Here is a 70,771-nt window from a genome sequence, read left to right on the forward strand (position 1 = left end):
CACCCCCATGTAAGTTATAGGGCAGGAACAGCACAGTTTTCAAAACGTGTTTTTCAGCCCGAAATAAACGCGTTTTCTCAGCCCTTAGAATCGCAGTGTAACTGCCTGGCTCAGAAGAGCCCCCTGAGTCAGCCCTTAACCCCAGTGTGCTGAAATTGTCAAAACGTGTTTATCAGCAGAAATAAACACGTATTGGCAACTTTGGTCACCCCCATGTAAGTTATAGGGTAGGAACAGCACAGTTTTCAAAACGTGTTTTTCAGCCCGAAATAAACGCGTTTTCTCAGCCCTTAGAATCGCAGTGTAACTGCCTGGCTCAGAAGAGCCCCCTGAGTCAGCCCTTAACCCCAGTGTGCTGAAATTGTCAAAACGTGTTTATCAGCAGAAATAAACACGTTTTGGCAACTTTGGTCACCCCCATGTCAGTTATAGGGCAGGAACAGCACAGTTTTCAAAACGTGTTTTTCAGCCCGAAATAAACGCGTTTTCTCAGCCCTTAGAATCGCAGTGTACCTGCTTGGTTGAAAAGTGCCCACTGAGTCGGCCCTTAACCCCAGTGTGCTGAAATTGTCAAAACGTGTTTATCAGCAGAAATAAACACGTTTAGGCAACTTTGGTCACCCCCATGTAAGTTATAGGGCAGGAACAGCACAGTTTTCAAAACGTGTTTTTCAGCCCGAAATGAACGCGTTTTCTCAGCCCTTAGAATCGCAGTGTACCTGCTTGGTTGAAAAGTGCCCACTGAGTCGGCCCTTAACCCCAGTGTGCTGAAATTGTCAAAACGTGTTTATCAGCAGAAATAAACACGTTTAGGCAACTTTGGTCACCCCCATGTAAGTTATAGGGCAGGAACAGCACAGTTTTCAAAACGTGTTTTTCAGCCCGAAATAAGCGCGTTTTCTCAGCCCTTAGAATCGCAGTGTACCTGCTTGGTTGAAAAGTGCCCACTGAGTCGGCCCTTAACCCCAGTGTGCTGAAATTGTCAAAACGTGTTTATCAGCAGAAATAAACACGTTTTGGCAACTTTGGTCACCCCCATGTAAGTTATAGGGCAGGAACAGCACAGTTTTCAAAACGTGTTTTTCAGCCCGAAATAAACGCGTTTTCTCAGCCCTTAGAATCGCAGTGTAACTGCCTGGCTCAGAAGAGCCCCCTGAGTCAGCCCTTAACCCCAGTGTGCTGAAATTGTCAAAACGTGTTTATCAGCAGAAATAAACACGTTTTGGCAACTTTGGTCACCCCCATGTAAGTTATAGGGTAGGAACAGCACAGTTTTCAAAACGTGTTTTTCAGCCCGAAATAAACGCGTTTTCTCAGCCCTTAGAATCGCAGTGTAACTGCCTGGCTCAGAAGAGCCCCCTGAGTCAGCCCTTAACCCCAGTGTGCTGAAATTGTCAAAACGTGTTTATCAGCAGAAATAAACACGTTTTGGCAACTTTGGTCACCCCCATGTAAGTTATAGGGCAGGAACAGCACAGTTTTCAAAACGTGTTTTTCAGCCCGAAATAAACGCGTTTTCTCAGCCCTTAGAATCGCAGTGCACCTGCTTGGTTGAAAAGTGCCCACTGAGTCGGCCCTTAACCCCAGTGTGCTGAAATTGTCAAAACGTGTTTATCAGCAGAAATAAACACGTTTAGGCAACTTTGGTCACCCCCATGTAAGTTATAGGGCAGGAACAGCACAGTTTTCAAAACGTGTTTTTCAGCCCGAAATAAACGCGTTTTCTCAGCCCTTAGAATCGCAGTGTACTTGCTTGGTTGAAAAGTGCCCACTGAGTCGGCCCTTAACCCCAGTGTGCTGAAATTGTCAAAACGTGTTTATCAGCAGAAATAAACACGTTTTGGCAACTTTGGTCACCCCCATGTACGTTATAGGGCAGGAACAGCACAGTTTTCAAAACGTGTTTTTCAGCCCGAAATATGCGCGTTTTCTCAGCCCTTAGAATCGCAGTGTAACTGCCTGGCTCAGAAGAGCCCCCTGAGTCAGCCCTTAACCCCAGTGTGCTGAAATTGTCAAAACGTGTTTTTCAGCAGAAATAAAGACGTTTAGGCAACTTTGGTCACCCCCATGTAAGTTATAGGGCAGGAACAGCACAGTTTTCAAAACGTGTTTTTCAGCCCGAAATAAACGCGTTTTCTCAGCCCTTAGAATCGCAGTGTACCTGCTTGGTTGAAAAGTGCCCACTGAGTCGGCCCTTAACCCCAGTGTGCTGAAATTGTCAAAACGTGTTTATCAGCAGAAATAAACACGTTTAGGCAACTTTGGTCACCCCCATGTAAGTTATAGGGCAGGAACAGCACAGTTTTCAAAACGTGTTTTTCAGCCCGAAGTAAGCGCGTTTTCTCAGCCCTTAGAATCGCAGTGTAACTGCCTGGCTCAGAAGAGCCCCCTGAGTCAGCCCTTAACCCCAGTGTGCTGAAATTGTCAAAACGTGTTTATCAGCAGAAATAAACACGGTTTGGCAACTTTGGTCACCCCCATGTAAGTTATAGGGCAGGAACAGCACAGTTTTCAAAACGTGTTTTTCAGCCCGAAATAAACGCGTTTTCTCAGCCCTTAGAATCGCAGTGTACCTGCTTGGTTGAAAAGTGCCCACTGAGTCGGCCCTTAACCCCAGTGTGCTGAAATTGTCAAAACGTGTTTATCAGCAGAAATAAACACGTTTAGGCAACTTTGGTCACCCCCATGTAAGTTATAGGGCAGGAACAGCACAGTTTTCAAAACGTGTTTTTCAGCCCGAAATAAACGCGTTTTCTCAGCCCTTAGAATCGCAGTGTACCTGCTTGGTTGAAAAGTGCCCACTGAGTCGGCCCTTAACCCCAGTGTGCTGAAATTGTCAAAACGTGTTTATCAGCAGAAATAAACACGTTTTGGCAACTTTGGTCACCCCCATGTAAGTTATAGGGCAGGAACAAGACAGTTTTCAAAACGTGTTTTTCAGCCCGAAATAAGCGCGTTTTCTCAGCCCTTAGAATCGCAGTGTAACTGCCTGGCTCAGAAGAGCCCCCTGAGTCAGCCCTTAACCCCAGTGTGCTGAAATTGTCAAAACGTGTTTATCAGCAGAAATAAACACGTTTTGGCAACTTTGGTCACCCCCATGTAAGTTATAGGGCAGGAACAGCACAGTTTTCAAAACGTGTTTTTCAGCCCGAAATAAACGCGTTTTCTCAGCCCTTAGAATCGCAGTGTACCTGCTTGGTTGAAAAGTGCCCACTGAGTCGGCCCTTAACCCCAGTGTGCTGAAATTGTCAAAACGTGTTTATCAGCAGAAATAAACACGTTTAGGCAACTTTGGTCACCCCCATGTAAGTTATAGGGCAGGAACAGCACAGTTTTCAAAACGTGTTTTTCAGCCCGAAATAAGCGCGTTTTCTCAGCCCTTAGAATCGCAGTGTAACTGCCTGGCTCAGAAGAGCCCCCTGAGTCAGCCCTTAACCCCAGTGTGCTAAAATTGTCAAAACGTGTTTATCAGCAGAAATAAACACGTTTTGGCAACTTTGGTCACCCCCATGTAAGTTATAGGGCAGGAACAGCACAGTTTTCAAAACGTGTTTTTCAGCCCGAAATAAACGCGTTTTCTCAGCCCTTAGAATCGCAGTGTACCTGCTTGATTGAAAAGTGCCCACTGAGTCGGCCCTTAACCCCAGTGTGCTGAAATTGTCAAAACGTGTTTATCACCAGAAATAAACACGTTTTGGCAACTTTGGTCACCCCCATGTAAGTTATAGGGCAGGAACAGCACAGTTTTCAAAACGTGTTTTTCAGCCCGAAATAAACGCGTTTTCTCAGCCCTTAGAATCGCAGTGTACCTGCTTGGTTGAAAAGTGCCCACTGAGTCGGCCCTTAACCCCAGTGTGCTGAAATTGTCAAAACGTGTTTATCAGCAGAAATAAACACGTTTAGGCAACTTTGGTCACCCCCATGTAAGTTATAGGGCAGGAACAAGACAGTTTTCAAAACGTGTTTTTCAGCCCGAAATAAGCGCGTTTTCTCAGCCCTTAGAATCGCAGTGTAACTGCCTGGCTCAGAAGAGCCCCCTGAGTCAGCCCTTAACCCCAGTGTGCTGAAATTGTCAAAACGTGTTTATCAGCAGAAATAAACACGTTTTGGCAACTTTGGTCACCCCCATGTAAGTTATAGGGCAGGAACAGCACAGTTTTCAAAACGTGTTTTTCAGCCCGAAATAAACGCGTTTTCTCAGCCCTTAGAATCGCAGTGTACCTGCTTGGTTGAAAAGTGCCCACTAAGTCAGCCCTTAACCCCAGTGTGCTGAAATTGTCAAAACGTGTTTATCAGCAGAAATAAACACGTTTTGGCAACTTTGGTCACCCCCATGTAAGTTATAGGGCAGGAACAGCACAGTTTTCAAAACGTGTTTTTCAGCCCGAAATAAACGCGTTTTCTCAGCCCTTAGAATCGCAGTGTACCTGCTTGGTTGAAAAGTGCCCACTGAGTCGGCCCTTAACCCCAGTGTGCTGAAATTGTCAAAACGTGTTTATCAGCAGAAATAAACACGTTTTGGCAACTTTGGTCACCCCCATGTAAGTTATAGGGCAGGAACAGCACAGTTTTCAAAACGTGTTTTTCAGCCCGAAATAAACGCGTTTTCTCAGCCCTTAGAATCGCAGTGTACCTGCTTGGATGAAAAGGGCCCACTGAGTCGGCCCTTAACCCCAGTGTGCTGAAATTGTCAAAACGTGTTTATCAGCAGAAATAAACACGTTTAGGCAACTTTGGTCACCCCCATGTAAGTTATAGGGCAGGAACAAGACAGTTTTCAAAACGTGTTTTTCAGCCCGAAATAAGCGCGTTTTCTCAGCCCTTAGAATCGCAGTGTAACTGCCTGGCTCAGAAGAGCCCCCTGAGTCAGCCCTTAACCCCAGTGTGCTGAAATTGTCAAAACGTGTTTATCAGCAGAAATAAAGACGTTTAGGCAACTTTGGTCACCCCCATGTAAGTTATAGGGCAGGAAAAGCACAGTTTTCAAAACGTGTTTTTCAGCCCGAAATAAACGCGTTTTCTCAGCCCTTAGAATCGCAGTGTACTTGCTTGGTTGAAAAGTGCCCACTGAGTCGGCCCTTAACCCCAGTGTGCTGAAATTGTCAAAACGTGTTTATCAGCAGAAATAAACACGTTTTGGCAACTTTGGTCACCCCCATGTACGTTATAGGGCAGGAACAGCACAGTTTTCAAAACGTGTTTTTCAGCCCGAAATATGCGCGTTTTCTCAGCCCTTAGAATCGCAGTGTAACTGCCTGGCTCAGAAGAGCCCCCTGAGTCAGCCCTTAACCCCAGTGTGCTGAAATTGTCAAAACGTGTTTTTCAGCAGAAATAAAGACGTTTAGGCAACTTTGGTCACCCCCATGTAAGTTATAGGGCAGGAACAGCACAGTTTTCAAAACGTGTTTTTCAGCCCGAAATAAACGCGTTTTCTCAGCCCTTAGAATCGCAGTGTACCTGCTTGGTTGAAAAGTGCCCACTGAGTCGGCCCTTAACCCCAGTGTGCTGAAATTGTCAAAACGTGTTTATCAGCAGAAATAAACACGTTTAGGCAACTTTGGTCACCCCCATGTAAGTTATAGGGCAGGAACAGCACAGTTTTCAAAACGTGTTTTTCAGCCCGAAGTAAGCGCGTTTTCTCAGCCCTTAGAATCGCAGTGTAACTGCCTGGCTCAGAAGAGCCCCCTGAGTCAGCCCTTAACCCCAGTGTGCTGAAATTGTCAAAACGTGTTTATCAGCAGAAATAAACACGGTTTGGCAACTTTGGTCACCCCCATGTAAGTTATAGGGCAGGAACAGCACAGTTTTCAAAACGTGTTTTTCAGCCCGAAATAAACGCGTTTTCTCAGCCCTTAGAATCGCAGTGTACCTGCTTGGTTGAAAAGTGCCCACTGAGTCGGCCCTTAACCCCAGTGTGCTGAAATTGTCAAAACGTGTTTATCAGCAGAAATAAACACGTTTAGGCAACTTTGGTCACCCCCATGTAAGTTATAGGGCAGGAACAGCACAGTTTTCAAAACGTGTTTTTCAGCCCGAAATAAACGCGTTTTCTCAGCCCTTAGAATCGCAGTGTACCTGCTTGGTTGAAAAGTGCCCACTGAGTCGGCCCTTAACCCCAGTGTGCTGAAATTGTCAAAACGTGTTTATCAGCAGAAATAAACACGTTTTGGCAACTTTGGTCACCCCCATGTAAGTTATAGGGCAGGAACAAGACAGTTTTCAAAACGTGTTTTTCAGCCCGAAATAAGCGCGTTTTCTCAGCCCTTAGAATCGCAGTGTAACTGCCTGGCTCAGAAGAGCCCCCTGAGTCAGCCCTTAACCCCAGTGTGCTGAAATTGTCAAAACGTGTTTATCAGCAGAAATAAACACGTTTTGGCAACTTTGGTCACCCCCATGTAAGTTATAGGGCAGGAACAGCACAGTTTTCAAAACGTGTTTTTCAGCCCGAAATAAACGCGTTTTCTCAGCCCTTAGAATCGCAGTGTACCTGCTTGGTTGAAAAGTGCCCACTGAGTCGGCCCTTAACCCCAGTGTGCTGAAATTGTCAAAACGTGTTTATCAGCAGAAATAAACACGTTTAGGCAACTTTGGTCACCCCCATGTAAGTTATAGGGCAGGAACAGCACAGTTTTCAAAACGTGTTTTTCAGCCCGAAATAAGCGCGTTTTCTCAGCCCTTAGAATCGCAGTGTAACTGCCTGGCTCAGAAGAGCCCCCTGAGTCAGCCCTTAACCCCAGTGTGCTAAAATTGTCAAAACGTGTTTATCAGCAGAAATAAACACGTTTTGGCAACTTTGGTCACCCCCATGTAAGTTATAGGGCAGGAACAGCACAGTTTTCAAAACGTGTTTTTCAGCCCGAAATAAACGCGTTTTCTCAGCCCTTAGAATCGCAGTGTACCTGCTTGATTGAAAAGTGCCCACTGAGTCGGCCCTTAACCCCAGTGTGCTGAAATTGTCAAAACGTGTTTATCAGCAGAAATAAACACGTTTTGGCAACTTTGGTCACCCCCATGTAAGTTATAGGGCAGGAACAGCACAGTTTTCAAAACGTGTTTTTCAGCCCGAAATAAACGCGTTTTCTCAGCCCTTAGAATCGCAGTGTACCTGCTTGGTTGAAAAGTGCCCACTGAGTCGGCCCTTAACCCCAGTGTGCTGAAATTGTCAAAACGTGTTTATCAGCAGAAATAAACACGTTTAGGCAACTTTGGTCACCCCCATGTAAGTTATAGGGCAGGAACAAGACAGTTTTCAAAACGTGTTTTTCAGCCCGAAATAAGCGCGTTTTCTCAGCCCTTAGAATCGCAGTGTAACTGCCTGGCTCAGAAGAGCCCCCTGAGTCAGCCCTTAACCCCAGTGTGCTGAAATTGTCAAAACGTGTTTATCAGCAGAAATAAACACGTTTTGGCAACTTTGGTCACCCCCATGTAAGTTATAGGGCAGGAACAGCACAGTTTTCAAAACGTGTTTTTCAGCCCGAAATAAACGCGTTTTCTCAGCCCTTAGAATCGCAGTGTACCTGCTTGGTTGAAAAGTGCCCACTAAGTCAGCCCTTAACCCCAGTGTGCTGAAATTGTCAAAACGTGTTTATCAGCAGAAATAAACACGTTTTGGCAACTTTGGTCACCCCCATGTAAGTTATAGGGCAGGAACAGCACAGTTTTCAAAACGTGTTTTTCAGCCCGAAATAAACGCGTTTTCTCAGCCCTTAGAATCGCAGTGTACCTGCTTGGTTGAAAAGTGCCCACTGAGTCGGCCCTTAACCCCAGTGTGCTGAAATTGTCAAAACGTGTTTATCAGCAGAAATAAACACGTTTTGGCAACTTTGGTCACCCCCATGTAAGTTATAGGGCAGGAACAGCACAGTTTTCAAAACGTGTTTTTCAGCCCGAAATAAACGCGTTTTCTCAGCCCTTAGAATCGCAGTGTACCTGCTTGGTTGAAAAGGGCCCACTGAGTCGGCCCTTAACCCCAGTGTGCTGAAATTGTCAAAACGTGTTTATCAGCAGAAATAAACACGTTTAGGCAACTTTGGTCACCCCCATGTAAGTTATAGGGCAGGAACAAGACAGTTTTCAAAACGTGTTTTTCAGCCCGAAATAAGCGCGTTTTCTCAGCCCTTAGAATCGCAGTGTAACTGCCTGGCTCAGAAGAGCCCCCTGAGTCAGCCCTTAACCCCAGTGTGCTGAAATTGTCAAAACGTGTTTATCAGCAGAAATAAAGACGTTTAGGCAACTTTGGTCACCCCCATGTAAGTTATAGGGCAGGAAAAGCACAGTTTTCAAAACGTGTTTTTCAGCCCGAAATAAACGCGTTTTCTCAGCCCTTAGAATCGCAGTGTACCTGCTTGGTTGAAAAGTGCCCACTGAGTCGGCCCTTAACCCCAGTGTGCTGAAATTGTCAAAACGTGTTTATCAGCAGAAATAAACACGTTTTGGCAACTTTGGTCACCCCCATGTAAGTTATAGGGCAGGAACAAGACAGTTTTCAAAACGTGTTTTTCAGCCCGAAATAAGCGCGTTTTCTCAGCCCTTAGAATCGCAGTGTAACTGCCTGGCTCAGAAGAGCCCCCTGAGTCAGCCCTTAACCCCAGTGTGCTGAAATTGTCAAAACGTGTTTATCAGCAGAAATAAACACGTTTTGGCAACTTTGGTCACCCCCATGTAAGTTATAGGGCAGGAACAGCACAGTTTTCAAAACGTGTTTTTCAGCCCGAAATAAACGCGTTTTCTCAGCCCTTAGAATCGCAGTGTACCTGCTTGGTTGAAAAGTGCCCACTGAGTCGGCCCTTAACCCCAGTGTGCTGAAATTGTCAAAACGTGTTTATCAGCAGAAATAAACACGTTTTGGCAACTTTGGTCACCCCCATGTAAGTTATAGGGCAGGAACAGCACAGTTTTCAAAACGTGTTTTTCAGCCCGAAATAAACGCGTTTTCTCAGCCCTTAGAATCGCAGTGTACCTGCTTGGTTGAAAAGTGCCCACTGAGTCGGCCCTTAACCCCAGTGTGCTGAAATTGTCAAAACGTGTTTATCAGCAGAAATAAACACGTTTAGGCAACTTTGGTCACCCCCATGTAAGTTATAGGGCAGGAACAGCACAGTTTTCAAAACGTGTTTTTCAGCCCGAAATAAACGCGTTTTCTCAGCCCTTAGAATCGCAGTGTACCTGCTTGGTTGAAAAGTGCCCACTGAGTCGGCCCTTAACCCCAGTGTGCTGAAATTGTCAAAACGTGTTTATCAGCAGAAATAAACACGTTTAGGCAACTTTGGTCACCCCCATGTAAGTTATAGGGCAGGAACAGCACAGTTTTCAAAACGTGTTTTTCAGCCCGAAATAAACGCGTTTTCTCAGCCCTTAGAATCGCAGTGTACTTGCTTGGTTGAAAAGTGCCCACTGAGTCGGCCCTTAACCCCAGTGTGCTGAAATTGTCAAAACGTGTTTATCAGCAGAAATAAACACGTTTTGGCAACTTTGGTCACCCCCATGTACGTTATAGGGCAGGAACAGCACAGTTTTCAAAACGTGTTTTTCAGCCCGAAATATGCGCGTTTTCTCAGCCCTTAGAATCGCAGTGTAACTGCCTGGCTCAGAAGAGCCCCCTGAGTCAGCCCTTAACCCCAGTGTGCTGAAATTGTCAAAACGTGTTTTTCAGCAGAAATAAAGACGTTTAGGCAACTTTGGTCACCCCCATGTAAGTTATAGGGCAGGAACAGCACAGTTTTCAAAACGTGTTTTTCAGCCCGAAATAAACGCGTTTTCTCAGCCCTTAGAATCGCAGTGTACCTGCTTGGTTGAAAAGTGCCCACTGAGTCGGCCCTTAACCCCAGTGTGCTGAAATTGTCAAAACGTGTTTATCAGCAGAAATAAACACGTTTAGGCAACTTTGGTCACCCCCATGTAAGTTATAGGGCAGGAACAGCACAGTTTTCAAAACGTGTTTTTCAGCCCGAAATAAGCGCGTTTTCTCAGCCCTTAGAATCGCAGTGTAACTGCCTGGCTCAGAAGAGCCCCCTGAGTCAGCCCTTAACCCCAGTGTGCTGAAATTGTCAAAACGTGTTTATCAGCAGAAATAAACACGGTTTGGCAACTTTGGTCACCCCCATGTAAGTTATAGGGCAGGAACAGCACAGTTTTCAAAACGTGTTTTTCAGCCCGAAATAAACGCGTTTTCTCAGCCCTTAGAATCGCAGTGTACCTGCTTGGTTGAAAAGTGCCCACTGAGTCGGCCCTTAACCCCAGTGTGCTGAAATTGTCAAAACGTGTTTATCAGCAGAAATAAACACGTTTTGGCAACTTTGGTCACCCCCATGTAAGTTATAGGGCAGGAACAAGACAGTTTTCAAAACGTGTTTTTCAGCCCGAAATAAGCGCATTTTCTCAGCCCTTAGAATCGCAGTGTAACTGCCTGGCTCAGAAGAGCCCCCTGAGTCAGCCCTTAACCCCAGTGTGCTGAAATTGTCAAAACGTGTTTATCAGCAGAAATAAACACGTTTTGGCAACTTTGGTCACCCCCATGTAAGTTATAGGGCAGGAACAGCACAGTTTTCAAAACGTGTTTTTCAGCCCGAAATAAACGCGTTTTCTCAGCCCTTAGAATCGCAGTGTACCTGCTTGGTTGAAAAGTGCCCACTGAGTCGGCCCTTAACCCCAGTGTGCTGAAATTGTCAAAACGTGTTTATCAGCAGAAATAAACACGTTTAGGCAACTTTGGTCACCCCCATGTAAGTTATAGGGCAGGAACAAGACAGTTTTCAAAACGTGTTTTTCAGCCCGAAATAAGCGCGTTTTCTCAGCCCTTAGAATCGCAGTGTAACTGCCTGGCTCAGAAGAGCCCCCTGAGTCAGCCCTTAACCCCAGTGTGCTGAAATTGTCAAAACGTGTTTATCAGCAGAAATAAACACGTTTTGGCAACTTTGGTCACCCCCATGTAAGTTATAGGGCAGGAACAGCACAGTTTTCAAAACGTGTTTTTCAACCCGAAATAAACGCGTTTTCTCAGCCCTTAGAATCGCAGTGTACCTGCTTGATTGAAAAGTGCCCACTGAGTCGGCCCTTAACCCCAGTGTGCTGAAATTGTCAAAACGTGTTTATCAGCAGAAATAAACACGTTTTGGCAACTTTGGTCACCCCCATGTAAGTTATAGGGCAGGAACAAGACAGTTTTCAAAACGTGTTTTTCGACCCGAAATAAACGCGTTTTCTCAGCCCTTAGAATCGCAGTGTAACTGCCTGGCTCAGAAGAGCCCCCTGAGTCAGCCCTTAACCCCAGTGTGCTGAAATTGTCAAAACGTGTTTATCAGCAGAAATAAACATGTTTTGGCAACTTTGGTCACCCCCATGTAAGTTATAGGGCAGGAACAGCACAGTTTTCAAAACGTGTTTTTCAGCCCGAAATAAACGCGTTTTCTCAGCCCTTAGAATCGCAATGTACCTGCTTGGTTGAAAAGTGCCCACTGAGTCGGCCCTTAACCCCAGTGTGCTGAAATTGTCAAAACGTGTTTATCAGCAGAAATAAACACGTTTTGGCAACTTTGGTCACTCCCATGTAAGTTATAGGGCAGGAACAGCACAGTTTTCAAAACGTGTTTTTCAGCCCGAAATAAACGCGTTTTCTCAGCCCTTAGAATCGCAGTGTACCTGCTTGGTTGAAAAGTGCCCCCTGAGTCGGCCCTTAACCCCAGTGTGCTGAAATTGTCAAAACGTGTTTATCAGCAGAAATAAACACGTTTTGGCAACTTTGGTCACCCCCATGTAAGTTATAGGGCAGGAACAGCACAGTTTTCAAAACGTGTTTTTCAGCCCGAAATAAACGCGTTTTCTCAGCCCTTAGAATCGCAGTGTACCTGCTTGGTTGAAAAGTGCCCACTGAGTCGGCCCTTAACCCCAGTGTGCTGAAATTGTCAAAACGTGTTTATCAGCAGAAATAAACACGTTTAGGCAACTTTGGTCACCCCCATGTAAGTTATAGGGCAGGAACAGCACAGTTTTCAAAACGTGTTTTTCAGCCCGAAATAAACGCGTTTTCTCAGCCCTTAGAATCGCAGTGTACCTGCTTGGTTGAAAAGTGCCCACTGAGTCGGCCCTTAACCCCAGTGTGCTGAAATTGTCAAAACTTGTTTTTCAGCAGAAATAAAGACGTTTAGGCAACTTTGGTCACCCCCATGTAAGTTATAGGGCAGGAACAACACAGTTTTCAAAACGTGTTTTTCAGCCCGAAATATGCGCGTTTTCTCAGCCCTTAGAATCGCAGTGTAACTGCCTGGCTCAGAAGAGCCCCCTGAGTCAGCCCTTAACCCCAGTGTGCTGAAATTGTCAAAACGTGTTTTTCAGCAGAAATAAAGACGTTTAGGCAACTTTGGTCACCCCCATGTAAGTTATAGGGCAGGAACAGCACAGTTTTCAAAACGTGTTTTTCAGCACGAAATAAGCGCGTTTTCTCAGCCCTTAGAATCGCAGTGTAACTGCCTGGCTCAAAAGAGCGCACTGAGTCAACCCTTAACCCCAGTGTGCTGAAATTGTCAAAACGTGTTTTTCAGCAGAAATAAACACGTTTAGGCAACTTTGGTCACCCCCATGTAAGTTATAGGGCAGGAACAGCACAGTTTTCAAAACGTGTTTTTCAGCCCGAAATAAACGCGTTTTCTCAGCCCTTAGAATCGCAGTGTACCTGCTTGGTTGAAAAGTGCCCACTGAGTCGGCCCTTAACCCCAGTGTGCTGAAATTGTCAAAACGTGTTTATCAGCAGAAATAAACACGTTTTGGCAACTTTGGTCACCCCCATGTAAGTTATAGGGCAGGAACAGCACAGTTTTCAAAACGTGTTTTTCAGCCCGAAATAAACGCGTTTTCTCAGCCCTTAGAATCGCAGTGTACCTGCTTGGTTGAAAAGTGCCCACTGAGTCGGCCCTTAACCCCAGTGTGCTGAAATTGTCAAAACGTGTTTATCAGCAGAAATAAACACGTTTAGGCAACTTTGGTCACCCCCATGTAAGTTATAGGGCAGGAACAGCACAGTTTTCAAAACGTGTTTTTCAGCCCGAAATAAACGCGTTTTCTCAGCCCTTAGAATCGCAGTGTACCTGCTTGGTTGAAAAGTGCCCACTGAGTCGGCCCTTAACCCCAGTGTGCTGAAATTGTCAAAACGTGTTTATCAGCAGAAATAAACACGTTTAGGCAACTTTGGTCACCCCCATGTAAGTTATAGGGCAGGAACAGCACAGTTTTCAAAACGTGTTTTTCAGCCCGAAATAAACGCGTTTTCTCAGCCCTTAGAATCGCAGTGTACTTGCTTGGTTGAAAAGTGCCCACTGAGTCGGCCCTTAACCCCAGTGTGCTGAAATTGTCAAAACGTGTTTATCAGCAGAAATAAACACGTTTTGGCAACTTTGGTCACCCCCATGTACGTTATAGGGAAGGAACAGCACAGTTTTCAAAACGTGTTTTTCAGCCCGAAATATGCGCGTTTTCTCAGCCCTTAGAATCGCAGTGTAACTGCCTGGCTCAGAAGAGCCCCCTGAGTCAGCCCTTAACCCCAGTGTGCTGAAATTGTCAAAACGTGTTTTTCAGCAGAAATAAAGACGTTTAGGCAACTTTGGTCACCCCCATGTAAGTTATAGGGCAGGAACAGCACAGTTTTCAAAACGTGTTTTTCAGCCCGAAATAAACGCGTTTTCTCAGCCCTTAGAATCGCAGTGTACCTGCTTGGTTGAAAAGTGCCCACTGAGTCGGCCCTTAACCCCAGTGTGCTGAAATTGTCAAAACGTGTTTATCAGCAGAAATAAACACGTTTTGGCAACTTTGGTCACCCCCATGTAAGTTATAGGGCAGGAACAGCACAGTTTTCAAAACGTGTTTTTCAGCCCGAAATAAACGCGTTTTCTCAGCCCTTAGAATCGCAGTGTACCTGCTTGATTGAAAAGTGCCCACTGAGTCGGCCCTTAACCCCAGTGTGCTGAAATTGTCAAAACGTGTTTATCAGCAGAAATAAACACGTTTTGGCAACTTTGGTCACCCCCATGTAAGTTATAGGGCAGGAACAGCACAGTTTTCAAAACGTGTTTTTCAGCCCGAAATAAACGCGTTTTCTCAGCCCTTAGAATCGCAGTGTACCTGCTTGGTTGAAAAGTGCCCACTGAGTCGGCCCTTAACCCCAGTGTGCTGAAATTGTCAAAACGTGTTTATCAGCAGAAATAAACACGTTTAGGCAACTTTGGTCACCCCCATGTAAGTTATAGGGCAGGAACAGCACAGTTTTCAAAACGTGTTTTTCAGCCCGAAATAAACGCGTTTTCTCAGCCCTTAGAATCGCAGTGTAACTGCCTGGCTCAGAAGAGCCCCCTGAGTCAGCCCTTAACCCCAGTGTGCTGAAATTGTCAAAACGTGTTTATCAGCAGAAATAAACACGTTTTGGCAACTTTGGTCACCCCCATGTAAGTTATAGGGCAGGAACAGCACAGTTTTCAAAACTTGTTTTTCAGCCCGAAATAAACGCGTTTTCTCAGCCCTTAGAATCGCAATGTACCTGCTTGGTTGAAAAGTGCCCACTGAGTCGGCCCTTAACCCCAGTGTGCTGAAATTGTCAAAACGTGTTTATCAGCAGAAATAAACACGTTTTGGCAACTTTGGTCACCCCCATGTAAGTTATAGGGCAGGAACAGCACAGTTTTCAAAACGTGTTTTTCAGCCCGAAATAAACGCGTTTTCTCTGCCCTTAGAATCGCAGTGTACCTGCTTGGTTGAAAAGTGCCCCCTGAGTCGGCCCTTATCCCCAGTGTGCTGAAATTGTCAAAACGTGTTTATCAGCAGAAATAAACACGTTTTGGCAACTTTGGTCACCCCCATGTAAGTTATAGGGCAGGAACAGCACAGTTTTCAAAACGTGTTTTTCAGCCCGAAATAAACGCGTTTTCTCAGCCCTTAGAATCGCAGTGTACCTGCTTGGTTGAAAAGTGCCCACTGAGTCGGCCCTTAACCCCAGTGTGCTGAAATTGTCAAAACGTGTTTATCAGCAGAAATAAACACGTTTAGGCAACTTTGGTCACCCCCATGTAAGTTATAGGGCAGGAACAGCACAGTTTTCAAAACGTGTTTTTCAGCCCGAAATAAACGCGTTTTCTCAGCCCTTAGAATCGCAGTGTACCTGCTTGGTTGAAAAGTGCCCACTGAGTCGGCCCTTAACCCCAGTGTGCTGAAATTGTCAAAACGTGTTTTTCAGCAGATATAAAGACGTTTAGGCAACTTTGGTCACCCCCATGTAAGTTATAGGGCAGGAACAACACAGTTTTCAAAACGTGTTTTTCAGCCCGAAATATGCGCGTTTTCTCAGCCCTTAGAATCGCAGTGTAACTGCCTGGCTCAGAAGAGCCCCCTGAGTCAGCCCTTAACCCCAGTGTGCTGAAATTGTCAAAACGTGTTTTTCAGCAGAAATAAAGACGTTTAGGCAACTTTGGTCACCCCCATGTAAGTTATAGGGCAGGAACAGCACAGTTTTCAAAACGTGTTTTTCAGCCCGAAATAAGCGCGTTTTCTCAGCCCTTAGAATCGCAGTGTAACTGCCTGGCTCAAAAGAGCGCACTGAGTCAACCCTTAACCCCAGTGTGCTGAAATTGTCAAAACGTGTTTTTCAGCAGAAATAAACACGTTTAGGCAACTTTGGTCACCCCCATGTAAGTTATAGGGCAGGAACAGCACAGTTTTCAAAACGTGTTTTTCAGCCCGAAATAAACGCGTTTTCTCAGCCCTTAGAATCGCAGTGTACCTGCTTGGTTGAAAAGTGCCCACTGAGTCGGCCCTTAACCCCAGTGTGCTGAAATTGTCAAAACGTGTTTATCAGCAGAAATAAAGACGTTTAGGCAACTTTGGTCACCCCCATGTAAGTTATAGGGCAGGAACAGCACAGTTTTCAAAACGTGTTTTTCAGCCCGAAATAAACGCGTTTTCTCAGCCCTTAGAATCGCAGTGTACTTGCTTGGTTGAAAAATGCCCACTGAGTCGGCCCTTAACCCCAGTGTGCTGAAATTGTCAAAACGTGTTTATCAGCAGAAATAAACACGTTTAGGCAACTTTGGTCACCCCCATGTAAGTTATAGGGCAGGAACAAGACAGTTTTCAAAACGTGTTTTTCAGCCCGAAATAAGCGCGTTTTCTCAGCCCTTAGAATCGCAGTGTAACTGCCTGGCTCAGAAGAGCCCCCTGAGTCAGCCCTTAACCCCAGTGTGCTGAAATTGTCAAAACGTGTTTATCAGCAGAAATAAACACGTTTTGGCAACTTTGGTCACCCCCATGTAAGTTATAGGGCAGGAACAGCACAGTTTTCAAAACGTGTTTTTCAGCCCGAAATAAACGCGTTTTCTCAGCCCTTAGAATCGCAGTGTACCTGCTTGATTGAAAAGTGCCCACTGAGTCGGCCCTTAACCCCAGTGTGCTGAAATTGTCAAAACGTGTTTATCAGCAGAAATAAACACGTTTTGGCAACTTTGGTCACCCCCATGTAAGTTATAGGGCAGGAACAAGACAGTTTTCAAAACGTGTTTTTCAGCCCGAAATAAACGCGTTTTCTCAGCCCTTAGAATCGCAGTGTAACTGCCTGGCTCAGAAGAGCCCCCTGAGTCAGCCCTTAACCCCAGTGTGCTGAAATTGTCAAAACGTGTTTTTCAGCAGAAATAAAGACGTTTAGGCAACTTTGGTCACCCCCATGTAAGTTATAGGGCAGGAACAGCACAGTTTTCAAAACGTGTTTTTCAGCCCGAAATAAACGCGTTTTCTCAGCCCTTAGAATCGCAGTGTACCTGCTTGGTTGAAAAGTGCCCACTGAGTCGGCCCTTAACCCCAGTGTGCTGAAATTGTCAAAACGTGTTTATCAGCAGAAATAAACACGTTTTGGCAACTTTGGTCACCCCCATGTAAGTTATAGGGCAGGAACAGCACAGTTTTCAAAACGTGTTTTTCAGCCCGAAATAAACGCGTTTTCTCAGCCCTTAGAATCGCAGTGTACCTGCTTGGTTGAAAAGTGCCCACTGAGTCGGCCCTTAACCCCAGTGTGCTGAAATTGTCAAAACGTGTTTATCAGCAGAAATAAACACGTTTAGGCAACTTTGGTCACCCCCATGTAAGTTATAGGGCAGGAACAGCACAGTTTTCAAAACGTGTTTTTCAGCCCGAAATAAACGCGTTTTCTCAGCCCTTAGAATCGCAGTGTAACTGCCTGGCTCAGAAGAGCCCCCTGAGTCAGCCCTTAACCCCAGTGTGCTGAAATTGTCAAAACGTGTTTATCAGCAGAAATAAACACGTTTTGGCAACTTTGGTCACCCCCATGTAAGTTATAGGGCAGGAACAGCACAGTTTTCAAAACGTGTTTTTCAGCCCGAAATAAACGCGTTTTCTCAGCCCTTAGAATCGCAATGTACCTGCTTGGTTGAAAAGTGCCCACTGAGTCGGCCCTTAACCCCAGTGTGCTGAAATTGTCAAAACGTGTTTATCAGCAGAAATAAACACGTTTTGGCAACTTTGGTCACCCCCATGTAAGTTATAGGGCAGGAACAGCACAGTTTTCAAAACGTGTTTTTCAGCCCGAAATAAACGCGTTTTCTCAGCCCTTAGAATCGCAGTGTACCTGCTTGGTTGAAAAGTGCCCCCTGAGTCGGCCCTTAACCCCAGTGTGCTGAAATTGTCAAAACGTGTTTATCAGCAGAAATAAACACGTTTTGGCAACTTTGGTCACCCCCATGTAAGTTATAGGGCAGGAACAGCACAGTTTTCAAAACGTGTTTTTCAGCCCGAAATAAACGCGTTTTCTCAGCCCTTAGAATCGCAGTGTACCTGCTTGGTTGAAAAGTGCCCACTGAGTCGGCCCTTAACCCCAGTGTGCTGAAATTGTCAAAACGTGTTTATCAGCAGAAATAAACACGTTTAGGCAACTTTGGTCACCCCCATGTAAGTTATAGGGCAGGAACAGCACAGTTTTCAAAACGTGTTTTTCAGCCCGAAATAAACGCGTTTTCTCAGCCCTTAGAATCGCAGTGTACCTGCTTGGTTGAAAAGTGCCCACTGAGTCGGCCCTTAACCCCAGTGTGCTGAAATTGTCAAAACGTGTTTTTCAGCAGAAATAAAGACGTTTAGGCAACTTTGGTCACCCCCATGTAAGTTATAGGGCAGGAACAACACAGTTTTCAAAACGTGTTTTTCAGCCCGAAATATGCGCGTTTTCTCAGCCCTTAGAATCGCAGTGTAACTGCCTGGCTCAGAAGAGCCCCCTGAGTCAGCCCTTAACCCCAGTGTGCTGAAATTGTCAAAACGTGTTTTTCAGCAGAAATAAAGACGTTTAGGCAACTTTGGTCACCCCCATGTAAGTTATAGGGCAGGAACAGCACAGTTTTCAAAACGTGTTTTTCAGCCCGAAATAAGCGCGTTTTCTCAGCCCTTAGAATCGCAGTGTAACTGCCTGGCTCAAAAGAGCGCACTGAGTCAACCCTTAACCCCAGTGTGCTGAAATTGTCAAAACGTGTTTTTCAGCAGAAATAAACACGTTTAGGCAACTTTGGTCACCCCCATGTAAGTTATAGGGCAGGAACAGCACAGTTTTCAAAACGTGTTTTTCAGCCCGAAATAAACGCGTTTTCTCAGCCCTTAGAATCGCAGTGTACCTGCTTGGTTGAAAAGTGCCCACTGAGTCGGCCCTTAACCCCACTGTGCTGAAATTGTCAAAACGTGTTTATCAGCAGAAATAAACACGTTTTGGCAACTTTGGTCACCCCCATGTAAGTTATAGGGCAGGAACAGCACAGTTTTCAAAACGTGTTTTTCAGCCCGAAATAAACGCGTTTTCTCAGCCCTTAGAATCGCAGTGTACCTGCTTGGTTGAAAAGTGCCCACTGAGTCGGCCCTTAACCCCAGTGTGCTGAAATTGTCAAAACGTGTTTATCAGCAGAAATAAACACGTTTAGGCAACTTTGGTCACCCCCATGTAAGTTATAGGGCAGGAACAGCACAGTTTTCAAAACGTGTTTTTCAGCCCGAAATAAACGCGTTTTCTCAGCCCTTAGAATCGCAGTGTACCTGCTTGGTTGAAAAGTGCCCACTGAGTCGGCCCTTAACCCCAGTGTGCTGAAATTGTCAAAACGTGTTTATCAGCAGAAATAAAGACGTTTAGGCAACTTTGGTCACCCCCATGTAAGTTATAGGGCAGGAACAGCACAGTTTTCAAAACGTGTTTTTCAGCCCGAAATAAACGCGTTTTCTCAGCCCTTAGAATCGCAGTGTACTTGCTTGGTTGAAAAGTGCCCACTGAGTCGGCCCTTAACCCCAGTGTGCTGAAATTGTCAAAACGTGTTTATCAGCAGAAATAAACACGTTTTGGCAACTTTGGTCACCCCCATGTACGTTATAGGGCAGGAACAGCACAGTTTTCAAAACGTGTTTTTCAGCCCGAAATATGCGCGTTTTCTCAGCCCTTAGAATCGCAGTGTAACTGCCTGGCTCAGAAGAGCCCCCTGAGTCAGCCCTTAACCCCAGTGTGCTGAAATTGTCAAAACGTGTTTATCAGCAGAAATAAACACGTTTTGGCAACTTTGGTCACCCCCATGTAAGTTATAGGGCAGGAACAGCACAGTTTTCAAAACGTGTTTTTCAGTCCGAAATAAACGCGTTTTCTCAGCCCTTAGAATCGCAGTGTACCTGCTTGATTGAAAAGTGCCCACTGAGTCGGCCCTTAACCCCAGTGTGCTGAAATTGTCAAAACGTGTTTATCAGCAGAAATAAACACGTTTTGGCAACTTTGGTCACCCCCATGTAAGTTATAGGGCAGGAACAAGACAGTTTTCAAAACGTGTTTTTCAGCCCGAAATAAACGCGTTTTCTCAGCCCTTAGAATCGCAGTGTAACTGCCTGGCTCAGAAGAGCCCCCTGAGTCAGCCCTTAACCCCAGTGTGCTGAAATTGTCAAAACGTGTTTATCAGCAGAAATAAACACGTTTTGGCAACTTTGGTCACCCCCATGTAAGTTATAGGGCAGGAACAGCACAGTTTTCAAAACGTGTTTTTCAGCCCGAAATAAACGCGTTTTCTCAGCCCTTAGAATCGCAATGTACCTGCTTGGTTGAAAAGTGCCCACTGAGTCGGCCCTTAACCCCAGTGTGCTGAAATTGTCAAAACGTGTTTATCAGCAGAAATAAACACGTTTTGGCAACTTTGGTCACTCCCGTGTAAGTTATAGGGCAGGAACAGCACAGTTTTCAAAACGTGTTTTTCAGCCCGAAATAAACGCGTTTTCTCAGCCCTTAGAATCGCAGTGTACCTGCTTGGTTGAAAAGTGCCCCCTGAGTCGGCCCTTAACCCCAGTGTGCTGAAATTGTCAAAACGTGTTTATCAGCAGAAATAAACACGTTTTGGCAACTTTGGTCACCCCCATGTAAGTTATAGGGCAGGAACAGCACAGTTTTCAAAACGTGTTTTTCAGCCCGAAATAAACGCGTTTTCTCAGCCCTTAGAATCGCAGTGTACCTGCTTGGTTGAAAAGTGCCCACTGAGTCGGCCCTTAACCCCAGTGTGCTGAAATTGTCAAAACGTGTTTATCAGCAGAAATAAACACGTTTAGGCAACTTTGGTCACCCCCATGTAAGTTATAGGGCAGGAACAGCACAGTTTTCAAAACGTGTTTTTCAGCCCGAAATAAACGCGTTTTCTCAGCCCTTAGAATCGCAGTGTACCTGCTTGGTTGAAAAGTGCCCACTGAGTCGGCCCTTAACCCCAGTGTGCTGAAATTGTCAAAACGTGTGTTTCAGCAGAAATAAAGACGTTTAGGCAACTTTGGTCACCCCCATGTAAGTTATAGGGCAGGAACAACACAGTTTTCAAAACGTGTTTTTCAGCCCGAAATATGCGCGTTTTCTCAGCCCTTAGAATCGCAGTGTAACTGCCTGGCTCAGAAGAGCCCCCTGAGTCAGCCCTTAACCCCAGTGTGCTGAAATTGTCAAAACGTGTTTTTCAGCAGAAATAAAGACGTTTAGGCAACTTTGGTCACCCCCATGTAAGTTATAGGGCAGGAACAGCACAGTTTTCAAAACGTGTTTTTCAGCCCGAAATAAGCGCGTTTTCTCAGCCCTTAGAATCGCAGTGTAACTGCCTGGCTCAAAAGAGCGCACTGAGTCAACCCTTAACCCCAGTGTGCTGAAATTGTCAAAACGTGTTTTTCAGCAGAAATAAACACGTTTAGGCAACTTTGGTCACCCCCATGTAAGTTATAGGGCAGGAACAGCACAGTTTTCAAAACGTGTTTTTCAGCCCGAAATAAACGCGTTTTCTCAGCCCTTAGAATCGCAGTGTACCTGCTTGGTTGAAAAGTGCCCACTGAGTCGGCCCTTAACCCCAGTGTGCTGAAATTGTCAAAACGTGTTTATCAGCAGAAATAAACACGTTTTGGCAACTTTGGTCACCCCCATGTAAGTTATAGGGCAGGAACAGCACAGTTTTCAAAACGTGTTTTTCAGCCCAAAATAAACGCGTTTTCTCAGCCCTTAGAATCGCAGTGTACCTGCTTGGTTGAAAAGTGCCCACTGAGTCGGCCCTTAACCCCAGTGTGCTGAAATTGTCAAAACGTGTTTATCAGCAGAAATAAACACGTTTAGGCAACTTTGGTCACCCCCATGTAAGTTATAGGGCAGGAACAGCACAGTTTTCAAAACGTGTTTTTCAGCCAGAAATAAGCGCGTTTTCTCAGCCCTTAGAATCGCAGTGTAACTGCCTGGCTCAGAAGAGCCCCCTGAGTCAGCCCTTAACCCCAGTGTGCTGAAATTGTCAAAACGTGTTTATCAGCAGAAATAAACACGGTTTGGCAACTTTGGTCACCCCCATGTAAGTTATAGGGCAGGAACAGCACAGTTTTCAAAACGTGTTTTTCAGCCCGAAATAAACGCGTTTTCTCAGCCCTTAGAATCGCAGTGTACCTGCTTGGTTGAAAAGTGCCCACTGAGTCGGCCCTTAACCCCAGTGTGCTGAAATTGTCAAAACGTGTTTATCAGCAGAAATAAACACGTTTAGGCAACTTTGGTCACCCCCATGTAAGTTATAGGGCAGGAACAGCACAGTTTTCAAAACGTGTTTTTCAGCCCGAAATAAACGCGTTTTCTCAGCCCTTAGAATCGCAGTGTACCTGCTTGGTTGAAAAGTGCCCACTGAGTCGGCCCTTAACCCCAGTGTGCTGAAATTGTCAAAACGTGTTTATCAGCAGAAATAAACACGTTTAGGCAACTTTGGTCACCCCCATGTAAGTTATAGGGCAGGAACAGCACAGTTTTCAAAACGTGTTTTTCAGCCCGAAATAAACGCGTTTTCTCAGCCCTTAGAATCGCAGTGTACTTGCTTGGTTGAAAAGTGCCCACTGAGTCGGCCCTTAACCCCAGTGTGCTGAAATTGTCAAAACGTGTTTATCAGCAGAAATAAACACGTTTTGGCAACTTTGGTCACCCCCATGTACGTTATAGGGCAGGAACAGCACAGTTTTCAAAACGTGTTTTTCAGCCCGAAATATGCGCGTTTTCTCAGCCCTTAGAATCGCAGTGTAACTGCCTGGCTCAGAAGAGCCCCCTGAGTCAGCCCTTAACCCCAGTGTGCTGAAATTGTCAAAACGTGTTTTTCAGCAGAAATAAAGACGTTTAGGCAACTTTGGTCACCCCCATGTAAGTTATAGGGCAGGAACAGCACAGTTTTCAAAACGTGTTTTTCAGCCCAAAATAAACGCGTTTTCTCAGCCCTTAGAATCGCAGTGTACCTGCTTGGTTGAAAAGTGCCCACTGAGTCGGCCCTTAACCCCAGTGTGCTGAAATTGTCAAAACGTGTTTATCAGCAGAAATAAACACGTTTAGGCAACTTTGGTCACCCCCATGTAAGTTATAGGGCAGGAACAGCACAGTTTTCAAAACGTGTTTTTCAGCCAGAAATAAGCGCGTTTTCTCAGCCCTTAGAATCGCAGTGTAACTGCCTGGCTCAGAAGAGCCCCCTGAGTCAGCCCTTAACCCCAGTGTGCTGAAATTGTCAAAACGTGTTTATCAGCAGAAATAAACACGGTTTGGCAACTTTGGTCACCCCCATGTAAGTTATAGGGCAGGAACAGCACAGTTTTCAAAACGTGTTTTTCAGCCCGAAATAAACGCGTTTTCTCAGCCCTTAGAATCGCAGTGTACCTGCTTGGTTGAAAAGTGCCCACTGAGTCGGCCCTTAACCCCAGTGTGCTGAAATTGTCAAAACGTGTTTATCAGCAGAAATAAACACGTTTAGGCAACTTTGGTCACCCCCATGTAAGTTATAGGGCAGGAACAGCACAGTTTTCAAAACGTGTTTTTCAGCCCGAAATAAACGCGTTTTCTCAGCCCTTAGAATCGCAGTGTACCTGCTTGGTTGAAAAGTGCCCACTGAGTCGGCCCTTAACCCCAGTGTGCTGAAATTGTCAAAACGTGTTTATCAGCAGAAATAAACACGTTTAGGCAACTTTGGTCACCCCCATGTAAGTTATAGGGCAGGAACAGCACAGTTTTCAAAACGTGTTTTTCAGCCCGAAATAAACGCGTTTTCTCAGCCCTTAGAATCGCAGTGTACTTGCTTGGTTGAAAAGTGCCCACTGAGTCGGCCCTTAACCCCAGTGTGCTGAAATTGTCAAAACGTGTTTATCAGCAGAAATAAACACGTTTTGGCAACTTTGGTCACCCCCATGTACGTTATAGGGCAGGAACAGCACAGTTTTCAAAACGTGTTTTTCAGCCCGAAATATGCGCGTTTTCTCAGCCCTTAGAATCGCAGTGTAACTGCCTGGCTCAGAAGAGCCCCCTGAGTCAGCCCTTAACCCCAGTGTGCTGAAATTGTCAAAACGTGTTTTTCAGCAGAAATAAAGACGTTTAGGCAACTTTGGTCACCCCCATGTAAGTTATAGGGCAGGAACAGCACAGTTTTCAAAACGTGTTTTTCAGCCCAAAATAAACGCGTTTTCTCAGCCCTTAGAATCGCAGTGTACCTGCTTGGTTGAAAAGTGCCCACTGAGTCGGCCCTTAACCCCAGTGTGCTGAAATTGTCAAAACGTGTTTATCAGCAGAAATAAACACGTTTAGGCAACTTTGGTCACCCCCATGTAAGTTATAGGGCAGGAACAGCACAGTTTTCAAAACGTGTTTTTCAGCCAGAAATAAGCGCGTTTTCTCAGCCCTTAGAATCGCAGTGTAACTGCCTGGCTCAGAAGAGCCCCCTGAGTCAGCCCTTAACCCCAGTGTGCTGAAATTGTCAAAACGTGTTTATCAGCAGAAATAAACACGGTTTGGCAACTTTGGTCACCCCCATGTAAGTTATAGGGCAGGAACAGCACAGTTTTCAAAACGTGTTTTTCAGCCCTAAATAAACGCGTTTTCTCAGCCCTTAGAATCGCAGTGTACCTGCTTGGTTGAAAAGTGCCCACTGAGTCGGCCCTTAACCCCAGTGTGCTGAAATTGTCAAAACGTGTTTATCAGCAGAAATAAACACGTTTAGGCAACTTTGGTCACCCCCATGTAAGTTATAGGGCAGGAACAGCACAGTTTTCAAAACGTGTTTTTCAGCCCGAAATAAACGCGTTTTCTCAGCCCTTAGAATCGCAGTGTACCTGCTTGGTTGAAAAGTGCCCACTGAGTCGGCCCTTAACCCCAGTGTGCTGAAATTGTCAAAACGTGTTTATCAGCAGAAATAAACACGTTTTGGCAACTTTGGTCACCCCCATGTAAGTTATAGGGCAGGAACAAGACAGTTTTCAAAACGTGTTTTTCAGCCCGAAATAAGCACGTTTTCTCAGCCCTTAGAATCGCAGTGTAACTGCCTGGCTCAGAAGAGCCCCCTGAGTCAGCCCTTATCCCCAGTGTGCTGAAATTGTCAAAACGTGTTTATCAGCAGAAATAAACACGTTTTGGCAACTTTGGTCACCCCCATGTAAGTTATAGGGCAGGAACAGCACAGTTTTCAAAACGTGTTTTTCAGCCCGAAATAAACGCGTTTTCTCAGCCCTTAGAATCGCAGTGTACCTGCTTGGTTGAAAAGTGCCCACTGAGTCGGCCCTTAACCCCAGTGTGCTGAAATTGTCAAAACGTGTTTATCAGCAGAAATAAACACGTTTAGGCAACTTTGGTCACCCCCATGTAAGTTATAGGGCAGGAACAGCACAGTTTTCAAAACGTGTTTTTCAGCCCGAAATAAGCGCGTTTTCTCAGCCCTTAGAATCGCAGTGTAACTGCCTGGCTCAGAAGAGCCCCCTGAGTCAGCCCTTAACCCCAGTGTGCTGAAATTGTCAAAACGTGTTTATCAGCAGAAATAAACACGTTTTGGCAACTTTGGTCACCCCCATGTAAGTTATAGGGCAGGAACAGCACAGTTTTCAAAACGTGTTTTTCAGCCCGAAATAAACGCGTTTTCTCAGCCCTTAGAATCGCAGTGTACCTGCTTGATTGAAAAGTGCCCACTGAGTCGGCCCTTAACCCCAGTGTGCTGAAATTGTCAAAACGTGTTTATCAGCAGAAATAAACACGTTTTGGCAACTTTGGTCACCCCCATGTAAGTTATAGGGCAGGAACAGCACAGTTTTCAAAACGTGTTTTTCAGCCCGAAATAAACGCGTTTTCTCAGCCCTTAGAATCGCAGTGTACCTGCTTGGTTGAAAAGTGCCCACTGAGTCGGCCCTTAACCCCAGTGTGCTGAAATTGTCAAAACGTGTTTATCAGCAGAAATAAACACGTTTTGGCAACTTTGGTCACCCCCATGTACGTTATAGGGAAGGAACAGCACAGTTTTCAAAACGTGTTTTTCAGCCCGAAATATGCGCGTTTTCTCAGCCCTTAGAATCGCAGTGTAACTGCCTGGCTCAGAAGAGCCCCCTGAGTCAGCCCTTAACCCCAGTGTGCTGAAATTGTCAAAACGTGTTTTTCAGCAGAAATAAAGACGTTTAGGCAACTTTGGTCACCCCCATGTAAGTTATAGGGCAGGAACAGCACAGTTTTCAAAACGTGTTTTTCAGCCCGAAATAAACGCGTTTTCTCAGCCCTTAGAATCGCAGTGTACCTGCTTGGTTGAAAAGTGCCCACTGAGTCGGCCCTTAACCCCAGTGTGCTGAAATTGTCAAAACGTGTTTATCAGCAGAAATAAACACGTTTTGGCAACTTTGGTCACCCCCATGTAAGTTATAGGGCAGGAACAGCACAGTTTTCAAAACGTGTTTTTCAGCCCGAAATAAACGCGTTTTCTCAGCCCTTAGAATCGCAGTGTACCTGCTTGATTGAAAAGTGCCCACTGAGTCGGCCCTTAACCCCAGTGTGCTGAAATTGTCAAAACGTGTTTATCAGCAGAAATAAACACGTTTTGGCAACTTTGGTCACCCCCATGTAAGTTATAGGGCAGGAACAGCACAGTTTTCAAAACGTGTTTTTCAGCCCGAAATAAACGCGTTTTCTCAGCCCTTAGAATCGCAGTGTACCTGCTTGGTTGAAAAGTGCCCACTGAGTCGGCCCTTAACCCCAGTGTGCTGAAATTGTCAAAACGTGTTTATCAGCAGAAATAAACACGTTTAGGCAACTTTGGTCACCCCCATGTAAGTTATAGGGCAGGAACAGCACAGTTTTCAAAACGTGTTTTTCAGCCCGAAATAAACGCGTTTCCTCAGCCCTTAGAATCGCAGTGTAACTGCCTGGCTCAGAAGAGCCCCCTGAGTCAGCCCTTAACCCCAGTGTGCTGAAATTGTCAAAACGTGTTTATCAGCAGAAATAAACACGTTTTGGCAACTTTGGTCACCCCCATGTAAGTTATAGGGCAGGAACAGCACAGTTTTCAAAACGTGTTTTTCAGCCCGAAATAAACGCGTTTTCTCAGCCCTTAGAATCGCAATGTACCTGCTTGGTTGAAAAGTGCCCCCTGAGTCGGCCCTTAACCCCAGTGTGCTGAAATTGTCAAAACGTGTTTATCAGCAGAAATAAACACGTTTTGGCAACTTTGGTCACCCCCATGTAAGTTATAGGGCAGGAACAGCACAGTTTTCAAAACGTGTTTTTCAGCCCGAAATAAACGCGTTTTCTCAGCCCTTAGAATCGCAGTGTACCTGCTTGGTTGAAAAGTGCCCACTGAGTCGGCCCTTAACCCCAGTGTGCTGAAATTGTCAAAACGTGTTTATCAGCAGAAATAAACACGTTTAGGCAACTTTGGTCACCCCCATGTAAGTTATAGGGCAGGAACAGCACAGTTTTCAAAACGTGTTTTTCAGCCCGAAATAAACGCGTTTTCTCAGCCCTTAGAATCGCAGTGTACCTGCTTGGTTGAAAAGTGCCCACTGAGTCGGCCCTTAACCCCAGTGTGCTGAAATTGTCAAAACGTGTTTTTCAGCAGAAATAAAGACGTTTAGGCAACTTTGGTCACCCCCATGTAAGTTATAGGGCAGGAACAACACAGTTTTCAAAACGTGTTTTTCAGCCCGAAATATGCGCGTTTTCTCAGCCCTTAGAATCGCAGTGTAACTGCCTGGCTCAGAAGAGCCCCCTGAGTCAGCCCTTAACCCCAGTGTGCTGAAATTGTCAAAACGTGTTTTTCAGCAGAAATAAAGACGTTTAGGCAACTTTGGTCACCCCCATGTAAGTTATAGGGCAGGAACAGCACAGTTTTCAAAACGTGTTTTTCAGCCCGAAATAAGCGCGTTTTCTCAGCCCTTAGAATCGCAGTGTAACTGCCTGGCTCAAAAGAGCGCACTGAGTCAACCCTTAACCCCAGTGTGCTGAAATTGTCAAAACGTGTTTTTCAGCAGAAATAAACACGTTTAGGCAACTTTGGTCACCCCCATGTAAGTTATAGGGCAGGAACAGCACAGTTTTCAAAACGTGTTTTTCAGCCCGAAATAAACGCGTTTTCTCAGCCCTTAGAATCGCAGTGTACCTGCTTGGTTGAAAAGTGCCCACTGAGTCGGCCCTTAACCCCAGTGTGCTGAAATTGTCAAAACGTGTTTATCAGCAGAAATAAACACGTTTTGGCAACTTTGGTCACCCCCATGTAAGTTATAGGGCAGGAACAGCACAGTTTTCAAAACGTGTTTTTCAGCCCGAAATAAACGCGTTTTCTCAGCCCTTAGAATCGCAGTGTACCTGCTTGGTTGAAAAGTGCCCACTGAGTCGGCCCTTAACCCCAGTGTGCTGAAATTGTCAAAACGTGTTTATCAGCAGAAATAAACACGTTTAGGCAACTTTGGTCACCCCCATGTAAGTTATAGGGCAGGAACAGCACAGTTTTCAAAACGTGTTTTTCAGCCCGAAATAAACGCGTTTTCTCAGCCCTTAGAATCGCAGTGTACCTGCTTGGTTGAAAAGTGCCCACTGAGTCGGCCCTTAACCCCAGTGTGCTGAAATTGTCAAAACGTGTTTATCAGCAGAAATAAAGACGTTTAGGCAACTTTGGTCACCCCCATGTAAGTTATAGGGCAGGAACAGCACAGTTTTCAAAACGTGTTTTTCAGCCCGAAATAAACGCGTTTTCTCAGCCCTTAGAATCGCAGTGTACTTGCTTGGTTGAAAAGTGCCCACTTAGTCGGCCCTTAACCCCAGTGTGCTGAAATTGTCAAAACGTGTTTATCAGCAGAAATAAACACGTTTTGGCAACTTTGGTCACCCCCATGTACGTTATAGGGCAGGAACAGCACAGTTTTCAAAACGTGTTTTTCAGCCCGAAATATGCGCGTTTTCTCAGCCCTTAGAATCGCAGTGTAACTGCCTGGCTCAGAAGAGCCCCCTGAGTCAGCCCTTAACCCCAGTGTGCTGAAATTGTCAAAACGTGTTTATCAGCAGAAATAAACACGTTTTGGCAACTTTGGTCACCCCCATGTAAGTTATAGGGCAGGAACAGCACAGTTTTCAAAACGTGTTTTTCAGCCCGAAATAAACGCGTTTTCTCAGCCCTTAGAATCGCAGTGTACCTGCTTGATTGAAAAGTGCCCACTGAGTCGGCCCTTAACCCCAGTGTGCTGAAATTGTCAAAACGTGTTTATCAGCAGAAATAAACACGTTTTGGCAACTTTGGTCACCCCCATGTAAGTTATAGGGCAGGAACAAGACAGTTTTCAAAACGTGTTTTTCAGCCCGAAATAAACGCGTTTTCTCAGCCCTTAGAATCGCAGTGTAACTGCCTGGCTCAGAAGAGCCCCCTGAGTCAGCCCTTAACCCCAGTGTGCTGAAATTGTCAAAACGTGTTTTTCAGCAGAAATAAAGACGTTTAGGCAACTTTGGTCACCCCCATGTAAGTTATAGGGCAGGAACAGCACAGTTTTCAAAACGTGTTTTTCAGCCCGAAATAAACGCGTTTTCTCAGCCCTTAGAATCGCAGTGTACCTGCTTGGTTGAAAAGTGCCCACTGAGTCGGCCCTTAACCCCAGTGTGCTGAAATTGTCAAAACGTGTTTATCAGCAGAAATAAACACGTTTTGGCAACTTTGGTCACCCCCATGTAAGTTATAGGGCAGGAACAGCACAGTTTTCAAAACGTGTTTTTCAGCCCGAAATAAACGCGTTTTCTCAGCCCTTAGAATCGCAGTGTACCTGCTTGGTTGAAAAGTGCCCACTGAGTCGGCCCTTAACCCCAGTGTGCTGAAATTGTCAAAACGTGTTTTTCATCAGAAATAAAGACGTTTAGGCAACTTTGGTCACCCCCATGTAAGTTATAGGGCAGGAACAACACAGTTTTCAAAACGTATTTTTCAGCCCGAAATATGCGCGTTTTCTCAGCCCTTAGAATCGCAGTGTAACTGCCTGGCTCAGAAGAGCCCCCTGAGTCAGCCCTTAACCCCAGTGTGCTGAAATTGTCAAAACGTGTTTTTCAGCAGAAATAAAGACGTTTAGGCAACTTTGGTCACCCCCATGTAAGTTATAGGGCAGGAACAGCACATTTTTCAAAACGTGTTTTTCAGCCCGAAATAAGCGCGTTTTCTCAGCCCTTAGAATCGCAGTGTAACTGCCTGGCTCAAAAGAGCGCACTGAGTCAACCCTTAACCCCAGTGTGCTGAAATTGTCAAAACGTGTTTTTCAGCAGAAATAAAGACGTTTAGGCAACTTTGGTCACCCCCATGTAAGTTATAGGGCAGGAACAGCACAGTTTTCAAAACGTGTTTTTCAGCCCGAAATAAACGCGTTTTCTCAGCCCTTAGAATCGCAGTGTACCTGCTTGGTTGAAAAGTGCCCACTGAGTCGGCCCTTAACCCCAGTGTGCTGAAATTGTCAAAACGTGTTTATCAGCAGAAATAAACACGTTTTGGCAACTTTGGTCACCCCCATGTAAGTTATAGGGCAGGAACAGCACAGTTTTCAAAACGTGTTTTTCAGCCCGAAATAAACGCGTTTTCTCAGCCCTTAGAATCGCAGTGTACCTGCTTGGTTGAAAAGTGCCCACTGAGTCGGCCCTTAACCCCAGTGTGCTGAAATTGTCAAAACGTGTTTATCAGCAGAAATAAACACGTTTAGGCAACTTTGGTCACCCCCATGTAAGTTATAGGGCAGGAACAGCACAGTTTTCAAAACGTGTTTTTCAGCCCGAAATAAACGCGTTTTCTCAGCCCTTAGAATCGCAGTGTAACTGCCTGGCTCAGAAGAGCCCCCTGAGTCAGCCCTTAACCCCAGTGTGCTGAAATTGTCAAAACGTGTTTATCAGCAGAAATAAACACGTTTTGGCAACTTTGGTCACCCCCATGTAAGTTATAGGGCAGGAACAGCACAGTTTTCAAAACGTGTTTTTCAGCCCGAAATAAACGCGTTTTCTCAGCCCTTAGAATCGCAATGTACCTGCTTGGTTGAAAAGTGCCCACTGAGTCGGCCCTTAACCCCAGTGTGCTGAAATTGTCAAAACGTGTTTATCAGCAGAAATAAACACGTTTTGGCAACTTTGGTCACCCCCATGTAAGTTATAGGGCAGGAACAGCACAGTTTTCAAAACGTGTTTTTCAGCCCGAAATAAACGCGTTTTCTCAGCCCTTAGAATCGCAGTGTACCTGCTTGGTTGAAAAGTGCCCCCTGAGTCGGCCCTTAACCCCAGTGTGCTGAAATTGTCAAAACGTGTTTATCAGCAGAAATAAACACGTTTTGGCAACTTTGGTCACCCCCATGTAAGTTATAGGGCAGGAACAGCACAGTTTTCAAAACGTGTTTTTCAGCCCGAAATAAACGCGTTTTCTCAGCCCTTAGAATCGCAGTGTACCTGCTTGGTTGAAAAGTGCCCACTGAGTCGGCCCTTAACCCCAGTGTGCTGAAATTGTCAAAACGTGTTTATCAGCAGAAATAAACACGTTTAGGCAACTTTGGTCACCCCCATGTAAGTTATAGGGCAGGAACAGCACAGTTTTCAAAACGTGTTTTTCAGCCCGAAATAAACGCGTTTTCTCAGCCCTTAGAATCGCAGTGTACCTGCTTGGTTGAAAAGTGCCCACTGAGTCGGCCCTTAACCCCAGTGTGCTGAAATTGTCAAAACGTGTTTTTCAGCAGAAATAAAGACGTTTAGGCAACTTTGGTCACCCCCATGTAAGTTATAGGGCAGGAACAACACAGTTTTCAAAACGTGTTTTTCAGCCCGAAATATGCGCGTTTTCTCAGCCCTTAGAATCGCAGTGTAACTGCCTGGCTCAGAAGAGCCCCCTGAGTCAGCCCTTAACCCCAGTGTGCTGAAATTGTCAAAACGTGTTTTTCAGCAGAAATAAAGACGTTTAGGCAACTTTGGTCACCCCCATGTAAGTTATAGGGCAGGAACAGCACAGTTTTCAAAACGTGTTTTTCAGCCCGAAATAAGCGCGTTTTCTCAGCCCTTAGAATCGCAGTGTAACTGCCTGGCTCAAAAGAGCGCACTGAGTCAACCCTTAACCCCAGTGTGCTGAAATTGTCAAAACGTGTTTTTCAGCAGAAATAAACACGTTTAGGCAACTTTGGTCACCCCCATGTAAGTTATAGGGCAGGAACAGCACAGTTTTCAAAACGTGTTTTTCAGCCCGAAATAAACGCGTTTTCTCAGCCCTTAGAATCGCAGTGTACCTGCTTGGTTGAAAAGTGCCCACTGAGTCGGCCCTTAACCCCAGTGTGCTGAAATTGTCAAAACGTGTTTATCAGCAGAAATAAACACGTTTTGGCAACTTTGGTCACCCCCATGTAAGTTATAGGGCAGGAACAGCACAGTTTTCAAAACGTGTTTTTCAGCCCGAAATAAACGCGTTTTCTCAGCCCTTAGAATCGCAGTGTACCTGCTTGGTTGAAAAGTGCCCACTGAGTCGGCCCTTAACCCCAGTGTGCTGAAATTGTCAAAACGTGTTTATCAGCAGAAATAAACACGTTTAGGCAACTTTGGTCACCCCCATGTAAGTTATAGGGCAGGAACAGCACAGTTTTCAAAACGTGTTTTTCAGCCCGAAATAAACGCGTTTTCTCAGCCCTTAGAATCGCAGTGTACCTGCTTGGTTGAAAAGTGCCCACTGAGTCGGCCCTTAACCCCAGTGTGCTGAAATTGTCAAAACGTGTTTATCAGCAGAAATAAAGACGTTTAGGCAACTTTGGTCACCCCCATGTAAGTTATAGGGCAGGAACAGCACAGTTTTCAAAACGTGTTTTTCAGCCCGAAATAAACGCGTTTTCTCAGCCCTTAGAATCGCAGTGTACTTGCTTGGTTGAAAAGTGCCCACTGAGTCGGCCCTTAACCCCAGTGTGCTGAAATTGTCAAAACGTGTTTATCAGCAGAAATAAACACGTTTTGGCAACTTTGGTCACCCCCATGTACGTTATAGGGCAGGAACAGCACAGTTTTCAAAACGTGTTTTTCAGCCCGAAATATGCGCGTTTTCTCAGCCCTTAGAATCGCAGTGTAACTGCCTGGCTCAGAAGAGCCCCCTGAGTCAGCCCTTAACCCCAGTGTGCTGAAATTGTCAAAACGTGTTTATCAGCAGAAATAAACACGTTTTGGCAACTTTGGTCACCCCCATGTAAGTTATAGGGCAGGAACAGCACAGTTTTCAAAACGTGTTTTTCAGCCCGAAATAAACGCGTTTTCTCAGCCCTTAGAATCGCAGTGTACCTGCTTGATTGAAAAGTGCCCACTGAGTCGGCCCTTAACCCCAGTGTGCTGAAATTGTCAAAACGTGTTTATCAGCAGAAATAAACACGTTTTGGCAACTTTGGTCACCCCCATGTAAGTTATAGGGCAGGAACAAGACAGTTTTCAAAACGTGTTTTTCAGCCCAAAATAAACGCGTTTTCTCAGCCCTTAGAATCGCAGTGTAACTGCCTGGCTCAGAAGAGCCCCCTGAGTCAGCCCTTAACCCCAGTGTGCTGAAATTGTCAAAACGTGTTTATCAGCAGAAATAAACACGTTTTGGCAACTTTGGTCACCCCCATGTAAGTTATAGGGCAGGAACAGCACAGTTTTCAAAACGTGTTTTTCAGCCCGAAATAAACGCGTTTTCTCAGCCCTTAGAATCGCAATGTACCTGCTTGGTTGAAAAGTGCCCACTGAGTCGGCCCTTAACCCCAGTGTGCTGAAATTGTCAAAACGTGTTTATCAGCAGAAATAAACACGTTTTGGCAACTTTGGTCACTCCCGTGTAAGTTATAGGGCAGGAACAGCACAGTTTTCAAAACGTGTTTTTCAGCCCGAAATAAACGCGTTTTCTCAGCCCTTAGAATCGCAGTGTACCTGCTTGGTTGAAAAGTGCCCCCTGAGTCGGCCCTTAACCCCAGTGTGCTGAAATTGTCAAAACGTGTTTATCAGCAGAAATAAACACGTTTTGGCAACTTTGGTCACCCCCATGTAAGTTATAGGGCAGGAACAGCACAGTTTTCAAAACGTGTTTTTCAGCCCGAAATAAACGCGTTTTCTCAGCCCTTAGAATCGCAGTGTACCTGCTTGGTTGAAAAGTGCCCACTGAGTCGGCCCTTAACCCCAGTGTGCTGAAATTGTCAAAACGTGTTTATCAGCAGAAATAAACACGTTTAGGCAACTTTGGTCACCCCCATGTAAGTTATAGGGCAGGAACAGCACAGTTTTCAAAACGTGTTTTTCAGCCCGAAATAAACGCGTTTTCTCAGCCCTTAGAATCGCAGTGTACCTGCTTGGTTGAAAAGTGCCCACTGAGTCGGCCCTTAACCCCAGTGTGCTGAAATTGTCAAAACGTGTGTTTCAGCAGAAATAAAGACGTTTAGGCAACTTTGGTCACCCCCATGTAAGTTATAGGGCAGGAACAACACAGTTTTCAAAACGTGTTTTTCAGCCCGAAATATGCGCGTTTTCTCAGCCCTTAGAATCGCAGTGTAACTGCCTGGCTCAGAAGAGCCCCCTGAGTCAGCCCTTAACCCCAGTGTGCTGAAATTGTCAAAACGTGTTTTTCAGCAGAAATAAAGACGTTTAGGCAACTTTGGTCACCCCCATGTAAGTTATAGGGCAGGAACAGCACAGTTTTCAAAACGTGTTTTTCAGCCCGAAATAAGCGCGTTTTCTCAGCCCTTAGAATCGCAGTGTAACTGCCTGGCTCAAAAGAGCGCACTGAGTCAACCCTTAACCCCAGTGTGCTGAAATTGTCAAAACGTGTTTTTCAGCAGAAATAAACACGTTTAGGCAACTTTGGTCACCCCCATGTAAGTTATAGGGCAGGAACAGCACAGTTTTCAAAACGTGTTTTTCAGCCCGAAATAAACGCGTTTTCTCAGCCCTTATAATCGCAGTGTACCTGCTTGGTTGAAAAGTGCCCACTGAGTCGGCCCTTAACCCCAGTGTGCTGAAATTGTCAAAACGTGTTTATCAGCAGAAATAAACACGTTTAGGCAACTTTGGTCACCCCCATGTAAGTTATAGGGCAGGAACAGCACAGTTTTCAAAACGTGTTTTTCAGCCCGAAATAAACGCGTTTTCTCAGCCCTTAGAATCGCAGTGTACTTGCTTGGTTGAAAAGTGCCCACTGAGTCGGCCCTTAACCCCAGTGTGCTGAAATTGTCAAAACGTGTTTATCAGCAGAAATAAACACGTTTTGGCAACTTTGGTCACCCCCATGTACGTTATAGGGAAGGAACAGCACAGTTTTCAAAACGTGTTTTTCAGCCCGAAATATGCGCGTTTTCTCAGCCCTTAGAATCGCAGTGTAACTGCCTGGCTCAGAAGAGCCCCCTGAGTCAGCCCTTAACCCCAGTGTGCTGAAATTGTCAAAACGTGTTTTTCAGCAGAAATAAAGACGTTTAGGCAACTTTGGTCACCCCCATGTAAGTTATAGGGCAGGAACAGCACAGTTTTCAAAACGTGTTTTTCAGCCCGAAATAAACGCGTTTTCTCAGCCCTTAGAATCGCAGTGTACCTGCTTGGTTGAAAAGTGCCCACTGAGTCGGCCCTTAACCCCAGTGTGCTGAAATTGTCAAAACGTGTTTATCAGCAGAAATAAACACGTTTAGGCAACTTTGGTCACCCCCATGTAAGTTATAGGGCAGGAACAGCACAGTTTTCAAAACGTGTTTTTCAGCCCGAAATAAACGCGTTTTCTCAGCCCTTAGAATCGCAGTGTACCTGCTTGGTTGAAAAGTGCCCACTGAGTCGGCCCTTAACCCCAGTGTGCTGAAATTGTCAAAACGTGTTTATCAGCAGAAATAAACACGTTTTGGCAACTTTGGTCACCCCCATGTAAGTTATAGGGCAGGAACAGCACAGTTTTCAAAACGTGTTTTTCAGCCCGAAATAAACGCGTTTTCTCAGCCCTTAGAATCGCAGTGTACCTGCTTGGTTGAAAAGTGCCCCCTGAGTCGGCCCTTAACCCCAGTGTGCTGAAATTGTCAAAACGTGTTTATCAGCAGAAATAAACACGTTTTGGCAACTTTGGTCACCCCCATGTAAGTTATAGGGCAGGAACAGCACAGTTTTCAAAACGTGTTTTTCAGCCCGAAATAAACGCGTTTTCTCAGCCCTTAGAATCGCAGTGTACCTGCTTGGTTGAAAAGTGCCCACTGAGTCGGCCCTTAACCCCAGTGTGCTGAAATTGTCAAAACGTGTTTATCAGCAGAAATAAACACGTTTAGGCAACTTTGGTCACCCCCATGTAAGTTATAGGGCAGGAACAGCACAGTTTTCAAAACGTGTTTTTCAGCCCGAAATAAACGCGTTTTCTCAGCCCTTAGAATCGCAGTGTACCTGCTTGGTTGAAAAGTGCCCACTGAGTCGGCCCTTAACCCCAGTGTGCTGAAATTGTCAAAACGTGTGTTTCAGCAGAAATAAAGACGTTTAGGCAACTTTGGTCACCCCCATGTAAGTTATAGGGCAGGAACAACACAGTTTTCAAAACGTGTTTTTCAGCCCGAAATATGCGCGTTTTCTCAGCCCTTAGAATCGCAGTGTAACTGCCTGGCTCAGAAGAGCCCCCTGAGTCAGCCCTTAACCCCAGTGTGCTGAAATTGTCAAAACGTGTTTTTCAGCAGAAATAAAGACGTTTAGGCAACTTTGGTCACCCCCATGTAAGTTATAGGGCAGGAACAGCACAGTTTTCAAAACGTGTTTTTCAGCCCGAAATAAGCGCGTTTTCTCAGCCCTTAGAATCGCAGTGTAACTGCCTGGCTCAAAAGAGCGCACTGAGTCAACCCTTAACCCCAGTGTGCTGAAATTGTCAAAACGTGTTTTTCAGCAGAAATAAACACGTTTAGGCAACTTTGGTCACCCCCATGTAAGTTATAGGGCAGGAACAGCACAGTTTTCAAAACGTGTTTTTCAGCCCGAAATAAACGCGTTTTCTCAGCCCTTATAATCGCAGTGTACCTGCTTGGTTGAAAAGTGCCCACTGAGTCGGCCCTTAACCCCAGTGTGCTGAAATTGTCAAAACGTGTTTATCAGCAGAAATAAACACGTTTAGGCAACTTTGGTCACCCCCATGTAAGTTATAGGGCAGGAACAGCACAGTTTTCAAAACGTGTTTTTCAGCCCGAAATAAACGCGTTTTCTCAGCCCTTAGAATCGCAGTGTACTTGCTTGGTTGAAAAGTGCCCACTGAGTCGGCCCTTAACCCCAGTGTGCTGAAATTGTCAAAACGTGTTTATCAGCAGAAATAAACACGTTTTGGCAACTTTGGTCACCCCCATGTACGTTATAGGGAAGGAACAGCACAGTTTTCAAAACGTGTTTTTCAGCCCGAAATATGCGCGTTTTCTCAGCCCTTAGAATCGCAGTGTAACTGCCTGGCTCAGAAGAGCCCCCTGAGTCAGCCCTTAACCCCAGTGTGCTGAAATTGTCAAAACGTGTTTTTCAGCAGAAATAAAGACGTTTAGGCAACTTTGGTCACCCCCATGTAAGTTATAGGGCAGGAACAGCACAGTTTTCAAAACGTGTTTTTCAGCCCGAAATAAACGCGTTTTCTCAGCCCTTAGAATCGCAGTGTACCTGCTTGGTTGAAAAGTGCCCACTGAGTCGGCCCTTAACCCCAGTGTGCTGAAATTGTCAAAACGTGTTTATCAGCAGAAATAAACACGTTTAGGCAACTTTGGTCACCCCCATGTAAGTTATAGGGCAGGAACAGCACAGTTTTCAAAACGTGTTTTTCAGCCCGAAATAAACGCGTTTTCTCAGCCCTTAGAATCGCAGTGTACCTGCTTGGTTGAAAAGTGCCCACTGAGTCGGCCCTTAACCCCAGTGTGCTGAAATTGTCAAAACGTGTTTATCAGCAGAAATAAACACGTTTTGGCAACTTTGGTCACCCCCATGTAAGTTATAGGGCAGGAACAGCACAGTTTTCAAAACGTGTTTTTCAGCCCGAAATAAACGCGTTTTCTCAGCCCTTAGAATCGCAGTGTACCTGCTTGGTTGAAAAGTGCCCACTGAGTCGGCCCTTAACCCCAGTGTGCTGAAATTGTCAAAACGTGTTTATCAGCAGAAATAAACACGTTTAGGCAACTTTGGTCACCCCCATGTAAGTTATAGGGCAGGAACAGCACAGTTTTCAAAACGTGTTTTTCAGCCCGAAATAAACGCGTTTTCTCAGCCCTTAGAATCGCAGTGTACCTGCTTGGTTGAAAAGTGCCCACTGAGTCGGCCCTTAACCCCAGTGTGCTGAAATTGTCAAAACGTGTTTATCAGCAGAAATAAACACGTTTAGGCAACTTTGGTCACCCCCATGTAAGTTATAGGGCAGGAACAGCACAGTTTTCAAAACGTGTTTTTCAGCCCGAAATAAACGCGTTTTCTCAGCCCTTAGAATCGCAGTGTACTTGCTTGGTTGAAAAGTGCCCACTGAGTCGGCCCTTAACCCCAGTGTGCTGAAATTGTCAAAACGTGTTTATCAGCAGAAATAAACACGTTTTGGCAACTTTGGTCACCCCCATGTACGTTATAGGGCAGGAACAGCACAGTTTTCAAAACGTGTTTTTCAGCCCGAAATATGCGCGTTTTCTCAGCCCTTAGAATCGCAGTGTAACTGCCTGGCTCAGAAGAGCCCCCTGAGTCAGCCCTTAACCCCAGTGTGCTGAAATTGTCAAAACGTGTTTTTCAGCAGAAATAAAGACGTTTAGGCAACTTTGGTCACCCCCATGTAAGTTATAGGGCAGGAACAGCACAGTTTTCAAAACGTGTTTTTCAGCCCAAAATAAACGCGTTTTCTCAGCCCTTAGAATCGCAGTGTACCTGCTTGGTTGAAAAGTGCCCACTGAGTCGGCCCTTAACCCCAGTGTGCTGAAATTGTCAAAACGTGTTTATCAGCAGAAATAAACACGTTTAGGCAACTTTGGTCACCCCCATGTAAGTTATAGGGCAGGAACAGCACAGTTTTCAAAACATGTTTTTCAGCCAGAAATAAGCGCGTTTTCTCAGCCCTTAGAATCGCAGTGTAACTGCCTGGCTCAGAAGAGCCCCCTGAGTCAGCCCTTAACCCCAGTGTGCTGAAATTGTCAAAACGTGTTTATCAGCAGAAATAAACACGGTTTGGCAACTTTGGTCACCCCCATGTAAGTTATAGGGCAGGAACAGCACAGTTTTCAAAACGTGTTTTTCAGCCCTAAATAAACGCGTTTTCTCAGCCCTTAGAATCGCAGTGTACCTGCTTGGTTGAAAAGTGCCCACTGAGTCGGCCCTTAACCCCAGTGTGCTGAAATTGTCAAAACGTGTTTATCAGCAGAAATAAACACGTTTAGGCAACTTTGGTCACCCCCATGTAAGTTATAGGGCAGGAACAGCACAGTTTTCAAAACGTGTTTTTCAGCCCGAAATAAACGCGTTTTCTCAGCCCTTAGAATCGCAGTGTACCTGCTTGGTTGAAAAGTGCCCACTGAGTCGGCCCTTAACCCCAGTGTGCTGAAATTGTCAAAACGTGTTTATCAGCAGAAATAAACACGTTTTGGCAACTTTGGTCACCCCCATGTAAGTTATAGGGCAGGAACAAGACAGTTTTCAAAACGTGTTTTTCAGCCCGAAATAAGCACGTTTTCTCAGCCCTTAGAATCGCAGTGTAACTGCCTGGCTCAGAAGAGCCCCCTGAGTCAGCCCTTAACCCCAGTGTGCTGAAATTGTCAAAACGTGTTTATCAGCAGAAATAAACACGTTTTGGCAACTTTGGTCACCCCCATGTAAGTTATAGGGCAGGAACAGCACAGTTTTCAAAACGTGTTTTTCAGCCCGAAATAAACGCGTTTTCTCAGCCCTTAGAATCGCAGTGTACCTGCTTGGTTGAAAAGTGCCCACTGAGTCGGCCCTTAACCCCAGTGTGCTGAAATTGTCAAAACGTGTTTATCAGCAGAAATAAACACGTTTAGGCAACTTTGGTCACCCCCATGTAAGTTATAGGGCAGGAACAGCACAGTTTTCAAAACGTGTTTTTCAGCCCGAAATAAGCGCGTTTTCTCAGCCCTTAGAATCGCAGTGTAACTGCCTGGCTCAGAAGAGCCCCCTGAGTCAGCCCTTAACCCCAGTGTGCTGAAATTGTCAAAACGTGTTTATCAGCAGAAATAAACACGTTTTGGCAACTTTGGTCACCCCCATGTAAGTTATAGGGCAGGAACAGCACAGTTTTCAAAACGTGTTTTTCAGCCCGAAATAAACGCGTTTTCTCAGCCCTTAGAATCGCAGTGTACCTGCTTGATTGAAAAGTGCCCACTGAGTCGGCCCTTAACCCCAGTGTGCTGAAATTGTCAAAACGTGTTTATCAGCAGAAATAAACACGTTTTGGCAACTTTGGTCACCCCCATGTAAGTTATAGGGCAGGAACAGCACAGTTTTCAAAACGTGTTTTTCAGCCCGAAATAAACGCGTTTTCTCAGCCCTTAGAATCGCAGTGTACCTGCTTGGTTGAAAAGTGCCCACTGAGTCGGCCCTTAACCCCAGTGTGCTGAAATTGTCAAAACGTGTTTATCAGCAGAAATAAACACGTTTAGGCAACTTTGGTCACCCCCATGTAAGTTATAGGGCAGGAACAAGACAGTTTTCAAAACGTGTTTTTCAGCCCGAAATAAGCGCGTTTTCTCAGCCCTTAGAATCGCAGTGTAACTGCCTGGCTCAGAAGAGCCCCCTGAGTCAGCCCTTAACCCCAGTGTGCTGAAATTGTCAAAACGTGTTTTTCAGCAGAAATAAAGACGTTTAGGCAACTTTGGTCACCCCCATGTAAGTTATAGGGCAGGAACAGCACAGTTTTCAAAACGTGTTTTTCAGCCCGAAATAAGCGCGTTTTCTCAGCCCTTAGAATCGCAGTGTAACTGCCTGGCTCAAAAGAGCGCACTGAGTCAACCCTTAACCCCAGTGTGCTGAAATTGTCAAAACGTGTTTTTCAGCAGAAATAAACACGTTTAGGCAACTTTGGTCACCCCCATGTAAGTTATAGGGCAGGAACAGCACAGTTTTCAAAACGTGTTTTTCAGCCCGAAATAAACGCGTTTTCTCAGCCCTTAGAATCGCAGTGTACCTGCTTGGTTGAAAAGTGCCCACTGAGTCGGCCCTTAACCCCAGTGTGCTGAAATTGTCAAAACGTGTTTATCAGCAGAAATAAACACGTTTTGGCAACTTTGGTCACCCCCATGTAAGTTATAGGGCAGGAACAGCACAGTTTTCAAAACGTGTTTTTCAGCCCGAAATAAACGCGTTTTCTCAGCCCTTAGAATCGCAGTGTACCTGCTTGGTTGAAAAGTGCCCACTGAGTCGGCCCTTAACCCCAGTGTGCTGAAATTGTCAAAACGTGTTTATCAGCAGAAATAAACACGTTTAGGCAACTTTGGTCACCCCCATGTAAGTTATAGGGCAGGAACAGCACAGTTTTCAAAACGTGTTTTTCAGCCCGAAATAAACGCGTTTTCTCAGCCCTTATAATCGCAGTGTACCTGCTTGGTTGAAAAGTGCCCACTGAGTCGGCCCTTAACCCCAGTGTGCTGAAATTGTCAAAACGTGTTTATCAGCAGAAATAAACACGTTTAGGCAACTTTGGTCACCCCCATGTAAGTTATAGGGCAGGAACAGCACAGTTTTCAAAACGTGTTTTTCAGCCCGAAATAAACGCGTTTTCTCAGCCCTTAGAATCGCAGTGTACTTGCTTGGTTGAAAAGTGCCCACTGAGTCGGCCCTTAACCCCAGTGTGCTGAAATTGTCAAAACGTGTTTATCAGCAGAAATAAACACGTTTTGGCAACTTTGGTCACCCCCATGTACGTTATAGGGAAGGAACAGCACAGTTTTCAAAACGTGTTTTTCAGCCCGAAATATGCGCGTTTTCTCAGCCCTTAGAATCGCAGTGTAACTGCCTGGCTCAGAAGAGCCCCCTGAGTCAGCCCTTAACCCCAGTGTGCTGAAATTGTCAAAACGTGTTTTTCAGCAGAAATAAAGACGTTTAGGCAACTTTGGTCACCCCCATGTAAGTTATAGGGCAGGAACAGCACAGTTTTCAAAACGTGTTTTTCAGCCCGAAATAAACGCGTTTTCTCAGCCCTTAGAATCGCAGTGTACCTGCTTGGTTGAAAAGTGCCCACTGAGTCGGCCCTTAACCCCAGTGTGCTGAAATTGTCAAAACGTGTTTATCAGCAGAAATAAACACGTTTAGGCAACTTTGGTCACCCCCATGTAAGTTATAGGGCAGGAACAGCACAGTTTTCAAAACGTGTTTTTCAGCCCGAAATAAACGCGTTTTCTCAGCCCTTAGAATCGCAGTGTACCTGCTTGGTTGAAAAGTGCCCACTGAGTCGGCCCTTAACCCCAGTGTGCTGAAATTGTCAAAACGTGTTTATCAGCAGAAATAAACACGTTTTGGCAACTTTGGTCACCCCCATGTAAGTTATAGGGCAGGAACAGCACAGTTTTCAAAACGTGTTTTTCAGCCCGAAATAAACGCGTTTTCTCAGCCCTTAGAATCGCAGTGTACCTGCTTGGTTGAAAAGTGCCCACTGAGTCGGCCCTTAACCCCAGTGTGCTGAAATTGTCAAAACGTGTTTATCAGCAGAAATAAACACGTTTAGGCAACTTTGGTCACCCCCATGTAAGTTATAGGGCAGGAACAGCACAGTTTTCAAAACGTGTTTTTCAGCCCGAAATAAACGCGTTTTCTCAGCCCTTAGAATCGCAGTGTACCTGCTTGGTTGAAAAGTGCCCACTGAGTCGGCCCTTAACCCCAGTGTGCTGAAATTGTCAAAACGTGTTTATCAGCAGAAATAAACACGTTTAGGCAACTTTGGTCACCCCCATGTAAGTTATAGGGCAGGAACAGCACAGTTTTCAAAACGTGTTTTTCAGCCCGAAATAAACGCGTTTTCTCAGCCCTTAGAATCGCAGTGTACTTGCTTGGTTGAAAAGTGCCCACTGAGTCGGCCCTTAACCCCAGTGTGCTGAAATTGTCAAAACGTGTTTATCAGCAGAAATAAACACGTTTTGGCAACTTTGGTCACCCCCATGTACGTTATAGGGCAGGAACAGCACAGTTTTCAAAACGTGTTTTTCAGCCCGAAATATGCGCGTTTTCTCAGCCCTTAGAATCGCAGTGTAACTGCCTGGCTCAGAAGAGCCCCCTGAGTCAGCCCTTAACCCCAGTGTGCTGAAATTGTCAAAACGTGTTTTTCAGCAGAAATAAAGACGTTTAGGCAACTTTGGTCACCCCCATGTAAGTTATAGGGCAGGAACAGCACAGTTTTCAAAACGTGTTTTTCAGCCCAAAATAAACGCGTTTTCTCAGCCCTTAGAATCGCAGTGTACCTGCTTGGTTGAAAAGTGCCCACTGAGTCGGCCCTTAACCCCAGTGTGCTGAAATTGTCAAAACGTGTTTATCAGCAGAAATAAACACGTTTAGGCAACTTTGGTCACCCCCATGTAAGTTATAGGGCAGGAACAGCACAGTTTTCAAAACATGTTTTTCAGCCAGAAATAAGCGCGTTTTCTCAGCCCTTAGAATCGCAGTGTAACTGCCTGGCTCAGAAGAGCCCCCTGAGTCAGCCCTTAACCCCAGTGTGCTGAAATTGTCAAAACGTGTTTATCAGCAGAAATAAACACGTTTTGGCAACTTTGGTCACCCCCATGTAAGTTATAGGGCAGGAACAGCACAGTTTTCAAAACGTGTTTTTCAGCCCGAAATAAACGCGTTTTCTCAGCCCTTAGAATCGCAGTGTACCTGCTTGGTTGAAAAGTGCCCACTGAGTCGGCCCTTAACCCCAGTGTGCTGAAATTGTCAAAACGTGTTTATCAGCAGAAATAAACACGTTTAGGCAACTTTGGTCACCCCCATGTAAGTTATAGGGCAGGAACAGCACAGTTTTCAAAACGTGTTTTTCAGCCCGAAATAAGCGCGTTTTCTCAGCCCTTAGAATCGCAGTGTAACTGCCTGGCTCAGAAGAGCCCCCTGAGTCAGCCCTTAACCCCAGTGTGCTGAAATTGTCAAAACGTGTTTATCAGCAGAAATAAACACGTTTTGGCAACTTTGGTCACCCCCATGTAAGTTATAGGGCAGGAACAGCACAGTTTTCAAAACGTGTTTTTCAGCCCGAAATAAACGCGTTTTCTCAGCCCTTAGAATCGCAGTGTACCTGCTTGATTGAAAAGTGCCCACTGAGTCGGCCCTTAACCCCAGTGTGCTGAAATTGTCAAAACGTGTTTATCAGCAGAAATAAACACGTTTTGGCAACTTTGGTCACCCCCATGTAAGTTATAGGGCAGGAACAGCACAGTTTTCAAAACGTGTTTTTCAGCCCGAAATAAACGCGTTTTCTCAGCCCTTAGAATCGCAGTGTACCTGCTTGGTTGAAAAGTGCCCACTGAGTCGGCCCTTAACCCCAGTGTGCTGAAATTGTCAAAACGTGTTTATCAGCAGAAATAAACACGTTTAGGCAACTTTGGTCACCCCCATGTAAGTTATAGGGCAGGAACAAGACAGTTTTCAAAACGTGTTTTTCAGCCCGAAATAAGCGCGTTTTCTCAGCCCTTAGAATCGCAGTGTAACTGCCTGGCTCAGAAGAGCCCCCTGAGTCAGCCCTTAACCCCAGTGTGCTGAAATTGTCAAAACGTGTTTTTCAGCAGAAATAAAGACGTTTAGGCAACTTTGGTCACCCCCATGTAAGTTATAGGGCAGGAACAGCACAGTTTTCAAAACGTGTTTTTCAGCCCGAAATAAGCGCGTTTTCTCAGCCCTTAGAATCGCAGTGTAACTGCCTGGCTCAAAAGAGCGCACTGAGTCAACCCTTAACCCCAGTGTGCTGAAATTGTCAAAACGTGTTTTTCAGCAGAAATAAACACGTTTAGGCAACTTTGGTCACCCCCATGTAAGTTATAGGGCAGGAACAGCACAGTTTTCAAAACGTGTTTTTCAGCCCGAAATAAACGCGTTTTCTCAGCCCTTAGAATCGCAGTGTACCTGCTTGGTTGAAAAGTGCCCACTGAGTCGGCCCTTAACCCCAGTGTGCTGAAATTGTCAAAACGTGTTTATCAGCAGAAATAAACACGTTTTGGCAACTTTGGTCACCCCCATGTAAGTTATAGGGCAGGAACAGCACAGTTTTCAAAACGTGTTTTTCAGCCCGAAATAAACGCGTTTTCTCAGCCCTTAGAATCGCAGTGTACCTGCTTGGTTGAAAAGTGCCCACTGAGTCGGCCCTTAACCCCAGTGTGCTGAAATTGTCAAAACGTGTTTATCAGCAGAAATAAACACGTTTAGGCAACTTTGGTCACCCCCATGTAAGTTATAGGGCAGGAACAGCACAGTTTTCAAAACGTGTTTTTCAGCCCGAAATAAACGCGTTTTCTCAGCCCTTATAATCGCAGTGTACCTGCTTGGTTGAAAAGTGCCCACTGAGTCGGCCCTTAACCCCAGTGTGCTGAAATTGTCAAAACGTGTTTATCAGCAGAAATAAACACGTTTAGGCAACTTTGGTCACCCCCATGTAAGTTATAGGGCAGGAACAGCACAGTTTTCAAAACGTGTTTTTCAGCCCGAAATAAACGCGTTTTCTCAGCCCTTAGAATCGCAGTGTACTTGCTTGGTTGAAAAGTGCCCACTGAGTCGGCCCTTAACCCCAGTGTGCTGAAATTGTCAAAACGTGTTTATCAGCAGAAATAAACACGTTTTGGCAACTTTGGTCACCCCCATGTACGTTATAGGGAAGGAACAGCACAGTTTTCAAAACGTGTTTTTCAGCCCGAAATATGCGCGTTTTCTCAGCCCTTAGAATCGCAGTGTAACTGCCTGGCTCAGAAGAGCCCCCTGAGTCAGCCCTTAACCCCAGTGTGCTGAAATTGTCAAAACGTGTTTTTCAGCAGAAATAAAGACGTTAAGGCAACTTTGGTCACCCCCATGTAAGTTATAGGGCAGGAACAGCACAGTTTTCAAAACGTGTTTTTCAGCCCGAAATAAACGCGTTTTCTCAGCCCTTAGAATCGCAGTGTACCTGCTTGGTTGAAAAGTGCCCACTGAGTCGGCCCTTAACCCCAGTGTGCTGAAATTGTCAAAACGTGTTTATCAGCAGAAATAAACACGTTTTGGCAACTTTGGTCACCCCCATGTAAGTTATAGGGCAGGAACAGCACAGTTTTCAAAACGTGTTTTTCAGCCCGAAATAAACGCGTTTTCTCAGCCCTTAGAATCGCAGTGTACCTGCTTGGTTGAAAAGTGCCCACTGAGTCGGCCCTTAACCCCAGTGTGCTGAAATTGTCAAAACGTGTTTATCAGCAGAAATAAACACGTTTAGGCAACTTTGGTCACCCCCATGTAAGTTATAGGGCAGGAACAGCACAGTTTTCAAAACGTGTTTTTCAGCCCGAAATAAGCGCGTTTTCTCAGCCCTTAGAATCGCAGTGTAACTGCCTGGCTCAGAAGAGCCCCCTGAGTCAGCCCTTAACCCCAGTGTGCTGAAATTGTCAAAACGTGTTTATCAGCAGAAATAAACACGTTTTGTCAACTTTGGTCACCCCCATGTAAGTTATAGGGCAGGAACAGCACAGTTTTCAAAACGTGTTTTTCAGCCCGAAATAAACGCGTTTTCTCAGCCCTTAGAATCGCAGTGTACCTGCTTGATTGAAAAGTGCCCACTGAGTCGGCCCTTAACCCCAGTGTGCTGAAATTGTCAAAACGTGTTTATCAGCAGAAATAAACACGTTTTGGCAACTTTGGTCACCCCCATGTAAGTTATAGGGCAGGAACAGCACAGTTTTCAAAACGTGTTTTTCAGCCCGAAATAAACGCGTTTTCTCAGCCCTTAGAATCGCAGTGTACCTGCTTGGTTGAAAAGTGCCCACTGAGTCGGCCCTTAACCCCAGTGTGCTGAAATTGTCAAAACGTGTTTATCAGCAGAAATAAACACGTTTAGGCAACTTTGGTCACCCCCATGTAAGTTATAGGGCAGGAACAGCACAGTTTTCAAAACGTGTTTTTCAGCCCGAAATAAGCGCGTTTTCTCAGCCCTTAGAATCGCAGTGTAACTGCCTGGCTCAGAAGAGCCCCCTGAGTCAGCCCTTAACCCCAGTGTGCTGAAATTGTCAAAACGTGTTTATCAGCAGAAATAAACACGTTTTGGCAACTTTGGTCACCCCCATGTAAGTTATAGGGCAGGAACAGCACAGTTTTCAAAACGTGTTTTTCAGCCCGAAATAAACGCGTTTTCTCAGCCCTTAGAATCGCAGTGTACCTGCTTGATTGAAAAGTGCCCACTGAGTCGGCCCTTAACCCCAGTGTGCTGAAATTGTCAAAACGTGTTTATCAGCAGAAATAAACACGTTTTGGCAACTTTGGTCACCCCCATGTAAGTTATAGGGCAGGAACAGCACAGTTTTCAAAACGTGTTTTTCAGCCCGAAATAAACGCGTTTTCTCAGCCCTTAGAATCGCAGTGTAACTGCCTGGCTCAGAAGAGCCCCCTGAGTCAGCCCTTAACCCCAGTGTGCTGAAATTGTCAAAACGTGTTTATCAGCAGAAATAAACACGTTTTGGCAACTTTGGTCACCCCCATCTAAGTTATAGGGCAGGAACAGCACAGTTTTCAAAACGTGTTTTTCAGCCCGAAATAAACGCGTTTTCTCAGCCCTTAGAATCGCAATGTACCTGCTTGGTTGAAAAGTGCCCACTGAGTCGGCCCTTAACCCCAGTGTGCTGAAATTGTCAAAACGTGTTTATCAGCAGAAATAAACACGTTTTGGCAACTTTGGTCACTCCCGTGTAAGTTATAGGGCAGGAACAGCACAGTTTTCAAAACGTGTTTTTCAGCCCGAAATAAACGCGTTTTCTCAGCCCTTAGAATCGCAGTGTACCTGCTTGGTTGAAAAGTGCCCCCTGAGTCGGCCCTTAACCCCAGTGTGCTGAAATTGTCAAAACGTGTTTATCAGCAGAAATAAACACGTTTTGGCAACTTTGGTCACCCCCATGTAAGTTATAGGGCAGGAACAGCACAGTTTTCAAAACGTGTTTTTCAGCCCGAAATAAACGCGTTTTCTCAGCCCTTAGAATCGCAGTGTACCTGCTTGGTTGAAAAGTGCCCACTGAGTCGGCCCTTAACCCCAGTGTGCTGAAATTGTCAAAACGTGTTTATCAGCAGAAATAAACACGTTTAGGCAACTTTGGTCACCCCCATGTAAGTTATAGGGCAGGAACAGCACAGTTTTCAAAACGTGTTTTTCAGCCCGAAATAAACGCGTTTTCTCAGCCCTTAGAATCGCAGTGTACCTGCTTGGTTGAAAAGTGCCCACTGAGTCGGCCCTTAACCCCAGTGTGCTGAAATTGTCAAAACGTGTGTTTCAGCAGAAATAAAGACGTTTAGGCAACTTTGGTCACCCCCATGTAAGTTATAGGGCAGGAACAACACAGTTTTCAAAACGTGTTTTTCAGCCCGAAATATGCGCGTTTTCTCAGCCCTTAGAATCGCAGTGTAACTGCCTGGCTCAGAAGAGCCCCCTGAGTCAGCCCTTAACCCCAGTGTGCTGAAATTGTCAAAACGTGTTTTTCAGCAGAAATAAAGACGTTTAGGCAACTTTGGTCACCCCCATGTAAGTTATAGGGCAGGAACAGCACAGTTTTCAAAACGTGTTTTTCAGCCCGAAATAAGCGCGTTTTCTCAGCCCTTAGAATCGCAGTGTAACTGCCTGGCTCAAAAGAGCGCACTGAGTCAACCCTTAACCCCAGTGTGCTGAAATTGTCAAAACGTGTTTTTCAGCAGAAATAAAGACGTTTAGGCAACTTTGGTCACCCCCATGTAAGTTATAGGGCAGGAACAGCACAGTTTTCAAAACGTGTTTTTCAGCCCGAAATAAACGCGTTTTCTCAGCCCTTAGAATCGCAGTGTACCTGCTTGGTTGAAAAGTGCCCACTGAGTCGGCCCTCAACCCCAGTGTGCTGAAATTGTCAAAACGTGTTTATCAGCAGAAATAAACACGTTTTGGCAACTTTGGTCACCCCCATGTAAGTTATAGGGCAGGAACAGCACAGTTTTCAAAACGTGTTTTTCAGCCCGAAATAAACGCGTTTTCTCAGCCCTTAGAATCGCAGTGTACCTGCTTGGTTGAAAAGTGCCCACTGAGTCGGCCCTTAACCCCAGTGTGCTGAAATTGTCAAAACGTGTTTATCAGCAGAAATAAACACGTTTAGGCAACTTTGGTCACCCCCATGTAAGTTATAGGGCAGGAACAGCACAGTTTTCAAAACGTGTTTTTCAGCCCGAAATAAACGCGTTTTCTCAGCCCTTAGAATCGCAGTGTACTTGCTTGGTTGAAAAGTGCCCACTGAGTCGGCCCTTAACCCCAGTGTGCTGAAATTGTCAAAACGTGTTTATCAGCAGAAATAAACACGTTTTGGCAACTTTGGTCACCCCCATGTACGTTATAGGGAAGGAACAGCACAGTTTTCAAAACGTGTTTTTCAGCCCGAAATATGCGCGTTTTCTCAGCCCTTAGAATCGCAGTGTAACTGCCTGGCTCAGAAGAGCCCCCTGAGTCAGCCCTTAACCCCAGTGTGCTGAAATTGTCAAAACGTGTTTTTCAGCAGAAATAAAGACGTTTAGGCAACTTTGGTCACCCCCATGTAAGTTATAGGGCAGGAACAGCACAGTTTTCAAAACGTGTTTTTCAGCCCGAAATAAACGCGTTTTCTCAGCCCTTAGAATCGCAGTGTACCTGCTTGGTTGAAAAGTGCCCACTGAGTCGGCCCTTAACCCCAGTGTGCTGAAATTGTCAAAACGTGTTTATCAGCAGAAATAAACACGTTTAGGCAACTTTGGTCACCCCCATGTAAGTTATAGGGCAGGAACAGCACAGTTTTCAAAACGTGTTTTTCAGCCCGAAATAAACGCGTTTTCTCAGCCCTTAGAATCGCAGTGTACCTGCTTGGTTGAAAAGTGCCCACTGAGTCGGCCCTTAACCCCAGTGTGCTGAAATTGTCAAAACGTGTTTATCAGCAGAAATAAACACGTTTAGGCAACTTTGGTCACCCCCATGTAAGTTATAGGGCAGGAACAAGACAGTTTTCAAAACGTGTTTTTCAGCCCGAAATAAGCGCGTTTTCTCAGCCCTTAGAATCGCAATGTAACTGCCTGGCTCAGAAGAGCCCCCTGAGTCAGCCCTTAACCCCAGTGTGCTGAAATTGTCAAAACGTGTTTATCAGCAGAAATAAACACGTTTTGGCAACTTTGGTCACCCCCATGTAAGTTATAGGGCAGGAACAGCACAGTTTTCAAAACGTGTTTTTCAGCCCGAAATAAACGCGTTTTCTCAGCCCTTAGAATCGCAGTGTACCTGCTTGGTTGAAAAGTGCCCACTGAGTCGGCCCTTAACCCCAGTGTGCTGAAATTGTCAAAACGTGTTTATCAGCAGAAATAAACACGTTTTGGCAACTTTGGTCACCCCCATGTAAGTTATAGGGCAGGAACAGCACAGTTTTCAAAACGTGTTTTTCAGCCCGAAATAAACGCGTTTTCTCAGCCCTTAGAATCGCAGTGTACCTGCTTGGTTGAAAAGTGCCCACTGAGTCGGCCCTTAACCCCAGTGTGCTGAAATTGTCAAAACGTGTTTATCAGCAGAAATAAACACGTTTAGGCAACTTTGGTCACCCCCATGTAAGTTATAGGGCAGGAACAGCACAGTTTTCAAAACGTGTTTTTCAGCCCGAAATAAGCGCGTTTTCTCAGCCCTTAGAATCGCAGTGTAACTGCCTGGCTCAGAAGAGCCCCCTGAGTCAGCCCTTAACCCCAGTGTGCTGAAATTGTCAAAACGTGTTTATCAGCAGAAATAAACACGTTTTGGCAACTTTGGTCACCCCCATGTAAGTTATAGGGCAGGAACAGCACAGTTTTCAAAACGTGTTTTTCAGCCCGAAATAAACGCGTTTTCTCAGCCCTTAGAATCGCAGTGTACCTGCTTGATTGAAAAGTGCCCACTGAGTCGGCCCTTAACCCCAGTGTGCTGAAATTGTCAAAACGTGTTTATCAGCAGAAATAAACACGTTTTGGCAACTTTGGTCACCCCCATGTAAGTTATAGGGCAGGAACAGCACAGTTTTCAAAACGTGTTTTTCAGCCCGAAATAAACGCGTTTTCTCAGCCCTTAGAATCGCAGTGTACCTGCTTGGTTGAAAAGTGCCCACTGAGTCGGCCCTTAACCCCAGTGTGCTGAAATTGTCAAAACGTGTTTATCAGCAGAAATAAACACGTTTAGGCAACTTTGGTCACCCCCATGTAAGTTATAGGGCAGGAACAGCACAGTTTTCAAAACGTGTTTTTCAGCCCGAAATAAGCGCGTTTTCTCAGCCCTTAGAATCGCAGTGTAACTGCCTGGCTCAGAAGAGCCCCCTGAGTCAGCCCTTAACCCCAGTGTGCTGAAATTGTCAAAACGTGTTTATCAGCAGAAATAAACACGGTTTGGCAACTTTGGTCACCCCCATGTAAGTTATAGGGCAGGAACAGCACAGTTTTCAAAACGTGTTTTTCAGCCCGAAATATGCGCGTTTTCTCAGCCCTTAGAATCGCAGTGTAACTGCCTGGCTCAGAAGAGCCCCCTGAGTCAGCCCTTAACCCCAGTGTGCTGAAATTGTCAAAACGTGTTTATCAGCAGAAATAAACACGGTTTGGCAACTTTGGTCACCCCCATGTAAGTTATAGGGCAGGAACAGCACAGTTTTCAAAACGTGTTTTTCAGCCCGAAATATGCGCGTTTTCTCAGCCCTTAGAATCGCAGTGTAACTGCCTGGCTCAGAAGAGCCCCCTGAGTCAGCCCTTAACCCCAGTGTGCTGAAATTGTCAAAACGTGTTTTTCAGCAGAAATAAAGACGTTTAGGCAACTTTGGTCACCCCCATGTAAGTTATAGGGCAGGAACAGCACAGTTTTCAAAACGTGTTTTTCAGCCCGAAATAAGCGCGTTTTCTCAGCCCTTAGAATCGCAGTGTAACTGCCTGGCTCAAAAGAGCGCACTGAGTCAACCCTTAACCCCAGTGTGCTGAAATTGTCAAAACGTGTTTTTCAGCAGAAATAAACACGTTTAGGCAACTTTGGTCACCCCCATGTAAGTTATAGGGCAGGAACAGCACAGTTTTCAAAACGTGTTTTTCAGCCCGAAATAAACGCGTTTTCTCAGCCCTTAGAATCGCAGTGTACTTGCTTGGTTGAAAAGTGCCCACTGAGTCGGCCCTTAACCCCAGTGTGCTGAAATTGTCAAAACGTGTTTATCAGCAGAAATAAACACGTTTTGGCAACTTTGGTCACCCCCATGTACGTTATAGGGCAGGAACAGCACAGTTTTCAAAACGTGTTTTTCAGCCCGAAATATGCGCGTTTTCTCAGCCCTTAGAATCGCAGTGTAACTGCCTGGCTCAGAAGAGCCCCCTGAGTCAGCCCTTAACCCCAGTGTGCTGAAATTGTCAAAACGTGTTTTTCAGCAGAAATAAAGACGTTTAGGCAACTTTGGTCACCCCCATGTAAGTTATAGGGCAGGAACAGCACAGTTTTCAAAACGTGTTTTTCAGCCCAAAATAAACGCGTTTTCTCAGCCCTTAGAATCGCAGTGTACCTGCTTGGTTGAAAAGTGCCCACTGAGTCGGCCCTTAACCCCAGTGTGCTGAAATTGTCAAAACGTGTTTATCAGCAGAAATAAACACGTTTAGGCAACTTTGGTCACCCCCATGTAAGTTATAGGGCAGGAACAGCACAGTTTTCAAAACGTGTTTTTCAGCCAGAAATAAGCGCGTTTTCTCAGCCCTTAGAATCGCAGTGTAACTGCCTGGCTCAGAAGAGCCCCCTGAGTCAGCCCTTAACCCCAGTGTGCTGAAATTGTCAAAACGTGTTTATCAGCAGAAATAAACACGGTTTGGCAACTTTGGTCACCCCCATGTAAGTTATAGGGCAGGAACAGCACAGTTTTCAAAACGTGTTTTTCAGCCCTAAATATGCGCGTTTTCTCAGCCCTTAGAATCGCAGTGTAACTGCCTGGCTCAGAAGAGCCCCCTGAGTCAGCCCTTAACCCCAGTGTGCTGAAATTGTCAAAACGTGTTTTTCAGCAGAAATAAAGACGTTTAGGCAACTTTGGTCACCCCCATGTAAGTTATAGGGCAGGAACAGCACAGTTTTCAAAACGTGTTTTTCAGCCCGAAATAAGCGCGTTTTCTCAGCCCTTAGAATCGCAGTGTAAATGCCTGGCTCAAAAGAGCGCACTGAGTCAACCCTTAACCCCAGTGTGCTGAAATTGTCAAAACGTGTTTTTCAGCAGAAATAAACACGTTTAGGCAACTTTGGTCACCCCCATGTAAGTTATAGGGCAGGAACAGCACAGTTTTCAAAACGTGTTTTTCAGCCCGAAATAAACGCGTTTTCTCAGCCCTTAGAATCGCAGTGTACTTGCTTGGTTGAAAAGTGCCCACTGAGTCGGCCCTTAACCCCAGTGTGCTGAAATTGTCAAAACGTGTTTATCAGCAGAAATAAACACGTTTTGGCAACTTTGGTCACCCCCATGTACGTTATAGGGCAGGAACAGCACAGTTTTCAAAACGTGTTTTTCAGCCCGAAATATGCGCGTTTTCTCAGCCCTTAGAATCGCAGTGTAACTGCCTGGCTCAGAAGAGCCCCCTGAGTCAGCCCTTAACCCCAGTGTGCTGAAATTGTCAAAACGTGTTTTTCAGCAGAAATAAAGACGTTTAGGCAACTTTGGTCACCCCCATGTAAGTTATAGGGCAGGAACAGCACAGTTTTCAAAACGTGTTTTTCAGCCCAAAATAAACGCGTTTTCTCAGCCCTTAGAATCGCAGTGTACCTGCTTGGTTGAAAAGTGCCCACTGAGTCGGCCCTTAACCCCAGTGTGCTGAAATTGTCAAAACGTGTTTATCAGCAGAAATAAACACGTTTAGGCAACTTTGGTCACCCCCATGTAAGTTATAGGGCAGGAACAGCACAGTTTTCAAAACGTGTTTTTCAGCCAGAAATAAGCGCGTTTTCTCAGCCCTTAGAATCGCAGTGTAACTGCCTGGCTCAGAAGAGCCCCCTGAGTCAGCCCTTAACCCCAGTGTGCTGAAATTGTCAAAACGTGTTTATCAGCAGAAATAAACACGGTTTGGCAACTTTGGTCACCCCCATGTAAGTTATAGGGCAGGAACAGCACAGTTTTCAAAACGTGTTTTTCAGCCCGAAATATGCGCGTTTTCTCAGCCCTTAGAATCGCAGTGTAACTGCCTGGCTCAGAAGAGCCCCCTGAGTCAGCCCTTAACCCTAGTGTGCTGAAATTGTCAAAACGTGTTTTTCAGCAGAAATAAAGACGTTTAGGCAACTTTGGTCACCCCCATGTAAGTTATAGGGCAGGAACAGCACAGTTTTCAAAACGTGTTTTTCAGCCCGAAATAAGCGCGTTTTCTCAGCCCTTAGAATCGCAGTGTAACTGCCTGGCTCAAAAGAGCGCACTGAGTCAACCCTTAACCCCAGTGTGCTGAAATTGTCAAAACGTGTTTTTCAGCAGAAATAAACACGTTTAGGCAACTTTGGTCACCCCCATGTAAGTTATAGGGCAGGAACAGCACAGTTTTCAAAACGTGTTTTTCAGCCCGAAATAAACGCGTTTTCTCAGCCCTTAGAATCGCAGTGTACCTGCTTGGTTGAAAAGTGCCCACTGAGTCGGCCCTTAACCCCAGTGTGCTGAAATTGTCAAAACGTGTTTATCAGCAGAAATAAACACGTTTTGGCAACTTTGGTCACCCCCATGTAAGTTATAGGGCAGGAACAGCACAGTTTTCAAAACGTGTTTTTCAGCCCGAAATAAACGCGTTTTCTCAGCCCTTAGAATCGCAGTGTACCTGCTTGGTTGAAAAGTGCCCACTGAGTCGGCCCTTAACCCCAGTGTGCTGAAATTGTCAAAACGTGTTTATCAGCAGAAATAAACACGTTTAGGCAACTTTGGTCACCCCCATGTAAGTTATAGGGCAGGAACAGCACAGTTTTCAAAACGTGTTTTTCAGCCCGAAATAAACGCGTTTTCTCAGCCCTTATAATCGCAGTGTACCTGCTTGGTTGAAAAGTGCCCACTGAGTCGGCCCTTAATCCCAGTGTGCTGAAATTGTCAAAACGTGTTTATCAGCAGAAATAAACACGTTTAGGCAACTTTGGTCACCCCCATGTAAGTTATAGGGCAGGAACAGCACAGTTTTCAAAACGTGTTTTTCAGCCCGAAATAAACGCGTTTTCTCAGCCCTTAGAATCGCAGTGTACTTGCTTGGTTGAAAAGTGCCCACTGAGTCGGCCCTTAACCCCAGTGTGCTGAAATTGTCAAAACGTGTTTATCAGCAGAAATAAACACGTTTTGGCAACTTTGGTCACCCCCATGTACGTTATAGGGAAGGAACAGCACAGTTTTCAAAACGTGTTTTTCAGCCCGAAATATGCGCGTTTTCTCAGCCCTTAGAATCGCAGTGTAACTGCCTGGCTCAGAAGAGCCCCCTGAGTCAGCCCTTAACCCCAGTGTGCTGAAATTGTCAAAACGTGTTTATCAGCAGAAATAAACACGTTTAGGCAACTTTGGTCACCCCCATGTAAGTTATAGGGCAGGAACAGCACAGTTTTCAAAACGTGTTTTTCAGCCCGAAATAAACGCGTTTTCTCAGCCCTTAGAATCGCAGTGTACTTGCTTGGTTGAAAAGTGCCCACTGAGTCGGCCCTTAACCCCAGTGTGCTGAAATTGTCAAAACGTGTTTATCAGCAGAAATAAACACGTTTTGGCAACTTTGGTCACCCCCATGTAAGTTATAGGGCAGGAACAGCACAGTTTTCAAAACGTGTTTTTCAGCCCGAAATAAACGCGTTTTCTCAGCCCTTAGAATCGCAGTGTACCTGCTTGGTTGAAAAGTGCCCACTGAGTCGGCCCTTAACCCCAGTGTGCTGAAATTGTCAAAACGTGTTTATCAGCAGAAATAAACACGTTTAGGCAACTTTGGTCACCCCCATGTAAGTTATAGGGCAGGAACAGCACAGTTTTCAAAACGTGTTTTTCAGCCCGAAATAAACGCGTTTTCTCAGCCCTTAGAATCGCAGTGTACCTGCTTGGTTGAAAAGTGCCCACTGAGTCGGCCCTTAACCCCAGTGTGCTGAAATTGTCAAAACGTGTTTATCAGCAGAAATAAACACGTTTAGGCAACTTTGGTCACCCCCATGTAAGTTATAGGGCAGGAACAGCACAGTTTTCAAAACGTGTTTTTCAGCCCGAAATAAACGCGTTTTCTCAGCCCTTAGAATCGCAGTGTACTTGCTTGGTTGAAAAGTGCCCACTGAGTCGGCCCTTAACCCCAGTGTGCTGAAATTGTCAAAACGTGTTTATCAGCAGAAATAAACACGTTTTGGCAACTTTGGTCACCCCCATGTACGTTATAGGGCAGGAACAGCACAGTTTTCAAAACGTGTTTTTCAGCCCGAAATATGCGCGTTTTCTCAGCCCTTAGAATCGCAGTGTAACTGCCTGGCTCAGAAGAGCCCCCTGAGTCAGCCCTTAACCCCAGTGTGCTGAAATTGTCAAAACGTGTTTTTCAGCAGAAATAAAGACGTTTAGGCAACTTTGGTCACCCCCATGTAAGTTATAGGGCAGGAACAGCACAGTTTTCAAAACGTGTTTTTCAGCCCAAAATAAACGCGTTTTCTCAGCCCTTAGAATCGCAGTGTACCTGCTTGGTTGAAAAGTGCCCACTGAGTCGGCCCTTAACCCCAGTGTGCTGAAATTGTCAAAACGTGTTTATCAGCAGAAATAAACACGTTTAGGCAACTTTGGTCACCCCCATGTAAGTTATAGGGCAGGAACAGCACAGTTTTCAAAACGTGTTTTTCAGCCAGAAATAAGCGCGTTTTCTCAGCCCTTAGAATCGCAGTGTAACTGCCTGGCTCAGAAGAGCCCCCTGAGTCAGCCCTTAACCCCAGTGTGCTGAAATTGTCAAAACGTGTTTATCAGCAGAAATAAACACGGTTTGGCAACTTTGGTCACCCCCATGTAAGTTATAGGGCAGGAACAGCACAGTTTTCAAAACGTGTTTTTCAGCCCTAAATAAACGCGTTTTCTCAGCCCTTAGAATCGCAGTGTACCTGCTTGGTTGAAAAGTGCCCACTGAGTCGGCCCTTAACCCCAGTGTGCTGAAATTGTCAAAACGTGTTTATCAGCAGAAATAAACACGTTTAGGCAACTTTGGTCACCCCCATGTAAGTTATAGGGCAGGAACAGCACAGTTTTCAAAACGTGTTTTTCAGCCCGAAATAAACGCGTTTTCTCAGCCCTTAGAATCGCAGTGTACCTGCTTGGTTGAAAAGTGCCCACTGAGTCGGCCCTTAACCCCAGTGTGCTGAAATTGTCAAAACGTGTTTATCAGCAGAAATAAACACGTTTTGGCAACTTTGGTCACCCCCATGTAAGTTATAGGGCAGGAACAAGACAGTTTTCAAAACGTGTTTTTCAGCCCGAAATAAGCGCGTTTTCTCAGCCCTTAGAATCGCAGTGTAACTGCCTGGCTCAGAAGAGCCCCCTGAGTCAGCCCTTAACCCCAGTGTGCTGAAATTGTCAAAACGTGTTTATCAGCAGAAATAAACACGTTTTGGCAACTTTGGTCACCCCCATGTAAGTTATAGGGCAGGAACAGCACAGTTTTCAAAACGTGTTTTTCAGCCCGAAATAAACGCGTTTTCTCAGCCCTTAGAATCGCAGTGTACCTGCTTGGTTGAAAAGTGCCCACTGAGTCGGCCCTTAACCCCAGTGTGCTGAAATTGTCAAAACGTGTTTATCAGCAGAAATAAACACGTTTTGGCAACTTTGGTCACCCCCATGTAAGTTATAGGGCAGGAACAGCACAGTTTTCAAAACGTGTTTTTCAGCCCGAAATAAACGCGTTTTCTCAGCCCTTAGAATCGCAGTGTACCTGCTTGGTTGAAAAGTGCCCACTGAGTCGGCCCTTAACCCCAGTGTGCTGAAATTGTCAAAACGTGTTTATCAGCAGAAATAAACACGTTTAGGCAACTTTGGTCACCCCCATGTAAGTTATAGGGCAGGAACAGCACAGTTTTCAAAACGTGTTTTTCAGCCCGAAATAAGCGCGTTTTCTCAGCCCTTAGAATCGCAGTGTAACTGCCTGGCTCAGAAGAGCCCCCTGAGTCAGCCCTTAACCCCAGTGTGCTGAAATTGTCAAAACGTGTTTATCAGCAGAAATAAACACGTTTTGGCAACTTTGGTCACCCCCATGTAAGTTATAGGGCAGGAACAGCACAGTTTTCAAAACGTGTTTTTCAGCCCGAAATAAACGCGTTTTCTCAGCCCTTAGAATCGCAGTGTACCTGCTTGATTGAAAAGTGCCCACTGAGTCGGCCCTTAACCCCAGTGTGCTGAAATTGTCAAAACGTGTTTATCAGCAGAAATAAACACGTTTTGGCAACTTTGGTCACCCCCATGTAAGTTATAGGGCAGGAACAGCACAGTTTTCAAAACGTGTTTTTCAGCCCGAAATAAACGCGTTTTCTCAGCCCTTAGAATCGCAGTGTACCTGCTTGGTTGAAAAGTGCCCACTGAGTCGGCCCTTAACCCCAGTGTGCTGAAATTGTCAAAACGTGTTTATCAGCAGAAATAAACACGTTTAGGCAACTTTGGTCACCCCCATGTAAGTTATAGGGCAGGAACAGCACAGTTTTCAAAACGTGTTTTTCAGCCCGAAATAAGCGCGTTTTCTCAGCCCTTAGAATCGCAGTGTAACTGCCTGGCTCAGAAGAGCCCCCTGAGTCAGCCCTTAACCCCAGTGTGCTGAAATTGTCAAAACGTGTTTATCAGCAGAAATAAACACGTTTTGGCAACTTTGGTCACCCCCATGTAAGTTATAGGGCAGGAACAGCACAGTTTTCAAAACGTGTTTTTCAGCCCGAAATAAACGCGTTTTCTCAGCCCTTAGAATCGCAGTGTACCTGCTTGATTGAAAAGTGCCCACTGAGTCGGCCCTTAACCCCAGTGTGCTGAAATTGTCAAAACGTGTTTATCAGCAGAAATAAACACGTTTTGGCAACTTTGGTCACCCCCATGTAAGTTATAGGGCAGGAACAGCACAGTTTTCAAAACGTGTTTTTCAGCCCGAAATAAACGCGTTTTCTCAGCCCTTAGAATCGCAGTGTACCTGCTTGGTTGAAAAGTGCCCACTGAGTCGGCCCTTAACCCCAGTGTGCTGAAATTGTCAAAACGTGTTTATCAGCAGAAATAAACACGTTTTGGCAACTTTGGTCACCCCCATGTAAGTTATAGGGCAGGAACAGCACAGTTTTCAAAACGTGTTTTTCAGCCCGAAATAAGCGCGTTTTCTCAGCCCTTAGAATCGCAGTGTACCTGCTTGGTTGAAAAGTGCCCACTGAGTCGGCCCTTAACCCCAGTGTGCTGAAATTGTCAAAACGTGTTTATCAGCAGAAATAAACACGTTTAGGCAACTTTGGTCACCCCCATGTAAGTTATAGGGCAGGAACAGCACAGTTTTCAAAACGTGTTTTTCAGCCCGAAATAAGCGCGTTTTCTCAGCCCTTAGAATCGCAGTGTAACTGCCTGGCTCAGAAGAGCCCCCTGAGTCAGCCCTTAACCCCAGTGTGCTGAAATTGTCAAAACGTGTTTATCAGCAGAAATAAACACGGTTTGGCAACTTTGGTCACCCCCATGTAAGTTATAGGGCAGGAACAGCACAGTTTTCAAAACGTGTTTTTCAGCCCGAAATATGCGCGTTTTCTCAGCCCTTAGAATCGCAGTGTAACTGCCTGGCTCAGAAGAGCCCCCTGAGTCAGCCCTTAACCCCAGTGTGCTGAAATTGTCAAAACGTGTTTATCAGCAGAAATAAACACGGTTTGGCAACTTTGGTCACCCCCATGTAAGTTATAGGGCAGGAACAGCACAGTTTTCAAAACGTGTTTTTCAGCCCGAAATATGCGCGTTTTCTCAGCCCTTAGAATCGCAGTGTAACTGCCTGGCTCAGAAGAGCCCCCTGAGTCAGCCCTTAACCCCAGTGTGCTGAAATTGTCAAAACGTGTTTTTCAGCAGAAATAAAGACGTTTAGGCAACTTTGGTCACCCCCATGTAAGTTATAGGGCAGGAACAGCACAGTTTTCAAAACGTGTTTTTCAGCCCGAAATAAGCGCGTTTTCTCAGCCCTTAGAATCGCAGTGTAACTGCCTGGCTCAAAAGAGCGCACTGAGTCAACCCTTAACCCCAGTGTGCTGAAATTGTCAAAACGTGTTTTTCAGCAGAAATAAACACGTTTAGGCAACTTTGGTCACCCCCATGTAAGTTATAGGGCAGGAACAGCACAGTTTTCAAAACGTGTTTTTCAGCCCGAAATAAACGCGTTTTCTCAGCCCTTAGAATCGCAGTGTACTTGCTTGGTTGAAAAGTGCCCACTGAGTCGGCCCTTAACCCCAGTGTGCTGAAATTGTCAAAACGTGTTTATCAGCAGAAATAAACACGTTTTGGCAACTTTGGTCACCCCCATGTACGTTATAGGGCAGGAACAGCACAGTTTTCAAAACGTGTTTTTCAGCCCGAAATATGCGCGTTTTCTCAGCCCTTAGAATCGCAGTGTAACTGCCTGGCTCAGAAGAGCCCCCTGAGTCAGCCCTTAACCCCAGTGTGCTGAAATTGTCAAAACGTGTTTTTCAGCAGAAATAAAGACGTTTAGGCAACTTTGGTCACCCCCATGTAAGTTATAGGGCAGGAACAGCACAGTTTTCAAAACGTGTTTTTCAGCCCAAAATAAACGCGTTTTCTCAGCCCTTAGAATCGCAGTGTACCTGCTTGGTTGAAAAGTGCCCACTGAGTCGGCCCTTAACCCCAGTGTGCTGAAATTGTCAAAACGTGTTTATCAGCAGAAATAAACACGTTTAGGCAACTTTGGTCACCCCCATGTAAGTTATAGGGCAGGAACAGCACAGTTTTCAAAACGTGTTTTTCAGCCAGAAATAAGCGCGTTTTCTCAGCCCTTAGAATCGCAGTGTAACTGCCTGGCTCAGAAGAGCCCCCTGAGTCAGCCCTTAACCCCAGTGTGCTGAAATTGTCAAAACGTGTTTATCAGCAGAAATAAACACGGTTTGGCAACTTTGGTCACCCCCATGTAAGTTATAGGGCAGGAACAGCACAGTTTTCAAAACGTGTTTTTCAGCCCGAAATATGCGCGTTTTCTCAGCCCTTAGAATCGCAGTGTAACTGCCTGGCTCAGAAGAGCCCCCTGAGTCAGCCCTTAACCCCAGTGTGCTGAAATTGTCAAAACGTGTTTTTCAGCAGAAATAAAGACGTTTAGGCAACTTTGGTCACCCCCATGTAAGTTATAGGGCAGGAACAGCACAGTTTTCAAAACGTGTTTTTCAGCCCGAAATAAGCGCGTTTTCTCAGCCCTTAGAATCGCAGTGTAACTGCCTGGCTCAAAAGAGCGCACTGAGTCAACCCTTAACCCCAGTGTGCTGAAATTGTCAAAACGTGTTTTTCAGCAGAAATAAACACGTTTAGGCAACTTTGGTCACCCCCATGTAAGTTATAGGGCAGGAACAGCACAGTTTTCAAAACGTGTTTTTCAGCCCGAAATAAACGCGTTTTCTCAGCCCTTAGAATCGCAGTGTACTTGCTTGGTTGAAAAGTGCCCACTGAGTCGGCCCTTAACCCCAGTGTGCTGAAATTGTCAAAACGTGTTTATCAGCAGAAATAAACACGTTTTGGCAACTTTGGTCACCCCCATGTACGTTATAGGGCAGGAACAGCACAGTTTTCAAAACGTGTTTTTCAGCCCGAAATATGCGCGTTTTCTCAGCCCTTAGAATCGCAGTGTAACTGCCTGGCTCAGAAGAGCCCCCTGAGTCAGCCCTTAACCCCAGTGTGCTGAAATTGTCAAAACGTGTTTTTCAGCAGAAATAAAGACGTTTAGGCAACTTTGGTCACCCCCATGTAAGTTATAGGGCAGGAACAGCACAGTTTTCAAAACGTGTTTTTCAGCCCAAAATAAACGCGTTTTCTCAGCCCTTAGAATCGCAGTGTACCTGCTTGGTTGAAAAGTGCCCACTGAGTCGGCCCTTAACCCCAGTGTGCTGAAATTGTCAAAACGTGTTTATCAGCAGAAATAAACACGTTTAGGCAACTTTGGTCACCCCCATGTAAGTTATAGGGCAGGAACAGCACAGTTTTCAAAACGTGTTTTTCAGCCAGAAATAAGCGCGTTTTCTCAGCCCTTAGAATCGCAGTGTAACTGCCTGGCTCAGAAGAGCCCCCTGAGTCAGCCCTTAACCCCAGTGTGCTGAAATTGTCAAAACGTGTTTATCAGCAGAAATAAACACGGTTTGGCAACTTTGGTCACCCCCATGTAAGTTATAGGGCAGGAACAGCACAGTTTTCAAAACGTGTTTTTCAGCCCGAAATATGCGCGTTTTCTCAGCCCTTAGAATCGCAGTGTAACTGCCTGGCTCAGAAGAGCCCCCTGAGTCAGCCCTTAACCCCAGTGTGCTGAAATTGTCAAAACGTGTTTTTCAGCAGAAATAAAGACGTTTAGGCAACTTTGGTCACCCCCATGTAAGTTATAGGGCAGGAACAGCACAGTTTTCAAAACGTGTTTTTCAGCCCGAAATAAGCGCGTTTTCTCAGCCCTTAGAATCGCAGTGTAACTGCCTGGCTCAAAAGAGCGCACTGAGTCAACCCTTAACCCCAGTGTGCTGAAATTGTCAAAACGTGTTTTTCAGCAGAAATAAACACGTTTAGGCAACTTTGGTCACCCCCATGTAAGTTATAGGGCAGGAACAGCACAGTTTTCAAAACGTGTTTTTCAGCCCGAAATAAACGCGTTTTCTCAGCCCTTAGAATCGCAGTGTACCTGCTTGGTTGAAAAGTGCCCACTGAGTCGGCCCTTAACCCCAGTGTGCTGAAATTGTCAAAACGTGTTTATCAGCAGAAATAAACACGTTTTGGCAACTTTGGTCACCCCCATGTAAGTTATAGGGCAGGAACAGCACAGTTTTCAAAACGTGTTTTTCAGCCCGAAATAAACGCGTTTTCTCAGCCCTTAGAATCGCAGTGTACCTGCTTGGTTGAAAAGTGCCCACTGAGTCGGCCCTTAACCCCAGTGTGCTGAAATTGTCAAAACGTGTTTATCAGCAGAAATAAACACGTTTAGGCAACTTTGGTCACCCCCATGTAAGTTATAGGGCAGGAACAGCACAGTTTTCAAAACGTGTTTTTCAGCCCGAAATAAACGCGTTTTCTCAGCCCTTATAATCGCAGTGTACCTGCTTGGTTGAAAAGTGCCCACTGAGTCGGCCCTTAATCCCAGTGTGCTGAAATTGTCAAAACGTGTTTATCAGCAGAAATAAACACGTTTAGGCAACTTTGGTCACCCCCATGTAAGTTATAGGGCAGGAACAGCACAGTTTTCAAAACGTGTTTTTCAGCCCGAAATAAACGCGTTTTCTCAGCCCTTAGAATCGCAGTGTACTTGCTTGGTTGAAAAGTGCCCACTGAGTCGGCCCTTAACCCCAGTGTGCTGAAATTGTCAAAACGTGTTTATCAGCAGAAATAAACACGTTTTGGCAACTTTGGTCACCCCCATGTACGTTATAGGGAAGGAACAGCACAGTTTTCAAAACGTGTTTTTCAGCCCGAAATATGCGCGTTTTCTCAGCCCTTAGAATCGCAGTGTAACTGCCTGGCTCAGAAGAGCCCCCTGAGTCAGCCCTTAACCCCAGTGTGCTGAAATTGTCAAAACGTGTTTTTCAGCAGAAATAAAGACGTTTAGGCAACTTTGGTCACCCCCATGTAAGTTATAGGGCAGGAACAGCACAGTTTTCAAAACGTGTTTTTCAGCCCGAAATAAACGCGTTTTCTCAGCCCTTAGAATCGCAGTGTACCTGCTTGGTTGAAAAGTGCCCACTGAGTCGGCCCTTAACCCCAGTGTGCTGAAATTGTCAAAACGTGTTTATCAGCAGAAATAAACACGTTTAGGCAACTTTGGTCACCCCCATGTAAGTTATAGGGCAGGAACAGCACAGTTTTCAAAACGTGTTTTTCAGCCCGAAATAAACGCGTTTTCTCAGCCCTTAGAATCGCAGTGTACCTGCTTGGTTGAAAAGTGCCCACTGAGTCGGCCCTTAACCCCAGTGTGCTGAAATTGTCAAAACGTGTTTATCAGCAGAAATAAACACGTTTTGGCAACTTTGGTCACCCCCATGTAAGTTATAGGGCAGGAACAGCACAGTTTTCAAAACGTGTTTTTCAGCCCGAAATAAACGCGTTTTCTCAGCCCTTAGAATCGCAGTGTACCTGCTTGGTTGAAAAGTGCCCACTGAGTCGGCCCTTAACCCCAGTGTGCTGAAATTGTCAAAACGTGTTTATCAGCAGAAATAAACACGTTTAGGCAACTTTGGTCACCCCCATGTAAGTTATAGGGCAGCAACAGCACAGTTTTCAAAACGTGTTTTTCAGCCCGAAATAAACGCGTTTTCTCAGCCCTTAGAATCGCAGTGTACCTGCTTGGTTGAAAAGTGCCCACTGAGTCGGCCCTTAACCCCAGTGTGCTGAAATTGTCAAAACGTGTTTATCAGCAGAAATAAACACGTTTAGGCAACTTTGGTCACCCCCATGTAAGTTATAGGGCAGGAACAGCACAGTTTTCAAAACGTGTTTTTCAGCCCGAAATAAACGCGTTTTCTCAGCCCTTAGAATCGCAGTGTACTTGCTTGGTTGAAAAGTGCCCACTGAGTCGGCCCTTAACCCCAGTGTGCTGAAATTGTCAAAACGTGTTTATCAGCAGAAATAAACACGTTTTGGCAACTTTGGTCACCCCCATGTACGTTATAGGGCAGGAACAGCACAGTTTTCAAAACGTGTTTTTCAGCCCGAAATATGCGCGTTTTCTCAGCCCTTAGAATCGCAGTGTAACTGCCTGGCTCAGAAGAGCCCCCTGAGTCAGCCCTTAACCCCAGTGTGCTGAAATTGTCAAAACGTGTTTTTCAGCAGAAATAAAGACGTTTAGGCAACTTTGGTCACCCCCATGTAAGTTATAGGGCAGGAACAGCACAGTTTTCAAAACGTGTTTTTCAGCCCAAAATAAACGCGTTTTCTCAGCCCTTAGAATCGCAGTGTACCTGCTTGGTTGAAAAGTGCCCACTGAGTCGGCCCTTAACCCCAGTGTGCTGAAATTGTCAAAACGTGTTTATCAGCAGAAATAAACACGTTTAGGCAACTTTGGTCACCCCCATGTAAGTTATAGGGCAGGAACAGCACAGTTTTCAAAACGTGTTTTTCAGCCAGAAATAAGCGCGTTTTCTCAGCCCTTAGAATCGCAGTGTAACTGCCTGGCTCAGAAGAGCCCCCTGAGTCAGCCCTTAACCCCAGTGTGCTGAAATTGTCAAAACGTGTTTATCAGCAGAAATAAACACGGTTTGGCAACTTTGGTCACCCCCATGTAAGTTATAGGGCAGGAACAGCACAGTTTTCAAAACGTGTTTTTCAGCCCTAAATAAACGCGTTTTCTCAGCCCTTAGAATCGCAGTGTACCTGCTTGGTTGAAAAGTGCCCACTGAGTCGGCCCTTAACCCCAGTGTGCTGAAATTGTCAAAACGTGTTTATCAGCAGAAATAAACACGTTTAGGCAACTTTGGTCACCCCCATGTAAGTTATAGGGCAGGAACAGCACAGTTTTCAAAACGTGTTTTTCAGCCCGAAATAAACGCGTTTTCTCAGCCCTTAGAATCGCAGTGTACCTGCTTGGTTGAAAAGTGCCCACTGAGTCGGCCCTTAACCCCAGTGTGCTGAAATTGTCAAAACGTGTTTATCAGCAGAAATAAACACGTTTTGGCAACTTTGGTCACCCCCATGTAAGTTATAGGGCAGGAACAAGACAGTTTTCAAAACGTGTTTTTCAGCCCGAAATAAGCGCGTTTTCTCAGCCCTTAGAATCGCAGTGTAACTGCCTGGCTCAGAAGAGCCCCCTGAGTCAGCCCTTAACCCCAGTGTGCTGAAATTGTCAAAACGTGTTTATCAGCAGAAATAAACACGTTTTGGCAACTTTGGTCACCCCCATGTAAGTTATAGGGCAGGAACAGCACAGTTTTCAAAACGTGTTTTTCAGCCCGAAATAAACGCGTTTTCTCAGCCCTTAGAATCGCAGTGTACCTGCTTGGTTGAAAAGTGCCCACTGAGTCGGCCCTTAACCCCAGTGTGCTGAAATTGTCAAAACGTGTTTATCAGCAGAAATAAACACGTTTTGGCAACTTTGGTCACCCCCATGTAAGTTATAGGGCAGGAACAGCACAGTTTTCAAAACGTGTTTTTCAGCCCGAAATAAACGCGTTTTCTCAGCCCTTAGAATCGCAGTGTACCTGCTTGGTTGAAAAGTGCCCACTGAGTCGGCCCTTAACCCCAGTGTGCTGAAATTGTCAAAACGTGTTTATCAGCAGAAATAAACACGTTTAGGCAACTTTGGTCACCCCCATGTAAGTTATAGGGCAGGAACAGCACAGTTTTCAAAACGTGTTTTTCAGCCCGAAATAAGCGCGTTTTCTCAGCCCTTAGAATCGCAGTGTAACTGCCTGGCTCAGAAGAGCCCCCTGAGTCAGCCCTTAACCCCAGTGTGCTGAAATTGTCAAAACGTGTTTATCAGCAGAAATAAACACGTTTTGGCAACTTTGGTCACCCCCATGTAAGTTATAGGGCAGGAACAGCACAGTTTTCAAAACGTGTTTTTCAGCCCGAAATAAACGCGTTTTCTCAGCCCTTAGAATCGCAGTGTACCTGCTTGATTGAAAAGTGCCCACTGAGTCGGCCCTTAACCCCAGTGTGCTGAAATTGTCAAAACGTGTTTATCAGCAGAAATAAACACGTTTTGGCAACTTTGGTCACCCCCATGTAAGTTATAGGGCAGGAACAGCACAGTTTTCAAAACGTGTTTTTCAGCCCGAAATAAACGCGTTTTCTCAGCCCTTAGAATCGCAGTGTACCTGCTTGGTTGAAAAGTGCCCACTGAGTCGGCCCTTAACCCCAGTGTGCTGAAATTGTCAAAACGTGTTTATCAGCAGAAATAAACACGTTTAGGCAACTTTGGTCACCCCCATGTAAGTTATAGGGCAGGAACAGCACAGTTTTCAAAACGTGTTTTTCAGCCCGAAATAAGCGCGTTTTCTCAGCCCTTAGAATCGCAGTGTAACTGCCTGGCTCAGAAGAGCCCCCTGAGTCAGCCCTTAACCCCAGTGTGCTGAAATTGTCAAAACGTGTTTATCAGCAGAAATAAACACGTTTTGGCAACTTTGGTCACCCCCATGTAAGTTATAGGGCAGGAACAGCACAGTTTTCAAAACGTGTTTTTCAGCCCGAAATAAACGCGTTTTCTCAGCCCTTAGAATCGCAGTGTACCTGCTTGATTGAAAAGTGCCCACTGAGTCGGCCCTTAACCCCAGTGTGCTGAAATTGTCAAAACGTGTTTATCAGCAGAAATAAACACGTTTTGGCAACTTTGGTCACCCCCATGTAAGTTATAGGGCAGGAACAGCACAGTTTTCAAAACGTGTTTTTCAGCCCGAAATAAACGCGTTTTCTCAGCCCTTAGAATCGCAGTGTACCTGCTTGGTTGAAAAGTGCCCACTGAGTCGGCCCTTAACCCCAGTGTGCTGAAATTGTCAAAACGTGTTTATCAGCAGAAATAAACACGTTTAGGCAACTTTGGTCACCCCCATGTAAGTTATAGGGCAGGAACAGCACAGTTTTCAAAACGTGTTTTTCAGCCCGAAATAAACGCGTTTTCTCAGCCCTTAGAATCGCAGTGTACTTGCTTGGTTGAAAAGTGCCCACTGAGTCGGCCCTTAACCCCAGTGTGCTGAAATTGTCAAAACGTGTTTATCAGCAGAAATAAACACGTTTTGGCAACTTTGGTCACCCCCATGTACGTTATAGGGAAGGAACAGCACAGTTTTCAAAACGTGTTTTTCAGCCCGAAATATGCGCGTTTTCTCAGCCCTTAGAATCGCAGTGTAACTGCCTGGCTCAGAAGAGCCCCCTGAGTCAGCCCTTAACCCCAGTGTGCTGAAATTGTCAAAACGTGTTTTTCAGCAGAAATAAAGACGTTTAGGCAACTTTGGTCACCCCCATGTAAGTTATAGGGCAGGAACAGCACAGTTTTCAAAACGTGTTTTTCAGCCCGAAATAAACGCGTTTTCTCAGCCCTTAGAATCGCAGTGTACCTGCTTGGTTGAAAAGTGCCCACTGAGTCGGCCCTTAACCCCAGTGTGCTGAAATTGTCAAAACGTGTTTATCAGCAGAAATAAACACGTTTAGGCAACTTTGGTCACCCCCATGTAAGTTATAGGGCAGGAACAGCACAGTTTTCAAAACGTGTTTTTCAGCCCGAAATAAACGCGTTTTCTCAGCCCTTAGAATCGCAGTGTACCTGCTTGGTTGAAAAGTGCCCACTGAGTCGGCCCTTAACCCCAGTGTGCTGAAATTGTCAAAACGTGTTTATCAGCAGAAATAAACACGTTTTGGCAACTTTGGTCACCCCCATGTAAGTTATAGGGCAGGAACAGCACAGTTTTCAAAACGTGTTTTTCAGCCCGAAATAAACGCGTTTTCTAAGCCCTTAGAATCGCAGTGTACCTGCTTGGTTGAAAAGTGCCCACTGAGTCGGCCCTTAACCCCAGTGTGCTGAAATTGTCAAAACGTGTTTATCAGCAGAAATAAACACGTTTAGGCAACTTTGGTCACCCCCATGTAAGTTATAGGGCAGGAACAGCACAGTTTTCAAAACGTGTTTTTCAGCCCGAAATAAACGCGTTTTCTCAGCCCTTAGAATCGCAGTGTACCTGCTTGGTTGAAAAGTGCCCACTGAGTCGGCCCTTAACCCCAGTGTGCTGAAATTGTCAAAACGTGTTTATCAGCAGAAATAAACACGTTTAGGCAACTTTGGTCACCCCCATGTAAGTTATAGGGCAGGAACAGCACAGTTTTCAAAACGTGTTTTTCAGCCCGAAATAAACGCGTTTTCTCAGCCCTTAGAATCGCAGTGTACTTGCTTGGTTGAAAAGTGCCCACTGAGTCGGCCCTTAACCCCAGTGTGCTGAAATTGTCAAAACGTGTTTATCAGCAGAAATAAACACGTTTTGGCAACTTTGGTCACCCCCATGTACGTTATAGGGCAGGAACAGCACAGTTTTCAAAACGTGTTTTTCAGCCCGAAATATGCGCGTTTTCTCAGCCCTTAGAATCGCAGTGTAACTGCCTGGCTCAGAAGAGCCCCCTGAGTCAGCCCTTAACCCCAGTGTGCTGAAATTGTCAAAACGTGTTTTTCAGCAGAAATAAAGACGTTTAGGCAACTTTGGTCACCCCCATGTAAGTTATAGGGCAGGAACAGCACAGTTTTCAAAACGTGTTTTTCAGCCCAAAATAAACGCGTTTTCTCAGCCCTTAGAATCGCAGTGTACCTGCTTGGTTGAAAAGTGCCCACTGAGTCGGCCCTTAACCCCAGTGTGCTGAAATTGTCAAAACGTGTTTATCAGCAGAAATAAACACGTTTAGGCATCTTTGGTCACCCCCATGTAAGTTATAGGGCAGGAACAGCACAGTTTTCAAAACGTGTTTTTCAGCCAGAAATAAGCGCGTTTTCTCAGCCCTTAGAATCGCAGTGTAACTGCCTGGCTCAGAAGAGCCCCCTGAGTCAGCCCTTAACCCCAGTGTGCTGAAATTGTCAAAACGTGTTTATCAGCAGAAATAAACACGGTTTGGCAACTTTGGTCACCCCCATGTAAGTTATAGGGCAGGAACAGCACAGTTTTCAAAACGTGTTTTTCAGCCCTAAATAAACGCGTTTTCTCAGCCCTTAGAATCGCAGTGTACCTGCTTGGTTGAAAAGTGCCCACTGAGTCGGCCCTTAACCCCAGTGTGCTGAAATTGTCAAAACGTGTTTATCAGCAGAAATAAACACGTTTAGGCAACTTTGGTCACCCCCATGTAAGTTATAGGGCAGGAACAGCACAGTTTTCAAAACGTGTTTTTCAGCCCGAAATAAACGCGTTTTCTCAGCCCTTAGAATCGCAGTGTACCTGCTTGGTTGAAAAGTGCCCACTGAGTCGGCCCTTAACCCCAGTGTGCTGAAATTGTCAAAACGTGTTTATCAGCAGAAATAAACACGTTTTGGCAACTTTGGTCACCCCCATGTAAGTTATAGGGCAGGAACAAGACAGTTTTCAAAACGTGTTTTTCAGCCCGAAATAAGCACGTTTTCTCAGCCCTTAGAATCGCAGTGTAACTGCCTGGCTCAGAAGAGCCCCCTGAGTCAGCCCTTAACCCCAGTGTGCTGAAATTGTCAAAACGTGTTTATCAGCAGAAATAAACACGTTTTGGCAACTTTGGTCACCCCCATGTAAGTTATAGGGCAGGAACAGCACAGTTTTCAAAACGTGTTTTTCAGCCCGAAATAAACGCGTTTTCTCAGCCCTTAGAATCGCAGTGTACCTGCTTGGTTGAAAAGTGCCCACTGAGTCGGCCCTTAACCCCAGTGTGCTGAAATTGTCAAAACGTGTTTATCAGCAGAAATAAACACGTTTAGGCAACTTTGGTCACCCCCATGTAAGTTATAGGGCAGGAACAGCACAGTTTTCAAAACGTGTTTTTCAGCCCGAAATAAGCGCGTTTTCTCAGCCCTTAGAATCGCAGTGTAACTGCCTGGCTCAGAAGAGCCCCCTGAGTCAGCCCTTAACCCCAGTGTGCTGAAATTGTCAAAACGTGTTTATCAGCAGAAATAAACACGTTTTGGCAACTTTGGTCACCCCCATGTAAGTTATAGGGCAGGAACAGCACAGTTTTCAAAACGTGTTTTTCAGCCCGAAATAAACGCGTTTTCTCAGCCCTTAGAATCGCAGTGTACCTGCTTGATTGA

Source organism: Atractosteus spatula, chromosome 10 (assembly GCF_055471065.1).
Source record: "Atractosteus spatula isolate fAtrSpa1 chromosome 10, fAtrSpa1.hap1, whole genome shotgun sequence".
NCBI classification, from domain to species: Eukaryota; Metazoa; Chordata; class Actinopteri; order Semionotiformes; family Lepisosteidae; genus Atractosteus; species Atractosteus spatula.